Below are 72,089 nucleotides of genomic sequence, written 5' to 3' on the forward strand. Positions count from 1 at the left end.
TTTGTAAAGATTAAATATTGATCAATAATTTTATATTTTCACACGAATTTTGTGTTTAGAAAGATAGAGATTATAAATAGAAAAAGGAGAACATCATATATGTTTTATTTATTTATTTATTATTTATTTTTTAATTTAATATAAATGGGGTTACAATAATTATTTATTATATTTTTTATTTAAAAATACTATAAATAATATTTTTAACATATAAATATAAGAATAAAAAATAAAAATAAAATTTTTTAAATTCTTTTAAAAACAATTTTATGAAAAAAAACAAGCGGGTTCTTTACTTCCCCAGGATTACGATTTCTATTCCAGCCGACCCCAAGGCAAAACAAAACCCTCCTGCTTTTCTTCCACTACAGTAGCGTCGTTGCTTCCTCTTTCACTGTCCAATGATTGCTTCTGCTTCCTCTATGCAGATTAATGGGCTGCATCCAATCAGACCCATGTTCCTTCTTAAACCTGCCTCCCTGAGACCAAGCAGAATCAGGTGCGCCGCTGCCACCTCCAAGCCATCCAAACGCTACTCCATCACTCTTCTCCCTGGCGATGGCATTGGTCCCGAAGTCATCTCTGTCGCTAAAAACGTACTCATCCTTGCTGGGTCTCTTGAAGGTTAACACCTGCTAGCCCGCGCTTCGCTTCGACTTTCTGTTTGAAGAAAATTGAAACTTTAATCTTAATTAATTCATCATTATGTACACTTTTATTAATGTACTTATTGGGTTAAAGGAGTCATCAATGCAGATTTTTCCTGTCATTTCTTTATATATTGAGATTTATAGCACTTTTTAATGGCCTGTTGGATATTATGCTTAGTTGGGTTTCAACTGGTTGCTAGTTGAATCAGTGGTTGATTATTTGTCTTAAAGTAGCCCATCAGATGTTTATTGTTTCTTAAAGAGATTGGATTATCAAGTTCAATGTCTATGTGTATGTATCGGGTTTCTGATAAAATGAAGTAGAAGAAAAGAGATAAAAATTAAAGTTTGATGTCTATGTCTGTGTGGATCGGGTTGCTGATAAAATGAAGTTGAAGGACAGAGATAAAAATTAAAGAAATGTGTTGTTATTAGGGTTATTTGAGACTGGTAAGTTATTTTTTTACAGGCCTTAACCAGATTAGTCTTGATTGTTTTTTTTTTATCCTACTGTTTTTAACAGAAGATTTTGATAGGCCATGGTTTAGGGTTTTCTCTAATTAACTGTTTTATTGCATATGTCAGGGATTGAATTTAACTTTCAAGAAATGCCTATGGGTGGATCTGCTTTGGATCTGGTTGGAGTTCCATTGCCGGACGAAACCCTTTTGGCAGCGAAGAAATCTGACGCGGTTCTTCTTGGAGCCATTGGAGGGTGCTTATCTCTTTTTAAATTATCTCTTTTCTCTTTCATTGCTCTCATTGTTGCTAAATTATTGCTTTGCTTTGTTATGTGTTGGCTTGAAGGTACAAATGGGATAAAAATGAAAAACATCTGAAGCCAGAGACTGGATTGCTTCAGCTTAGAGAAGGTCTTGAGGTCTTTGCGAATTTGAGGCCAGCAACTGTTTTGCCACAGGTAGCATTTTATTAGATATGATTTTAATTTACTTTTTTTTTTTGCTTTGTATTACACTGGCATGTTTGTGATTCTATCACATCCAAGTGAAGCATGTTTAAGTTCTTGTCTTCTGCATGTGGTCTTAAGGGCATAACTAATATTTCCCATAAAAAACAGACTTTTGATTTACAGAATTCATTGATGTTAACTGGCTTGTTTTGGAAATAAATATACGAAAAGTGTTTGTTTGCTTGTTTGTCCCTTTTGCCTTTTGTGTGGGTGAGAAAATCTTACAGTAATCTGGAGTACGATGTAGTTTTGTAAAAAGGAGGCTAGGCACATCAATATATGAAGTGGAAGCATGCTTCATTGTTAAATAACCACTCTTTCAAGGTCTTTAATGTATATGATCAGTCTTGTCTCCAGAAAAGATAATCTTTGGCACCAATCATTTTGTTTTATAAATTTTACTAGAATATCAGATGATAAAAGTCCTCCTTTTCTTTCTAAACCCTTTTCTGGATGATTTTGAGTTAATCTGCAACTTCTTATCTGGGGAATGAATTCATGCCTTACTGGATGTGAAACATTTGAGAAAAAATCAAGACTGGCTTACCTTTAGGCCCCTTGTAACTGTCTAATGTTGCATTTGTTATCAAAGAAAAATGGAATTAATGGCTAGCTATGAGAGGTGGTATTGTATGCCTGACCCCATTTAGAATCTGACACTGTATCTTGTGCTTTCTTTCAGCTAGTGGATGCTTCAACTTTAAAGAAAGAGGTTGCTGAAGGTGTTGATGTAATGGTTGTAAGAGAGCTTACTGGGGGTCCGTGTTCTTTGAACTTAATCAGAATCACACAGAGTGGCTCTTTTATCATTTTATCTAGTAAACCTGCAACTTATTTTTTTGTTGGAAATAGGTATTTATTTTGGGAAGCCAAGGGGTTTTGGCACCAATGAAGATGGTGAAGAGATAGGCTTCAATACTGAGGTGTATGCTACATATGAGGTAGATTTCTGATACACTTCTCTTACTGGTAAAGTTAATTAAAGCCTGGTTTTCTATCCCATTTTTAAGTCCATACATAAGGATTGACCATTTACTTTCATGTTTTTCCTTTTCCTTTTGCTGAATTTTTCAATTTTCAGGCTGTAGATCATGACATTTGGGTAACAGTTTAGTTAATACCAACTAGACCTCATATATTTAATGATGCTTATGTCAAATTGTAAATAACTGTGATTTTTCCAATATGTAACTCCGTTGCCTAAAATCTATTTGTTGATAATTTTTTTTTTCTCCTAAGCATTTTTGAGTTGATCTGCACATAGATATCAGATCATCATCACATTGAGAAACTAAGAGGTTGCGAACTGATGTCTCTGGTATCTGAAATGTTAGAAAGGCTAGTTGTGGTGGCACTTCCAACTGAAGTTCAATTTACAAATAAGGTTGAGGGGTATAGATAGTAACAGTCTTTTCATACTTTAATTTGAAAAGTCTGTGGTATGTGATGTGCATCTACTTTCCTTTTTATTAGTAAATGAAACAAAGATTTGAAATACATTTTGGTCGGGCCTGGCATGTATACAATGCAGCTCATCATTTAGGTCCCTTTGAAAGGTTTTTGTTTTATAGGTGCCCTTGTATTAATATTAAGATAGAAATACAAGACATGTATGTATACAAGCATGCACACATGTATGTATTGTATATGCACATATTATGTAAGTGCTTGCTCAATCTACTGGCAAGATGCGTTTTCTGGATTTATCCACCTAATTTGTTGAACTGATTGGATGTCAAGCCACTACATCAATGAATAGTAAGATTTGAATCTTTTTTTTTTTTCCTTTCAGAGTGAATTCTTGCCTCATAAATAATATCTTTTGTTGAAAGTTGATACCTCTTTCTTATCCTGTCCAGCAGCTTGTTCTGAATTTTGCATAAATGATTGGCTAATATGAAAAACAATCTTGAACCAGGTTGATCGTATTGCACGTGTTGCATTTGAGACTGCTAGGAAGCGACATGGAAAACTTTGCTCGGTTGACAAAGCAAATGTCTTGGAGGTATGTGACGGTCTACTGTTTTCTTCTTTTATATATATATATATATATATATATTAATTCATCTTGGGTACTGAAATTTGGTGTAACACATGGGACTTGAAAACTTTGGCTATCGTTTTATGTTCTAAGCAAATTGCAACATTTTTGGAGCCAAATCAATATCTTTGTTTGCAAACCACAATTGTGTTTGCTTTCATAGAAAATGTTCCCCTCATCACTTCCCAGTTAGCTTTGGGCTGTTAAATCTATTAGCTTGATTTCCTGTGCTATAGGGTATCAACATTGTTATCAAGAAGTTAGTTTGAGAAATCTCGTTTTTCTAAGCATAAAATGATGGGCGTTGGTATCAGTTGATGACCCAACCAAGAGCGAAGATAACGGGTTTGTTATAAGTCAAAACATTTAAAAGATCAACAGGGTTTGGTAAAAGTAAAAACTTTCAAAGACCAAGAACATCATAACCATAATGAGACTTTCAAAATATTTAATTTTTATTCATCCAAGTATCATTTACTAAAAGGCTATTACAATTATTTATATAGGAAAACTAGAAAACCCTAATAATTCTGAATAGAAAAAATAAAATAGGAAAACTAAATAGAAAAATTATTTTCTCGAAATAGGACACAATAAAATTCCTAAAGTGAATGAGAAGAAATTAAAATAACCAAGGAAAATTTTTATTTTTCCATAAAAGTTCATGCATCAGTTGGCCACCACATCTTTAGAGTAGTTCCTTTGTTTCTTTTATTATATTTTTTTTTATTGGCTTGGCTCTTGTTTGGAATGAGGTATTGGGGAATATGCTAGAATCTGAACTCTGCTTTGAAAAATCATGGAGGACAATGCTTTTGCCAAAGTATGGTTAAGATTGCAATGCAGTCTCAAGCACATTGTAGTTAATGGTCATCATGTAGTATCCTATTCGTGCACGCGCGCTATGTCCAGATGACTATTATATGCTGAAACTGTTGTTTAGGGAGCTCGGAAAGACTTGTATTAATCTAGTTTGATGTTTGATTCTTAAACCAATATGGTTGTCACCAAAGTTCAACGACCTACTTCATGAAATGGTTGTGTCATATCCATCCATACTACTTTGGGTTACTTATTACAATTTCCAGCTTACAAGTCTGGGTTAGTGGTTATAATTTCCAGTTACAAGACTTAAACTTTTGGCATTTTACTCTTATTTCAGACATTTATGGAATTTTTATTACCTTTATTGGTTTAGCAAAGCATGCACCAAATTTTTTTTATTTATAATGTTATGCTTATGCAACCTGTTTTCAAAGTGTTTGCTTTTGCTGTTAATCATCTTCATTATTTTTGTAAAAACAAAATTTTGAGTCAACCTGACATGTTTTTGGCACAGCGATGATGCTTGTATTTGGAACTATGGTATAGTAACTTGCAATATCCTATTTGGCACTAATCAGTGAATTGGAATTGCATCTTCTTTTTCAACTGGAATGTTCATCTCTGTAGTTAACATGCAAAAATATGCTACAAACAGTAGTTAATGTGCCATTGTTTCAAAAAAAATTTAGGCATCAATGTTTTGGAGAAAACGAGTGATCGCTGTAGCGGCAGAATATCCTGATGTTGAGCTTTCACACATGTATGTTGATAATGCCGCAATGCAGCTTGTCCGCAATCCAAAACAGGTTTTCCTTTAGAACCAACTGGCATTAACTCTCTACACTTTCATTTGATGCTCTTTGAACTAGGTTGGAAAGTAAAGCTGTTGAACTGATGATAATTGGCAGCCTTACAATGTTTGACAATGACATTGCAGTTTGACACAATAATGACGAACAACATATTTGGCGATATACTATCTGATGAGGCTTCAATGATTACTGGAAGTATTGGGATGCTTCCATCTGCTAGTCTTGGTTCATCAGTATGGAAAATCACTTAAATCTTCTTTTTAATTAATCCAAAGTTTTGGTCGCTTTCTAAAGAATTTATTGCAGTGCCTTTCAGTTCTCCCTTTCTGAAGAAATTTTAGTGTTCCTCTTACATGAAAAAATATTAAACCTAATTTTTATTTGGAAAATGGCACAGGGACCTGGACTTTTTGAACCAATACATGGTTCTGCTCCTGACATTGCTAACCAGGTTGAGTTCATTCTTCTCTTTAATAATACATCTTGCTATTATTCAATTACTTTATGCTAAAAGAAAATTGTGAATTTGCTTTTGCAACCCTTACGAGTTGAAGTTTAAATGCTGAGTTTATTTATATCATTTTTTTTTAAAAAAAGCAAGAAAACAAGAGGAAATAGAAAAAGAGAAATGAAGAAAAGAAAGAAAAGTAAGAAATGATAGAAGGTGAACGTAACTCTTAATTTGGAGTGTTATGGTCTAATATGTAGGATAAGGCCAACCCATTGGCAACTGTCCTGAGTGCTGCAATGCTTTTGAAGTATGGTCTGGGGGAAGAAAATGCTGCCAAGAGAATTGAGAATGCAGTCTTGGATACCCTGAATAAGGGTTTTCGAACGGGTGATATTTACTCAGCTGGAAATGTATGTGCCTTCATCTCCATTCCATTGCTTTTATTATGTAACTGGGGGTTTGTTTACTGAAAATTAACTAGAAATGCAACGGATTGCAAGTTTAACACCCTCACAACAAAAATGGCTGTGGTGCCTATTTTCAACAAAAGCAGCTGCTGATATTAATTATAGGAAAATTTTAATCGTGACAAGTTCTTTCGACCTTGGCCCCTAAAAAGTTCTTAAGAAATGCATTTTTATGATTACAATATATATAGTACCTTCTTTTCTGATTTATTATAACGGGTAACTTTTGTACAGAAATTAGTAGGATGCAAGGAAATGGGTGAAGAGGTGCTGAAATCAGTAGACTCTCAAGTTGCTGCTGCTGTTTGAATTAAATCGGTTAGCACCAAATGACTGATACTTGTTCTTGACGTTTTCCTCGTATTGTGATTGATTTTAAGCCATAACACTTGTGCAGTAATTGGGAAAACATGCTTCAATTTGTAGGCTCTCAGGTATGTGCAGCTATTTGAACTGGAACCATGTTAGAACCAACTAAGAGCTCTCAGCACGGTCACAGCATCATTTGTTATCCAAGAGGATATCTAGGCTCCAAATAGCATGATGCTATTTCCAAAGTTTCTGTTTGGTTTGCAAATTGCATCATTTTTATCCCTTTGCCAAGCTAAACCATTAACTCGAGTGGAAAATAGATATGAGGTCAAGACAACATGACATGGGATGCCATGTTAGGTCGTCTCCCATTGAGATATTTTTTACATCTTGATTGAGGTTTGTTGTGATATGAACATCATTATTTATGGAAAAATTAAGTAAAAATCTAGAAGGCATGGGGTGTTTCTTGTTGAGCCGACATTGTTCATATACTCACAAAACATTGGGGACATGCTATGTATTTTTAAACAATTCATTTTGGTCCTCAAATTTTTATTTTATATGATTTAATCATAATTAAAAGCTAATTGCAATTGAATTCTTAGTCAAGAGTGAAATTGAAAGAAAGGAACTAAAATGAAAAATAAACTTATGTCCTCGGTCTTTGAAGGGATCTAAATTGTTTATATGCTACATTGGGGACATGTTATGTGTTTTTCAACAATTCATTTCGGTCCTTAAATTTTTATTTTATATGATTTAATTGTAATTGAAGGCCAATTGCGATTGAATTCTTAGTCAAGGGTAAAATTGAAAAAAAGGAAACTAAAATGAAAAATACACTTATGTCCTCGGTCTTTAAAAATAACACAATATATATAATTTAGGTGCATTTAAATTTTTTTGATATATAAGTTCATTTGTGTTATCTTCCGGTCCCAATCTAGAGAGGAGAGAGGGAGGGAGGGTCATTAGATCCTAGTGATAGAGAAAAAGTCATTCACTCTACTTTTAGCCATTAAAATAGGTTTTTATTGTGTGGATTTTCTAGCCATTCACTATGGTGGCCAGAATCTGAGCTTGAAAATGACATGTAATCTACCTTGTATTTTTTTTTAAAAAAAGAAGCAAATGATAGGTCATTGATCTATTTTTTAAAAAAATTCATAAAATAAAATAAACCATGATCCTATGAATTTATAATATGAAGAATATTAGTGGAAATAAAATTAGATGTTTATGTGTAAAGTGTAAGAATAAAAAATTATACCATAAAAATATTGTGATGATGTATCTACTTAAAAAAGAATTCTTTAAGAAATATTTATGTTGGTTTGTACACGGAGAAACCTCATGTTCTTTATAAAATCATGGAAGAAATGATAGTTGGCTCGACTTCTAGTTGTAGCAACATATATAAAATTTCTTTTTTTTTTTGCCACTAATATTGCTTAATTTGAATATTTATAAATAAATTTATATATGATTTACTAAGATATAATTCTAAAACTTTTAGTATGGAAAAATTTTCTGTTTTTACAATATAAAATTTTACTTTCATTTTTTCTTTTTTCAAAACATGGTACACAAGTCAACCAGACCTATTTAATATTAATTTTCTTGTTTAATTGGATTCTAAATAGGTTTTTTTAATAACAAGAGTCTAAATCCAGTTATGGTTAAATTTAGTTAAAATTCATGGATTGAATGATAATTTTTTTACTTTAAAGCATATGATTGTATGAATTTATTTGTTTTTACATGTAAATAAAAATATATAAAATAGAGAGATTAAAGACAAATTAGTATAAAAATTAAAACAATAAATATGGTAAAAATCAAGGACATTGGATACCTTCAACTAAGACCTTATTGAAACACATTTCAAAATTTTACCAATGAGTTTTCAAACTAAGACTTCACTATTAAAATGACACATCATGATTCTATCTACCTCATCATGTGAATGAGGTTATGTCATAAGTTTAATAGTTTCTGAAGACATAAATAACCTTTCCAGCCTAGAAATAATTGAGAAATATATTAATTTTTTGTATGTTATAAGTGTCATTTCTTTACTTATTATTGAGTTTATACTAAATATGCTGATAGGTTTTGCACTCGATAAAATTTTTATTTTTATCATTGTACAACATGAAAAAATTTGGACACATACCAATTTTTCTGTATCATAGAGCAAGTGGTTCCATCATAAATGTTATCTTTCAGTCTATTCCTTTTAGGCAACATGCTTTTTGCCCATTTCATGATATTATCATAACCAGTCTCACTTGACTCATAATCTAACTTGATAACAAATACTTGTGTAATAGCTGACAATTTACTATGAATTCTATACCTATTTCGTAATGGTTCATCATAATCTTTCAAAAATTTAAAAAACTTAGTTGTATCTACCTTTTGTTTTTCATTTAAAGGGATGTTAGATGAATCTTCACCTGAATAATCACAATTCATTCTCGTTACATCCATCACCATACTCCTTATAAAGATTATTATTATTATTCTGTAAATCCAATGTATATTGCTAGAACTAGAAGTTGAGTCAACCATCATTTCTTTCATGGTTTCATAAGGAACTCAGGGTTTTTCCGTATGCAAAGCTATTATAATTATTTCTTAACAATTTTTTTTTAAGTATATACATCGTCACATCTTTATGGTGAAATTTTTTATTCTTACACTTTGCACATAAATATCTAATTTTAACTCTCCACTAATATTTTTCATATTATAAAGTATAAAATTAATAAAACTCTCAATCCCTTTAAGATAATCCTGCCTATACAATCCTCCAAAAAAATCTTGATGCATCAAAGAATGATCATTCATTAATTATGAAACCTATATAAAATATTAATGACAATATTTATTAATAATGTAACTATCAATTCAAAATTCAACTTTTTATTTAAAAAGAATTCATAATCCAATAACTAATTATTATTTCTACACAAATTCAATTTTATGTCAAAATATGAACTAAGTAATAAAATTAACAAGAAATAATTGGTACCTAAATATTACAGATTTTTTTTCCAAAATAGTACAAAAAAAAATCAACTAGAAATACTCTTATTCAGCTCCTTTTTATTTTTATATAGAATTTTAGAATTACAAAACTGACAAAATTCCTTCCATTATAAGCTTGATTACCTCTCCATAAAATCATAATTAAACTTGAATATTTTTGCTTTAAATAAGATTTTTTAAGCTAAAAAAGTGATTTAATTTTGAAGAAATTATTCTAGAAAAAAAATTTATCAGATTTTTATATTTATGGCGGACAAACCAATGAGATAATTTTTTCATGGACAAATCTAAGCCCAAATTTAAATTGATAAAACTTAATATTTTATAGCTCAAAAAATCATTTTACACAAACAAAACCTATGCCAAAGCTGAGCCATGTAGATGTACGAGTTTAAATCCAAATTTCACTTTCACTTTGTTTATGATCTATGCTCTGTTCGAGTACTTTTTTGGTCTAATTTTAGCCTTTTTCCATCTACATTAAATAAACAAGAATCATTTTTTTTTATTCTATTTGAGATATAAATTTTTAAAGGGTTTTAATTTTTTTTAATAATTTGTTTAAATCATATTAAAAGAGCTTATAATGAAAGATTAAATCCCAACAAAATATTAACTCCAAAAGTAAATATATCTCATTTTTAATTTGATTTAAAATATAATCATTAATTAATCATGTTTTAAACAAAATTCCCAACAACTTCACCCAAGAAGGGCCCTGGTCTCATCTTCAAAACTGGAGGAGGAAATTCTATCAGTGTGACAAAAGCTAGGAACTTTTATTACTTTGGAGAAGTAGATTAGAGTGAAAACAATATAATGCGTGTTCCTTCAGTTCTTTTCTTCTTATTCACTACTGGCAGGAAGAAGTTGAATTAGAGGCAAAGGTTTTAGAGGACATAGGACGGATAACAGCAGTGGTCATTGAGGCTACAGGGAAAAGTACCGGGGAACTTGTTGCTCTGAGCAAGCAATGGATGGCCTCGCATAATAATACAAATACGGCCAGCAAGCTGACTTCAGACAATTAACATCAGTGGTCATTGAGGCTACAGGGAGAAGTACCGGGGAACTTGTTGCTCTGAGCAAGCAATGGACGGCCTCGCGTAATAATACAAATACGGCCAGCAAGCTGACTTTAGACAATTTACAACTGATATGCATTTTTTGTTCTTTCCAATCAAGAGAACTTAGCTTAATTAGGTGGGAAGAAACCATGTTTGTATCTTGCCATTTTGTTATTATTGCAATGAATCTCGCAAGTCTTCATGAGGTTTCAGCTCATTAAAGATTTCAAGTGTAGCCCTGCACCATCTGTTTTCTATATGACAAGAAAACCCTCTTTCATTTTCCGGCCCTGTAAGATCTTTCAATTTCAACTTGAAGAGTAATATATGTCCAGCTGCCTTCATTTGTACGAAAAGATAGTCAATTATGAAAGGCATTTCTTCCATTGAGATGAGCAAATTGCAGATGTTGTGGCACTGTCTAGACTATCTGTACAAAGTTCTCTTTCAGCTTTTAAACTTGTACGGACAGTTCATTCAAATATATTGGCAGCATTCAAGGACAGTTTCTTCATATTCTTTCATGCTCGGTTTGCCGCTTTGTATTTCTCGAGAGAGGTGGTCATACATGTTATTCTACAATTCCTTTTCAAAACATTATTGGCAGCCCGAGCAAGTGATGAAATGATGGTTGGTAGAAGTGGACCGGCATAAAACTCAGCGATGATGGCTGAGTTGGTAGATACAGACACGGGTTAGTGCTTGAATATCTTAAGTGCCAAATGATCATGCACTGCTAAGGAAGAACATGATCATTACGCTAGCTGCAACACCACTCACAGTGGTGCTAGTACGTAGTTACTCTGTTGGGACTGCCTTCCTTTAACATGCTGTACTATTCTAATCACTCGAGCAGAAAACTTGATTAATTTAATAGAAATAACAAAAAAAAAAAAAAAAACCAAGAACAAAGAAGAAGAAGAAGAAGAAGAAACCGAGAGCTCTTTACAGTTTCATCACTAGTCCATAAATTCTACGATGTTTTCTTGAAATATGATTGTTAGGAATATAACTATTTAAATGTGATAGTATTTGTGATTGATATTGAAAATACAAATTATTATTCACGTTGGTATTTGATGAAGTTTAACTCTAGAAAATTATGATTTCCAAGTAAAACAATAAATCTAATAACAAATTACATGGTATGAATAATTATTTTGGTATTAGAAGTGGAAGGGAATTGCATTTGTAATCTTAAAAGTAAAGTAAAATCCTCGGATATATCAAATTCTTGGAAATTTAAGAATTCTTAGCTTACCAAATACAAAAATATTCGATATCTAAACTTTTTTTCGAGTAATCTTGAATGCCTGGGCAAGAAATACTGTCACTTTGCTGGGTTTTGATTACCCTGATATAATCATAGAGTAATTGGGCTTAAAGCCTTTGGTGGCTTGGAGGTCCTGTGATGATGAAAATCAGTGTCTGTCAGTTGAAAAAGAATAAAATAAAAAAATCAAGGGGACACCGGAAAGTGGGTACCTTTATTTTCTACAGATATGACAGGGACATATTACAATGATAATTGAAGAATGTCATAATCAGAGAGAGGGCCTACTCCACAGTGTGACACTGATAACTCCGCTTTTTCTTTTGATTAATCTTCAAAATGGTCAGTACAGGTACAGGAGGAGACGTTCATCAGGAGTGGCTCCATGAATTGTCAATTTTTTCCACCACTCTGTGGCTGTCAGAAGCAGACCACGCAACTGTTTGGTTTTTCCTGCTTTCATCAATTTTGATAGCAGGTCTCGCATGATTCAACAAGGAGGACTCGTAGAGCCTACGAGTCACAACTCGTTTCATGTTAGTATCATTTCTCAGTTAAAACATCTTGAGTTCAAACACCTTCTCATAATAGAAAGAAGAAGAGAGATAACGATTGGTAGCTACACCATGAACGTGGGGTGTGAATTATGATTGATAGATGCCACTGGGACAGAACAATGGTCTTGGAAAGTGGCCATGTTGTATTGATTTTCAAATGATGTAACGATCAAACTTGGTTTCATTCATACAACGGGGAAATTATGCACAGATCAAGATCAAATTCAATCATTCAATTCAAGACACTGCATTTCTTTGATATAAAAGATAAGGTACATGCATGTTCAAGTATGGTAAGATAGGATTATAAAGAGTAAACTTTTACACACAGGAAATATATATATATATTATGCTAATTGCAAAAATGATAATATATCCTAACCACTATCACACCATGTAGGTATGTATACATTTCATCACTTCAATCACACCAACAATACTGAAAACAAATCAAGCCAGTTCTTCTAAACTTCAGAGATAACTCATCTCCATGATCGAAGCCTTATACTTCGTCTTTAACGATAGCTCCTATATTAGATAATTCTTCCTCCTTGAAGCCATTCCCCTCGTCACTGACCTTTATTACTCGCTCCACACAAGGTCCGTACGCCCAGCTACATACTAGAAAATATAGCAAATTAACAGAACTCATTATGGCAAGAAGCCAGTAGTAGTTATCATAATGACCCTTGTTAATGTTATTTGAAACCCAGCTCTCTTTGCCCCCTCTTGAAGTGAGCTTATCAACTGCGTTTAGTATAGCACTTGCTAATAAGTTTGCCACAGCCATTCCTAATCCGAACAGAGCTGCTGCAATACTAGACATGCTCTTAGGGAACTCTGAGTAATAAAACTCTGTTTGGCCTATTGCGTTGAAGGCTTCTGCCAATCCATTCAAGCAATGTTGCGGCACAAGCCACATTGCAGACATATCCAATACCGCATGAGCATTGTTCAAATACCCTTCCCGGATTGCTTTCCTTCTCCGAATGCTCTCAACTATTGCGGAAACTACCATGGCCATGCAGGAGAGAAATAGACCAATTCCCATCCTTAGTTTAGCACCTAACTGCACTGGCTTGCCCTTTATTTTAGATGCCAAGGGAAGGATAGCGCGATCATAGAGGATAACCCATGTTGCCAGAGAGATGATTGTGAACATACCGAAAGAGCCAGCTGGGATTTGAAAGCTGGAAGAAATGTGTCGGTCCATGGAACTTGCTTGGAGCAATTGAAAAGTGCTTTGGCTAATGTTTATGGATATCATTATCCCAGTGGACCACAAGGGGATGACTTTAAGAAGCGCCTTGAGTTCTTCAACTTGCTCTATTGTGCATAGACTCCACGGATTTGATGCCGTTCCATCTGAGGCTATATCTTGTTCAGGATTTCTGATGATGCAAGCCTTGTTCAAGAACCTAGGAGCATTAAATTTTATAAAATCGTAAATGCTTCATTCATGCACAAAAACGAAAGGCTAATTAAGAGGATGATGACATGATTATACCTTAGTTTGGTGGTTGGCGCAATAAACTTTGAGTCCCTCTTGTGATGGTACCAACCATCAGAGTCTCTGGGCGGGAATGCGAGTTTTCTGTTCTTGTAAGCAACGACAGGCACTTGTATAAAGCCAGTGAACAAGCTTTTACTTGGTTTTTGCTTTACATAAAATGGAGAAGCAAAGAAGAACAACAAAGCAGAGAGGAACATAAGGATTGCAGGAACTCCAAATCCTACTTTCCAACCAAGATGATCTTGAATATAAACTATAGCCGTCAGAGAAATCAAGACAGAAATAGCTGCGGAGGCATAGTACCAGCCAAAGAAGCTCTCCAAGACCCTTTCATTTTTCGGGTTAGATTTGTTGTCCAATTGGTCAGCACCAAATGCTATGGAACATGGTCTAACGCCACCAGCTCCAATGGACATCAATGCGAAGGAGGACAACAGCAGAGTCATCTGGCCCGTTGTTGGGGTTTTACAGCTTTGAGTTGTTATGTCACAGGGAGGAGGCCTAACTTTGGGAACCATTGCTGTTAACCACAGTAGGATCATTCCCTGAATCATCCAAAACTTGTGCTCAGTTAGTATAATAATAATACTAAGCACATGATATCTGAATTGGTCCTAGTGAGTGAGAGTGGCTAATACACAATCATTTTAGAAATGTTGTCCATGTTAAGAACAGCTTCAACTGTAACTAATCCAGGGTCTGAGACAATATGCAATCTTAATTAATTAATGCAGGCACACAAATCTTTAGAGACCTGCTCATAAATAAAACTTCTTTAATTCATAAAAAAAATGAAATTATGTTTAACAAAAGCTAGGTGCGGCGCAGGTGAGCACCAAGCCATAGCAACTTTGCTCAACTTGGCAGAATTTTCTGTTTTCCCTTTTCCTTTCATCTTTGTCTGTCTTCCCTTAAAAAGATGTCCCTTTTGGGTTCTCTTTTTTCTCGACCCAAAATTCCCAAAAACACTATGATTCAGGTCAAAAAAGGAAGAACCCCCCCACTCGCCATCCTTTTTATTTTGGGCCCAATAGAGACGACAGAATCCCAAAATTTATAGGCCTACTGGCCAAACCCACCATGATACAAGTTGGGCACAGCCAGCCCAAGGCTGGTCCCCCATCCTAGCTAGATCAATAACCTGTATCGATGTCTACCTGCACTGTTTACACTTCCTTACATAGAGCAAGGTCTGAATTCTTTCTCAACTAGCAGTTTGCATTATTCATAAACCATGTTGTTTTTTTTTTTTATTTTTTTTTATTTTCTCATACAACTTCCAAGCACACTTTATCCACGTAAGAATCACATGATGATGATGCGAGGCAACTATGCTATTTTTGTAAGAAAGCTTCTAACTTTGGATGCCAACAAGGTAAAGGTGCATACCTAATCACATGACCTTCCTGTACACACACACATGATATCAGAAACAAGAAGACATCCTCCCTTGTCTAATTATATTCTATCTTATCATACTTTATGGTGGGGCTGGGCATTTCAACTAATTAAGATCCCAATTTTGCTTAAACCAGTCGTGAAGAGCTATCTACACGCTGTATAAGAGATTAATCTCTTGGAAAACCTTTTCCAAAAAGAATAAATAAATAAAAGTCTTTCGGAAAACAAGCTAAAATGAAATCTTTTGGTACATTTATGAATATATTATGGAGACATGGTATCAGAATATCTGCAAAGTACTGCTGCGAAGTCTTTAACCAAGAACAGAAATTTAGTGGAACCTCTAGTTGTCCATAAGTGAGCAAGCAAAACAAGAATGTGGTGCAAATCCACTTTTTAAGAGATCCAAGACAGCAATGAAAGCATCTTTTAAGTCTTAACACCAATCATGCTATCTCACTTTTAAATAATTGATGATATTGACCCAGAAAATGAAAGGGATCGGAAAAGAAAACATCATGAAGAGAGAAAAAAATTAAAGTACCAAGAGACTGGAGATGGAACCCAGGCCAATGGTGAGGAAGCGACCTAAGTATGAATCAGAGATTAAAGCTCCCAAAATTGGCATGAAGTTTGTACCAGCAGTCCAGAGGAAGAGGATGTTGGTCCCCTTCGCTACTCCCACGCTGTAATCTCTCATCAGGTACAGTATCATGTTTGGTATCAATCCATAGCTTGCTACCTTCTCAAATGCCTCATTTGCTGTCAGCAGTAAAACCCAAAACCCAAGATTCAAAGACTAATATTTAAACATCATGAAAGTTCATCCAGTAAACTTCAAACTCTCATCAGATTCACCAGAAAACGTACCAATAATGAATGGCATGGTAATGAGACCACCCTTTGAATGCTTGGGGGTGGTGTGCTGGTGGGTCATTTCCCCTTGGCTTGACAAGGGCTCTTCCATGTTCTTCTCCATTGTCGAGCTGCTCTAGCCTGCTCTCTTTCTTTCTCTCTTTCCCTCCCCCCCTCAAAGAAGGAAATCCGTAGAGCGAGTGATTTATAACATCTCTTGTCCCCATGGGCTTCGTAGTTTATAAATAAGCCGGGGAGTTTGGACAAGGAAAATAGATGACTTTGCAAGTGAGTTGTGAGTTGTGAGTTGTGACAGCTGAAATGACTAGCCGGGGCTACACGATATATTCCAATACTAAGAAAAAGGTAGAAATCCGAAAAACATTATATTATTTGTAGATCGTAATTATTACAACAGTCCAAGCGCGTGGCTTCTTGCAGAAAAACTAATCTAAAGAGAGAAGCAATGCTCTAAGCAAGGTAATAATTGAAGAGAAAACACACCACGATACTAGCTAGCTAGCACCTTTTCGCTTGCGGGTTTCATACAGTTCATTGCATCTTTATCACATTCCTTCAGAGGATAATTTCGCTGCTTTTACAAATAATTACTAATAAATAAAGCACTGAAACTCAAAAGAAATATAAAATAAAGGGTAGAGCCAATCATAAAAGTCTTTAGGGATATCGTGTGGCAGGCTGCAATGCAGGCAGTGGGCAGATGGTCCACGCTGCCTTTTGCTTTTACTTGTGAGCCAAATCAAGTCAGCAATCAGCATGAGCACAGAGGGTGCAGTTCCTTTTTCCACTCGATGTGGCTCGACCACTGGATCCGCAAGGAAGACACTTCTAACATATGGGGCAACTGAAAAGTAGTAGTCGGCTTACTGCTTGCTTAAAGAACCAGTCCCATTCCTTCAGGATAAAATTCCATATTGAAAAGAAATGACAAAAAAAGAGAGGAGTTTATATAAAATGAATCCACAATCCCTTGGCTGGGTTGGAGATGGTGACTATTCCTCATGCACCAAAACTCAATATAAACATGGAGGTGCATGCATACTTTGGTTTTTTAGGGGGGGGGGGGGCAGCATTTTTAAGGGAAATAGGGGCAGAGTTCAGTATTTTTAAAGGAAAGTATCAGACCTTGAAACTAAAAGTTTTGTTTTTTCTGTAGTCTAAGATTTGAATCCTATAATTCGCTCATATGATAGTTACTAAGAGGCTTACATGGTCGTTAACTTCAAGGTCTATGGGATTAGTGGAGGTGGACACAAGCTGACTTGGACACCACGTTAATAATAATAATAAAGTTGAATTATGTAGGTTTGTTAAGACTTTAAAGCGTAGAGTTCAATAATTTTAAAAGAAAGGGGGGCAAAGTTCAACATTTTTAAGGGAAAGGATCAGAGTTTAAAACTAAAGAGGTTTGCTTCTTCTGTAATCTTCAGGTTTCGAACCTTGTGGTTGCTTATATGATGGTCACTAGAAACTTATATGGTCATTAACTTCAGGATCCATGAGATTAGTCGAGGTGGGCACAAGTTAACCCGGATACTCACGTTAATAATAATAAAAGAAAAATGTTAAATCATGTAGGGTTTATTAAGACTTTAAAATAATGATAAAAAACAATAATTTATAAAGGTTTCAATAATAAATATCTTGCAATCTAGCCTAGTTATCATGGTCAATTGAAAAATTGAAAAAAAGAAAAGAAAAAAGAAAAGTGAAAATAAGAAGACGAACTTACTACTTGTTAAACTAAATTTTGGATATTATATGCTAGCAAGATAACAAAATTTTACCCTTTCACTACATTGTGTAAATAATTTTCATGAACCATCAGATATTGAGCTTCTTTATGAAGAAAAACAACATGGATTCTCGTTGATCAAACAATTGGCCGTATGACAAAACCAACCAATCTCAAGCTATAAAAGCCAGTTATGGAAATCCAAGGAGACGCAAAAACCCAATATATGGAAAGAGCTGAAGAGTTGTTAAGAATGGTGCGCACGTGCAAGTGGATTATTATATGGTCTGTAAACAATTAAGTTCATTGTTTTATAGAGATGAATTTATGGCTGTTGCTTGGCCTTGTTAATGTGTGTATCATAGTTTTAAAACCCGGCTTGGCTTAACAGGTTGACCTAGGATTCAAGATTAGAACTGGATTGGGTTGAAGAAAAAATAAGAAAAGTTATTACCCGATATGACTCAGCTGACCTGGCAAAACCCGGTAAAAAATCCAGTTACAACTTGTTGATTTTTTTTTTTTTACTAAAACAACATTGTTTTGATTTTTTTTAAATAGAAATTGACCTGGATAACCCATTCAAACTTAATAATCCTATTAAAACTCAGAACCCGGGTCCTGTATTGGACCAGCCACCGCACCAATTTTAAAAACTGTGTGTAATCTGGAAACCTTTGGCTTGATTCGTAACATAGAAATATTGGAGCGTCTTATCACCTTTAATGTTTATGGTATGCGAGCTTTGAAATCTAGCTAGTGTTCTGGTATGATTTCCTTAGTCATCAATGCTTTGAGTGGCCTTTTTTAAAGTGCGCAGGTGGTTGAGTAACCAAAACCTATCCATCACGATCAAAGGCTAAGTAAGGGTATCTTTCTTTGTGGCAAGGAATACAAGAAGAGGAATAAAGGTGGAGTAATTAATATAAGATGGATAGCTCTAGGTTGTATATTGTTGAGGCAAATCCACTACACTTTCGAACACAACGCGAGTAATCAAGATGTTTTTCTTTTTTAACCCATGCTATGCTATGGTCATGTATGCTAGTTTTTCATTCTAGAACCTTATTTACATGAAAATTAGATGATTCATAGCAATTATCATGTGTTGGGTTCTTGAATATCATACACATGTTGGAGACTATGAAATAAAATTATTTGAGAGTCCTTAAAATCCAATCCTGTAATACAGATATAAAATTGTTAAGTAATTTATTATTTAAAGATCTGATTTTTTTTAGTTTTAAATAATTATTTAAAAGCTAAGTTGCCACAGATTACAAGTTGTCTAATTGTTTGATTTCTAACAATAATTCAGGCAAACAACCAGTGAGAAATCTTATAAAACAGGTCTTAAATCATTTTCCTAAGAGAATCACACAACAAACCCAAAGTAACATTTAATTTGAGAAAACAACAATTTATTTCATGAAAAAAACAATTCCAACTACAATATCAAAGTAAACTACTCTTCAAATAAAGGAAAAATCCCAAGACTTATCAATAACAAACACCCACCAACAAGGATTAGTTAGAACAACTTATATAACATAAACTCATATGATTTAAGCTATAGGATTCCTTTCACCTCACGGTTGGGAACTAATGATTAGCTCGTTCTATAAAGATTTTAGATTTACTCATAATGATCAAATTATATCTAGACTTGTTCCACCTTTTCAATAATAATCTAAGAAAAATAGTAATGAAAAGAGCATGAAATAAATTGATCACACAACAAATCTAGCAATGATCACCCTCAAACCACTTAATATAAAGGATGGAAAGAATAGAGAATAAATGAAAAGAATATATATGAAAAAAAAAATACACAGGGATACAAAATAACCAAAAACAAACTAAGAAAATCAGTGATGATGAGAGCATGAAATAAATGGAGAATCTTGACCTGAAAAAAGGCTAGAATAGAAAAAATCACATCAAAGTACAAAAAACCCTCCATAAACCCGATATGATAAACCACAGGACATAGATACAAGAAATGACATTTCTCACTCTCCATTTTTTCTACCTTCCTTTTCTTAAATAAAGGTCTCAAGATTTCTCAACATTGTAAATAGAAAGAATCAAAGACCAAAGAATCTAATTTAAAAGTTAGAGCAATCCACCTTAAATCAGTACCTTCACGTCATTTGGTTATATAATCATCATATCTTTGAACAGGTCTCCTACCATCTACATCTTTTTTTACCCTCCCTCTTTTCATCCATGTCTTTCACTTGCTAACTGTGGTAAAATATTGAGAAAGAAAAACTCCTCCCTCCCCTTAGAGGTCCCTGGTCCTCATCCTCTCCCTCTCTCTCATCTCTCCCGTTGATTTTTTACCATCTCTCAACTCGGAAAGAGGAAAATAAGTATAAAAACTCGATCGGTGGTGGAGGGAGAAGCCATGACGCCAATAAATAAAGAAAGGAAATCGTGCAGAACTGATCAGAAAATCCAAAATGACCTCCTAAAACATCTAAGCTTTCAAACGGAATGATGGGAAAAAATAATAATTATAGTATTAGAATCCATAATATCCCGAGTCTGTGTCCACGGAGAATTTTGAACTTTTTTACTACTTGTTTATTAAAGAAGAAAAAAACAGAAAGAAAGAGTGCAATTACTCGTCACTGGTTTGCTCAAAATAAATTGTTTATTTTAGCTTAGGCTGATATTGAGCGGCCATCGAATCAGTGTTGCCTTCATTAGCAGCTAGTCTTCGAGCAACTTGTTCATGAATTGAACGGTAGTACTTGGATGAAGTTCATAAATAAAATTAAAATCAAAATCAAAATCTTCTGGACGTTCATATTGTAGCTTACAGAACTAAGATTTTACAACCAAAATCAAATCAATCATTTTGATCAATTATTCAACAATAACAAAAATCTTCAAAATCATAAGAACCCCACCACCAGAAACTTTACTTGATAAAGCACCACCACCATAATGCAAGCCCATAACCCTATCAAGTACATTGTTTTTTCAACACTACAAGGCACAAACCCAACAAGCCTGGTAGGGTGATTGGCTCAGTAGCAACGCAATATGTTAAAGCTGCACTTTTCTGTACAGTTTGAGCCTTTCATCTGCGTCGCGAGAACTGCCGTCCAAGCTAAAATGTACAAGAAATAATGTTTTTTTTTTCTCTTTCCACTTGAAGCGTAGGCAAACAGACATGTAAGTCACCATGAGAGCTTCAACCTAAGACACGCACGGATGCATGCAGATCTTGGCAATTTAACCAGCCTACATCAGGGCTGCATAGAGGACAAATTCATTGAAATAATTCCTCTGATATTTTCCAACAGTTTATTCATATCCTTGAGCGTAACACATCATTATGTGTTATATTTTGATAGAAAACAGTGGTTGGGAAAAATGACGTGTGAATTGGATTGAGGTAAAACGTAGGGAAAAGAGAGATTTGACCTCCGCACCAACATTATCTAAGAAAATCCGACTCATATTATGCTGACTCAAACTTCTTGCTCCATGACAGTGACGAATATAATCAGTAAACAATTCTACATATTCTTCGAAATTTATTTTTTTAATGCTTTCATTTCAAAGAAAAGTGAAAAGGGAAAAAAAGTGAAAGCGGTTTCTTGAAGCAAAATCGCAGTGCCCATAAATGAAACCCATCTCTAACCAAAACAGTTTCCTCCCTCCTCGCTTTTTCATTCAATGAAGAAGAAAAGGCTCCTAATTAATCACTTCATCAATTCAATAAATGTTGCTAATACCAACTCTTCTGCACGTCAATTTTCTCGGAACCTTAGCCTCTTAGGTGGGGTCCAAAAGGTTTATTGTTTTTGAGATGCATTATTGAACAGACATGAAGCCAAGGGAATAACGACATTCATGCCCCTCTATTCAGGCCTTTGCGTGAGGTGCAATGTGGCCCTAGCTATGGCTGCATTTCAATAATTTCATGGAGGAGAGAATGCTATGATAATTTGAAGTCATCACACAGCAGTGACCTTGTTTTGAATTTCTCAAAGAAATTGTGAATTATGCTTCTTTTTTTCCCTGTAAATACAATGAAATAGATTATTGCAATAAGGTTACAGAAAATATAGAATATCATTTGTTTTTCCGCAACAGAAATTCCAAGTCAAGAGTCTTTCTGGACCAAAAACAGCCTTTTATTGTGAAAAAAGTACGATGGTTTTGTGAAACCAAAGTAGAAATGGTTTTTGATAAATTAATCAGCATCTTCTTTCTCCTCTATAATTGGTATGCATAGTAAGGGCGTTAGATTGAGACTGGCATAATGCGGGTAGAATTGAAGTGGACATCTTTTGCTTTTCTTTTTTTCTTTCTTCTAAAATTATATGCTAACATGTCCATTAACAGTGATGAGCTGATTGTGGTGGATCTCTGACCATGACAACTAACTACATATGTTGTTGTTATGATAAGATTGGAATAACTCTATATAAAATAAATTGAAAAAATTAAATAAAAAGTTTAATTCCCTAATAATCTCTGAAATATAAAATTTTAATAAATAAATAAATAAATAAGATTGAGTTGTTAATTAGTAAAATTAAAAAACAAAATCAATTAAAAAATAACAAAAAAAAATAAAATAACATCAGCCCGAGTCAACCTTCCAAACTCATAACTTGGATCATAAGATCGAAATAACTTAATAAAAAACAAATCTAAAAAAATTACATAGTCCAATTAAAAAAAATCAATTAAAAAGGGATTAAAAAAATTAGAGTAAACCTAGGTCAACCCACCGAACCTGTGACCCAATTCATGAGATTAGGATAATTTCATTGAAAGCAAATCGAGAAAAATTACAAAGCCTAATTTCCAACTAATCTAATGTTGAAGGATGAAATTAGAAAAAAAAAAAAGACCTAAAAAAACAAATCGAGTCAACACAAGTTAACCTATTAAACTTGCGATCTAGATCATAAGATTAAAATAAATTCATAGAAAGCAAATAATTTTTTTTAATGAAGGCCCACTTCCAATAGATTTAGTATTAAATGTTAAAAGTGATAGGGAAAAACTAAATCTATGAGACTGATATATAACCCAACATAAAATTATAAAGCACAATTCTCAAAATAACCTAACATTAGGCCTTCATCATTCAAATAATGCTTTCAGGTCATATATGTTCCCTTTCAAGTACGCTTTCTAGCCCTCACCCATCAAATAATGCGTTTTCATACCCTATCCTTTTCTTTTCAAGTGCATTTTCTAGCCCTCATCCATTAGATAATACGTTTTCAGTCCCTATCTCTTTCCTTTCGAGGACGTTTTTTAGCCCTCATCCATCAGATATTGCACTTTCAAGCCCTATCTCTTTCCTTTCGAATGCACTTTCTAGCCCTCACATATCAAATGGTATGCTTTCTATCCCTATCATTTTTTTTAGTGCGCTTTCTAGCCGTATCAATTTCCTTTTGAGTGCACTTTTTGCCCCTCACTTCAGATAATACACTTTTTAGCTCTATCTATTTTCTTATAAAGTGCGCTTTCAAGCTCTCAATTCTAACACTTTTGGAAGGATTAACAATTTCTTTGGTAAATACACAATCTCTTATCTTTTCTTTTTTACAAGCTTACTACCTAAAGTCTCTTACAAAACCTTTTGTCGTAAGCATTGTAAAGAGAGGACAATAATTATAACCTACTTTTGGACTCTTCCAAATTTATTTCTTTTTTTTTATTAATTTTTTTTTTGAGACATGAGGAGATGAATTTTCAAGCTGTAAAAGACCAAAACACTGGAATAATAGCTAGATTGAGATGTTTTGATAAGATGGGATGAAGAAAGGAAGAAAATTAAGGTTGAAATCCAAACTTGACTAAAATTAGAAAAAATAATTAAGTCTAAGGACTTAATTAAACTTCTAACAACTTTAATTGATTCATTTAGGACTTAATTAAAGAAAAAATTAGGTTTGAAAGTCAATTGGGCAAAAATTACAAGCATTAATTAAGTTTATTGACTTAAATTAAATTTCTAATGGGTTTTGTGGATTCAATTAAGGACCCAATTGAAGAAAAATCAAGTTTAGAGGTTTAATTAAGGTTAATTTAAAAAAATTAAAAGATTAAGGACACAATTGAAATTTTTAAAAGTTTAAATTAGTGCAATCAGGGGCTCATTTGAAAGAAAATTAAAATTTAAGGATCAATTAAAGGGTAAATTGAAGAATCCTAAACTAAGAATCAAGGTGAAAGAGACATGCACATTCAAGGACTAAAATTAATTAAAACCAGAGGTAAATTTGAATAAATTGAAAATTTAAAAATTAATTAAGGATGAAATTGGAGATATACAAGACCAAGGGCTATATTAAATAGATGCTAGAAATTGAGAGTTTAAATTGACACCAGGGACTTAATTGAAACAAATATTGAGAAATCAGTTAAAATTAGTCAAATTCATCGCGATTATAAGATCATGTACCTTTTTGTAAAATGAAAATATAGTGTCGTTTTGGTACCATTTTCCAGTTTCTTCTTCATTTCTCTCATAGGAAGTTGAGTAGGGGTCCTTTCTTGTAGAGCATTGAATGCTCTTTCATACCTTAAGCAAGACAAAAAGGACTCTTATCTGGTAGCTTTAACATCGTACTACCTCCCTAGCATGATTTCTTCCGAGTGGTTCCCCTTGTAACCATGACAATACTAGTCCAAAACCACTAACTCGACCAGCTCTTGACAACTTGGTTTAAGAGTACTGGGTTGTTGGCTTTGCATTAATGGCTGAGATTATTCCAATGAGATTAAAGGGGGTTAGGAGATTAGTCAAATAGGATCATGTACATCTCCATCACTTCCTATAAATAGGAGCCCCATTTAGTTTCAAGAGGGGGGCAGGACTCGAGACTAAAAAAATTACCCAAAAAACATATCACCTTCCTTGTTTTAGCCAAGAGCTACACTAGCCCAAAACACCACATAGAAACACCACCTACCTCACTTTCCCTCTCAAAAGTCACTACCACACTTGCACCAGCTCCTCCACACTTGAACAACCTCTCCTCCACAACATTATCTTCTTATCATAGCAGTAACACCACAACAACACTGACTTATCTTCCATTAACATCTTTTTAGCCCAATACAACATCTTCTCCAGTAGCAGTTTTAGCTATAACAGCACTAATATAGCAACGTTGTTATCACTTCCTTCACAACTGCCAACCTTCCACACTATGAGCAAGACTCTTCTTCTTAGCCACGACAACCTCCAACTCGAGCCACCAAGCACATTAATAATAGCGCTTCCCCTCTACCAAGGCAAGTCAATTGCTTCCTTCCCTCCTGAACTTTTTTAGCATGCAAGATGTGAATTAATTCACATCTTGTTTTTGCTAGATTTTTCCAACAAGGAGCTTATGTGGGCTGGACCTTTAGCCCATCCCGTATGGTTAGAGTTAATTTAACCTACCTCTAAACAAATAGTTATTTGGGCTGTTTGTCGGCCCAACAAAATGAGTGGTGTTGGGCCTGAGCCCAACCCATATTTTTGGGCTTGGGCCTCAAGCTCAAACGACCCACCTCATGTGGTTAAACCAAGCCTAAAACTAGACTTAAGGGCGTGTTTGGCCCACCATATTTTTTCTTTAAGAAATAAGACCTTGTTTGGCTCTTTAAGGGATGATTGCCAAACATGTCCTTAATATATTTTTTATGCCTATGATTTTAGGTTAAAGGTGTGTTAGGAAAACAAGCCCTAAATTTTTTCCTTTAGTTTTAATTTATCTATGTTTGTGTGTCTAGCCAAACAGACTCTTAAATATCTAAAAACATTCAGGGACTATTTTGAAATTATTTTTAGGTCTCTCGTATGTTTTTTCAATAATTTTACTCAATATCGAACTACAAACTTATATTGTAAGACATGGACCCGATATTAAAAATACTCGATTTTTACTCCAAAAATCTATTTTTTTTTTCAAAAACTAAAAATAACCCTTTATTTCAAAACACAAAAATAAGTTTCTTTTAAAGAATTTCACTTAATAACAGGGCTGTACACTTATACTGTAAGATATTGACTTGATATTAAGAATATTGTTTTCGCTAAAATTTTCAGAAATTCCAAAAAATTTCTAAAAAATTTCCTTATTTCAACATAAAAAAAAATTATATATTTTATTTGGTAAGCATACAGCTAGATTAAAAAACTTTCATGCATTTTTATATAAAAAAAAATACAAAAACATTAGTTAATAGGTATGACAATAAGTTTGCAATTATTGATTATTATTTGACCAAAATTTCAAATGAAAACCTTTTTTTCTTGGCCTTTAGGATAGTTAGGTTTTAACCTGGTAAGATAAAAATTTCCTTACTGTGGAGGACTTTTCTTAAACTTTAGACATACTTTTCTAGGCTTTAAAATGATTAGGTTTTAATTTGATGAGATAATAAAATCCTTGCCGATAAGGGCTTTTCTCAAATCTTAAATAGATTAACGAATAGAAATACAACTCATCACAAATAACAAAGTAGCTTACCATAAGTAAGGTGCACTAGGGGTGATACGTCTTCACCTTACACAACTAGTCCTCTTTTTCAGGTTTTTGTAGATCATTAGGTTTCCTATTGAACATAATACTAGGTGATGACTTCTTTTTTTTTTGTTTTACCTTTTTTACTGATAAAGGACAAAAATTCCTTGTCATTTTGACCCACATTTATCCATATAACATTGATCCAAAAAGATGATCGTCGCGACGTCGCACACGTGCAATAAACTTAATATATCTAAACATGTTTCTAAAATAATTTGCATTTAGATTTGATGCAAAAAATTAAATAAATCAAAACATACCTCGCCATTAATGAAAAATACTCATGATTTTTTTTTTTTAAGGTTTTGGTACTTTTAAGCTCTCTTAGCACACACAAATTTAATGGTGTATTTTTATAGGTAAAAGTCTATATTTCCGTGTGTAAGCTTATAAACCAAAAACCTGTATTTATATTACAAGAGTCCCTTTAAAATTCTATTGATATAACTCTAATGCCATTAATTTAGGAAATAGGAAATATTAATATGGGAGTTAATTTATTGGACCAAATTAAAATTCATGAAAAAATTGAATCCATATTAATAGAGATTAGTAAAACATAACTTTAACATTCTCCCATTTAGTCCATACGCTTAACCCAATGTCTTTACTTGACCCTATCCTTTAACTTTCTTAGGTAACAAATGTTTGGGTTAATAAGATAAGTCCTCTAATAACAAGCATTACATTCCATGTATTACAATGCATATAATTTATCAAGTATTATTCTATATATGTCAACCTTAATTAACGAATAAACCTTATGTTTATTCGTGGTCCTATATAAATGAATTTTCCCAAATAAACTTAGTTCATAAAAATATGAGAATACATCACAATAAATAGAATTTCCTTAAAAATAACATAGTTCATACAATTAAAATCACATAATGGAACCAAGTCCTATTTTCACTACATGATACTTGAATTTAAATAGTGGCATGCCTTTAGTCAAAAGATTTGTGATTATAAATTTAGTACTAATGTGCTAAAAAATCACTTTATTCTCCTTAACATGCTTTGTTATGCCTAAATACTTGATGTCAATATGTTTACTTCGACTACCACTTTTGTTGTTCTTAGCCATAAAAACAAATGTTGAATTATCATAATATATTTCAATGGCTTAGAAATAGAATCCATTGTTCTAAGCCCAAATATGAAACTCTTTAACCATATATCATATATAGTAGCCTCAAATAAGGAAACGAACTCAGCTTTCATAGTGGAAGTAACAATCAAATTTTGTTTAGCACTTCTCCAAACTGCAGCTCCACCAACCATCATAAAAATATATTCTAATATTGATTTACATGAATCAACACAGTTGGTAAAATCTGAATTTGAGCAACTAATTGCTTCTAGATTGTATGCTTGTCTATACATAAGCATGTAGTCTTAGGTCCCTTAAAGGTACCTTATTATTTTATTTATAAACTTTCTAGTGGTCTATACCTGATTACTCTGATATCATCCAAACATTCGTACAACAAATGCAATGTCAAGTCTTGTATAGACTTGAGCATACATCAGGCTTCCTACACTAGAAAAATATGGAATGTTCTTTATTTGTTCCTTTTCAGGATCATTTTTCAAGCATTAGTTTTGAACCTCTCACTCTTTACAATGGAAGCTACATTTGGTGAACAATATTTCATTCAAAATCTCTCTAAAACTTTAATGATATAGGTTTATTGAGACAAATCTAAAACACCTTTAAATCAATATATATATTAATGCCAATGATATAAAATGCCTCACTTGTATCCTTCATGTCAAAATTTCTAAAGAGAAATTATTTCACCTCATGCAAAAAACCCTATCATTTGTCGCAAATTCAATGTCATCCACGTATAAACCAAGTAAACAAATCTTACATCTACTGATTTTCTGGTATGTACATTGATCCATGATGTTTTCTACAAATCCAAATGAAGATATTACATCATGAAATTCAACGTACCATTATTGAGATACTTGTTTTAAATTGTATATGGATTTCATGAACTTTCATACTAAATGCTCACCATCACTAGAGGATAATTCTTCAAGTTATTTTATGTAAACCTTCTACTTTAGATCTCCATTAAGAAATGCAATTTTCACATTCAATTATTGCATTTTCAAGTTAAAATGTGCTACTAAATGTCAATAACAATATGCCATAATCTCAATAATATCTTAAATATCCATTTACATCCAATGGCTCTTGTATTAATAGGTAACTCAACGAGATCTCAGACTCTGTTAAGAATTTTATGTGTAGCCTATTGATTTAGGATCATTTTGGCTCTAATGTTATAGTTAGATTCTTTAGATACACAACATAATAATTAGAAATTGTTGATCTATTTGTTCTAATTTATCTTCTCAATGTTGTACCATCATCTTTTTAAGAAGTATTAAGTTCAACTAATTGTTCATAAATTCTTGGTAATGCCTGTACTATCTAATATACTCGAATGTTGCCAACAACTTATGAAGCTTCAATGATTGGTCATTCAACACTAGTTTGTGCTTGAGAGATGCTATTAACAATATCATTTTATTGAAAGATTGTGATTCTGAATGATCATTCTTAGAAACTATATTCTTGATTTGATTGATCCTACTATTTAAGTCATTTTCAAGAAACATTGAACTCTTTGATTCCATAATCCTAGTTTTATAAGATGAAAAATAAAATCTATACCTTTTAAACCTTTTAGCATATCCAATGAAATACCCACCAATGATCTTTAGATTCAACTTATTTTCTTGTGGATTATAAATTCTTACTTCAAACGATCATACATAAATGCACATGTCACAAAATCAGTTTACAACCTTTTAATAACTTAAATGGTGTTTTTGGTTCAACCTTGGTTGCAACTCAGCTTAATATGTGCATCATCATCTTTAGTGCTTTAGTCTATAAGGATTTAGACAAATTGGAGTTGTTAAGCACTCTTCGTACCATATCCAATAATGTTTTTTTTTTTTTTTTTTTTTCTGCTACACCATTATGGTATAGTGAACTAAGCATTGTGTATTGGGCAACTATTCTATTTTTTTGAAGAAATTTTGTTAGCAGATTAGGCGTTTGTCCATCCTTTATATATTTGCCATAATTTTCTCCATCACTATCTGGTCTCACAATCTTAATTTATTTCCCATATTTTTTATCTACATGACCCTTAAAATTTTTAAAGGTATCTAATGCTTTGTTTTTGTTATAAAGCAAGTAAAAATATATGTATCGTGAGTAATTATCTTTAAAAGAGATGAAGTATTTTTAACCATGTGATTCCATGTATGAACTAAATATATTAGTATGAATAATTTCTAATTTGTATGAACTCCTATTGACACCATTTATTGATTTGTTGGTTTGAATTTCCTTAATGTGATCCATATAAGTTTCGAAGTTAGTAAAATCAAAAGTAATAAGTTAATTTCATATCATTTACTAATCTCTTAATTTTCTATATAGAGATATGTCCTAATCTTTAGTTCTATAAGAGGGAATCCTTATTAATAACATATCTTTTAATGCAAGTGTGAATATACATTGAACTATAAATGTCATTGTTTTGTAAATTAATGCAATAAAAATAATTAGACAAAATACCATTTCTAGCACTATCATATCTATAAAATAAACTAAAAGTATCAAAAAAATTAATGAAATATCTAAAGGTACAAGTCTTGAAACTGAAATCAAGTTTCTAGAAAAAACTTGGAACACAAAAAGTCCTTTACAACTTTAAAATAAAACCACTACTTAAAGTTAAATAACATGTTCATATAGCCTTCATATGTGAACACGTCTTATTTTCTAAATAAGTGTTTTGCTTATGTCCCACTGGTTTCCTTAGGTTTCACATACACTACAAGGTAATTGAAATATGGTGTGACATCTCATATCGAAAGCGAGTATCCAAAGCTAGGGATTTATGAGTAGTGCTGGTCGCTGACCTATTGTACACATTTTGGGGCGTTAGGCTTAGAAGTGGGCTTGCATCATCAAGAACAAAACAATGAGGGCGGTAAGGCGTAAAGCGGACAATATATGATAGGTTAGGCCGTGCTATTACATATGGATTACAGACCCAAAATTAATCCATCATATGTTATAATTAATATCAACCATATTAGACTTATAATAAACAAATGAGATTATAATATCTTTCTTTTCAAGCCATTTATGAAATTTAGTGCATTCCTTTTTCATGTGTTTTGTTTTTTATTATAGAAGAAACACGTGGATTCCTTCTTATTAGCTTAAGTTTTGTCCTGCCTACGGGTTGCTAGCATTATATTTTCTCCTAGTTCCATTACCAATCTCCATTCCTCCTTAACACATATGGTCATGAGTTTATTGATTGACCGTCTGTCTTTATGTGCATTGTACAAGATTTTGAAGGGTCTAAATTGTTGTGGAAGAGTATTCATAATATAGTGCATAAGGATGGAATCTAACATTTCAACCTTAAGATTTTTCATCTGAGCCACAATGTCTCTCATTTGCATGATGTGCTCATGCATACCTCTTACACCTGTGAGCCTCATGGATGGGAACTTCATGATTAAGGTGCTTACTAGTGCCTTATCTAAAGTGATGAATTGATCATCAATTGCTTTTAGCAAATTATAGACTTTCTCATGCTAATCAACCAATCCATATATACCAGCAAATACTCTAGTTTTTATAACATCATATTAAGGCAACTAGATCGCTCTCATCGTTCATAAAGTGCAATATTCTCTGAAATGCAGATGTTAATAATTGTAGGTGGTTCATCTTTCCTAATTGCATAATCTATGTCCATGCACCCTAAATGAAGGAGAATTCTTTCTTTTCATACTTTATAGTTATCATCCTTTTAGATCATGAATATTATAATGAATATTAGAGAAATTAGCAAGTTGTGCACTATATTATGAATAATTCCAAAAACAAATTTAAAGTACATGCTTCTGTCAAAATCAAGGAATAAATAAAATTTCATATTTTAACAATGTAATTCATGCTAAAATTGAATCTAATGACATAAAAGTTACCCGTGGGCTAAATTCTTAATTGAAACAGATTCAAATATATGGTATGACAAAATTATCAAATTATGCGCTAAATTCATGTTTATGTGGGTATATATTATGAGAATAATTTAATATTCTATCCTAAAACTTATAATAAAACTATCAAATTATGTATTTAATTTATAATTCTTGTGGGTATATTCTAAAAATAATTTAATATTTTATTCTAATCAATTATATAAATATAATGACAAATTCATGTGGGATAATATTTATTATATTTAGCATAATTAATTATAATTATTTATGTGATCCTAACATAGCATAATATACAATTTTATTTAATTAAAGATATTATGGTTAATCCCTAATTATTTAAAATTATACAGATCACAAAATATTAAGTTAAGGTATAATTTTATATAACATAAAATAACATGCTAATTTATTTCTCCTTTTTCCTAATTTATAAAGGAAGCACCAAAGAAAACAAAAATAAAGCCATGGAAATAAACTGCGTAAAAAAATTAAAGTGACAGCCACGAGAATTAAGAATAAAATGGATAGCCCAAATATTGAATGATTAGAAATTAGTTTTTCTAATGATTTATAATTATACAAAGCATCAAAATAATCCATAAAATAGAAATATCAAAATGTTTATTTTTGGCATCAATAGTTTTCAATTTATTTCTATGTTATAGGGCTATTTCCTTTGCTACTAGGCATCATATTTATGGAAATTACTGAAACTCATTCCACGATAAACTAAACTTTCAATCAATAAATAAACTCAAGTTAATCATTAATATAGTTTGGAAACTAAGGTTGTTTCTAAAATTTTCATGGAAAATAAAACATGGTGAAATAAAAAAAACATTGACAATTAATTTTTTTTATGACAAATATAAGTAAGCCGATTAATTAATTTATTTGAGCACAAAAATTCTTGAACAGATCTATCAATATAGATATCAAGGAAAATGTATTGTAATAGGCTCTAATATTAACTTAGATTTGATAGATCTAAATATATTTTTAAAATAATTTGTATTTAAATCTGATTTGAAAAAATACATAAATCAAATTATATTTTCTGTCAATAATAAAAAACACTAACAAATTTTTATTTTTATTTTTAAAGATTTTAGTACTTCCAAACTCATACACTCAAATTTAATAGTGTATATAGAAGGTAAAAGCTTATATTTCTTGTATTTATATAACACGAGTTTCATTAAATTAACTTTTATTGATATAACTCCAATGCTATTAATTTAGAAAATATTAATATGAGAGTTAATTTATTAGACTAAACTAAAGTTGTAATGGAAAAATTGAATCCACATTAATATAGAGATTAGTAAAATGTAACTTTTAACGTAATGTTTCTAAATAATCTGGTAAGCCTGCATAACCTACTATAATTATAGCTTCGCTAGTAATAATTGAGTAGCAACAAATCAGGCAGACCTTTGTCATTACTACAAGCTGATTTATTCCTTTTTTTTTTTTTTTTGGTTAGGGTTTAGCTGATTGTTGTTATTATTATTATTTTTTTTTGATTTAGAGTGATTGTTAATTTCAATAATCTCCTTATATTTCTTAATTTTCAACAATATGAAAGCTAAGAAAATAGCTTTATAAGCTATTAATCCCAGTGTTCTGTCTCTGCAATCTGATCGTTAATTTCATCTAAGCTCGTTGCTTTATCGTTGTTTATGAACAGCATAATTCAATGAAAGAGTTTGAGCATCATTCAGAGAATTAAGAAAACCTTACAAACAGACCTGGCAACCCAATTCGCAAACCCATCCATCCGTGCTCTGGAGACATATATAATCCTTTACAGGCGGAAATCTTTGGCCACAGAAACAAAAAGATAACAGCTAGCATGCAAAAAAAAGTCATAATCCTTTAAAATCTGTCAAGACCTGACAAGAAAAAGTACTCCATTGGGAACTTCAATATCTCAAATTTTCAAACCATGTCTTTTATGTAATAGTAGGCGCCAGGTTGGACACCACTTTTGACCTCCAGAAATATAATAGATAATATGAGTCTGAAATTGAGCTTGCATTGCTCTACAAGTCAATCTATACAATACGAAATACATTTTATCAACGTGGGAAGAGAGAAAAAAAGATGTTTCTAGTGATTGTGTGTGTTTATTATGGCACTATTATGCGTTACCACCATCATAGTTCTTCAAAACCAAAGTAAAATGAAATGAAGAATTTCGTCCATTAATGAGCTTTTTCTAAGAATCTTTTTACGTTTAATATCATGCACTGTCAGGTAAATGTACCAGGATAATGTTGTAAACACCATGCAGAACATAGAAGCTTTAGCTTAGCAGAAGTTAATGCTTCGATTGCAAGATGCTAACTATTGCAAGCACAAATAGGCATTAGGCAAACTAGCCTGCCATATCCATTCATTGGCAGCTCAATAGCGAGAACGCAAATTTAAGAGTGGATATTGTTGAAAGCTAAGCTGATCACTTGTGATTGAAGTCTTTAAAAAAGACTACGTGGATTATAGCAAGAAGGATGAAGAGATTGAAGAAATTCTGTTAAAACAGTTAAGAAGGCAGTTAAAACTGTTATTGCAGTTATATATATATATATATATATATATATCAGTTTTTACTGTTACAAATCATTTTTACGTGTGAGAATCATGACCCTCTATTAGTGGATGAATGAGATGATCTTGATTCCTAAAATAATGGAATCAGTTACATAAATTGTGTATAAAAGCAGAGTTTGCTGCATTGATGATATACAGAAAAAAAATATATACAAGAATTTCTTCATAATCTCCTCTGCACGTTTAAGCATATTCTTCTTCTAAAAAAAAACCTTTAGAAAATGAACATGGTATCAGAGCTCACAAACTGATTTCTAAGAGGGGCGTAAACTGTGAAAAACAGATTGATTAAACTGTTAATTACTAAAAAATGGTAGGATCAAGCTCAGTTGGAGGAGATGTAAGAACTCCACAGTTTAATGGCACAAATTATGATTTTTGGGCTGTAAAAATGGAGATTATCCTCATAGCATTCGATCTATGGAAAGTAATAGAAGTTGGAATCAACTCTCATCAATTACCTGAAGTTGCAACTGGATCAGGCGATGAAGAGAGTGAAGCTGAGCAAACTACATTGCATACATCCACTACATCCAGAGAAGACAAAATCAAGAATGCAAAGGCATTAAGCATCATATAAGGAGCATTAACAGATGACCTCTTCCCACGAATAAGAAATAAAAAGACTGCAAAAGGAGCTTGGGACATTTTGAGCAGAGAATTCAGAGGAGATAAAAAGGTTATAGCTGTAAAACTTCAAGCAGTGAGAGCTGACTTTGAATACCTGAGAATTGCAGAAAATGAAAGCTTAAATGGATATCTAGCTAAATTCTTTGCAACTGTGAATAACCTGAAATCATTAGGAGAAGATGTATTAGAAAACAGAATTGTGCATAAATTGCTAATGAGTCTAAGTAGAAGGTATAAGTCCATTGTGTCAATCATTGAGGATACACGAGATCTTGATGTACTGAGAGCAGAAGAAGTCATTGCTTCTGTGAAAGTTTATGACAAGAGGGAGGATCTACATGATGAAAGGGATAAGCTAACAGGAATGGAGAAAGCCTTTAGCAGTTTAAAGATTGGAAACAATCAAGCCTACAGCTCATATAAGGGTTTCCAAGGCAGACCCCCTCAAAGATGACAATCACAAGACAGGAGAGGACCAAATTCATTTCCAAACAAAACTGGAACCAACTACAATAATTCAAGCTGGAACAACACTGCTTGGGGAAATGGTCAAGTGAGTACAAAGCCACAATGCCAAGTTTGCCAGAAGCAACACTTTGGATTATGTAGACACAAAGGAAAGCCAAGATGTGGAAGATGCAATCAGTTTGGTCATATTGCAAAAAATTATGAAAGTCACAGTCACAAACAACTAGCAAATTATGCCAAAGAAGAAAGAGTCACCATTGGAACCATGTTCTATGCTTGCCATTCTGCAAGTTTGCATGACAAGAAGATATGGTTTATGGATAGTGCCTGCAGCAACCACATGACTTCTCAAGAAACTGAATTAATCAACATTGATAGAACAGTAACCTGCAAAGTAAAGATGGGCTAAGGAGACCTTGTGCAAGCAACTGGAAAAGGTACATTGGTTGTGGAAACTCAGCATGGAAAAAGATACATAAAAGAGGTATTGCTTGTTCCTGGATTGGATGAAAATCTACTGATTGTAGGCCAGATGATGGAGCATGGTTATTACATTCTGTTTGGAGGCAACAAAGTAGTAATATTTGATGATGTAAGCCTTAACAATGTTATTGCAATAGTGAACTTGGGAGGAAATCAATGCTTTCCACTCTCACTTGAGTCCATCACACCCGCAACAAGGAAAGCTTCAGTGATTGAGGATTCCTGGATATGGCATGGGAGACTGGGACACTTGAACTTTGCCAGCATGAAGAAGATGCAGTAGAAAGGGATGGTATGTGGACTTCCTGTTCTGACTAAAGTAGAAGATGTTTGTGCAGGCTGTGCATTAGGCAAACATCATAGGGAGAAATTCGACAAAGAGCAAGTGTGGAGAGCAAGCTATCCACTGGAATTAATCCACACTGATCTGTGTGGACCAATGCAGAATGAATCTGTGGGAGGGAACAAATACTTCATCACATTCATTGATGATTACTCAAGAATGTGCTGGGTATACTTCCTCAGAAACAAATCTGATGCACTAAATGTGTTCAAGAAATTTAGGGCATTTGTTGAGCTGCAGAGTGGATATAAATTGAAGAAGCTGAGAAGTGACAGAGGTGGAGAATAGACTTCAAAAGAGTTTGAAGAATTCTGTGAGAAATAAGGAATGGAGAGGTAACTAACAGTTGCATACTCTCCTCAACAGAATGGAGTTGCAGAGAGGAGAAACATAACAATTTGTGAAATGGGAAGATCCGTGCTGATAAAGAAAGGAATGCCAGTAATCTTCTAGGCAGAAGCTGTGAATACAGCTGTGTATATTCAAAACAGATGTTATACAACATCTGTTACTAAAAAGACTCCTTTTGAAGCCTTCACGGGAAGGAAGCCAGGAGTCAAGCATCTGAAGGTGTTCGGTTGCTTGTGTACATACATATCCCATCATCACTAAGGCAGAAATGGGATAACAAAGCTGGAAATGGAGTGTTTGTTGGATATGACAGCTGTGAGAAAAGGTATAGAATATATGATCTGAAAACTGAGAAGATTGTTCTCTCAAGAAGTGTGATTTTCAGTGAAGATAGAGCATGGAATTGGAAAGGAAATCTGATGAACCAAATCCACTTGTCCTTCAATCATGAAGGAGGTGAAATTGAAGGTGAAAACTCTAAGGAACACTCTGCTGCAATCCAACCCGATAATATTGAACATTGCAATCAAAATTCTACAGTTAGAGAGTTAGCTGAGAAGATTGACAGTGATAACAGTCAACAATCTTCACCTAGCTCTACTCCTATAAAATTGAAAACCTTGGAAGACATATATGCAAGATGTCACATGTGCATCATAGAACCTGAGAACTATCAAGAAGCTTTTGGAGATAAAGCCTGGCAGGAGGCTATGAAGGAAGAATTGGAAGTGATAGAGAAGAACAATACTTGGGAATTGGTGGAGAGACCAAATGATAAACCTGTGATAAGAGTGAAATGGGTGTACAAAACCAAGCTTCATCTTGATGGAACAGTTCAAAAACACAAGGCTCGCCTTGTAGCAAAAGGATATGCACAGAAATCCGGAATTGACTACAATGAAACATTTGCACCCGTAGCAAGGCTAGATACAATCAGGACTCTCATTGCACTTGCAGCACAGAAGGGGTGGAAATTGTTTCAATTGGACGTTAAATCAACATTCTTAAATGGTGTTCTTAAAGAAAAAGTATATGTTGAGCAGCCTGAAGGGTTTGAAGTAAAGAATGCAGGACACAAAGTTTACAAACTAAAGAAGGCCTTGTATGGATTAAAGTAGGCACCGAGGGCCTGGTATAGTGAAATTGATGCATACCTCTCTATGTGCAAATTTAAAAGGAGCACAAATGAAGCTACTTTGTATACAAGATCAGACATGGAAGGTAATTTGATCATTGTCTCAATCTATGTTGATGACATTGTGTACACTGGCAGCAGTGAGAGGCTTCTTAGTGAATTCAAAAGGGAAATGATGCAGAGGTATGAGATGTCTGATCTTGGACTCCTTCATCATTTTCTTGGCATGGGAATATTGCAAACCAATCAAGGGGTGTTTATTCATCAAGGGAAATATGCCAAATCTCTGCTTAGTAAGTTTGGACTTGATGATTGCAAACCAGTCTCCATTCCCTTGGCCACTGGTGAGAAACTGAAGAAGGTGGATGGACGTGAGTTGGCTGATGAAGGTCTTTATAGAAAAAATAGTAGGAAGTTTACTAAATTTGACAGCTACAATACCTGATCTAATGTATGCTGCAAGTTTATTATCACGGTTCATGACTGGACCTACCAAGATTCACATGGGAGCTGCAAAAAGAGTTCTAAGATATGTGCAAGGAACTCTTAGTTATAGGATTGAATATGTAAGGGATCAATCAGCAACTTTCATTGGATTTTGTGATGCAGATTGGGCAAGAAGTGAAGATGATAGCAGGAGTACCTCGGGCTATGCATTCAGTTTTGGAAGTGAAGCATTCTCCTGGTCTTCTGTGAAACAGAACACAGTAGCATTGTCAACTGCAGAAGCTGAGTATGTCTCAGCATCTGAAGCAACTACTCAGGCCATTTGGTTACAGTTTGTTCTTGATGATTTTGGGGAAATGCAAGCTGAAGCAACATTTTTATTCTGTGATAACATGTCAACAATTTTGATGGCCAAGAATCCAGTTTTTCATCAAAGAACAAGACACATAAACAGGAAGTATCATTTTATAAGGGAGGCTCTGCAAGAGGGAGTAATTAATATCAAGTTCTACAGAAGTAAAGAACAACTTGCAGACATCTTCACAAAGGCACTACCCAAAGACAGATTCAAGAAACTAAGACTAAATCTTGGAGGTTGTTGAAAGCTAAGCTGATTACTTGTGATTGAAGTCTTTGAAGAAGACTACGTGCACTGTAGCAAGAAGGATGAAGAGATTGAAGAAATTCTGTTAAAACAGTTAAGAAAGCAGTTAAAACCGTTATTGCAGTTATATTAGTTTTTACTGTTACAAAACTGTTACAAATCATTTTTACGTGTGTAAGAATCATGACCCTCCATTAGTGGATGGATGAGATGATCTTGATTCCTAAAATAACGGAATCAGTTACATAAATTGTGTATAAAAGCAGAGTTTGCTGCATTGATGATATATAGAAAAAATATATATAAGAATTTCTTCATAATCTCCTCTGCACGTTTAAGCATATTCTTCTTCTAAAAAAATACCTTCAGAAAATGAATAGATATTTCGCTATTTTTTTTTTCTCTTTTTCACTAGATTGCATTACACTGACAACACGCAAATAGCTCCTTTCAAGCACAATTATTCTGAATGCAAAGGTAGATTACAATGCAAGAACAACCAGCAAGGGCAGCTCCTCATTTAGTCTTGACGTGAGTAGAGCATCAGAACCACACCATTCCTGCAATATTGGGGGTCCCATCTCCTATATTTTTCATGTATTGGCTGGTTCAGAAAAAATAAAAAAAAGGGATCGATCTAAGTCAGCACAAAGAAAAAGTAAAAACAAAGAATTGATGATGAACGTTTTCTCATGTCAATTTTCTTTCACTGTTCACAGCGCTCGGAGAGCATAGATAGTAAAATGTTGTAGAGTGATCCATCCACCTTTCTCAATTGCAGGATTATTGAGAGCCACGCAAGACAAGGAGATAGCAAGTTTTCATCTAGTTTATAGCTGAGATATGAGAGATCAGTACTGACGCTGTGAATATCATCATAGGGAAGCCTCAACAAAAAGATTGCGGCATAGTGATCGATGATTGTTACATTAAGTAGCACATAATTTGAATATATTTTGAGCCAGATATGAAATCCTTTGTCCCATATCATTTAAACTGCTAACAAATATATTTATGGACTTGAACTCTCCCTAGTGCACCGCAAATTCTAGTACATCAAATTTCAGGCTAAAGCCACCACGACGGAGCTTCACTGATACATACTAGCTTCCAATTCCTTTTAACATCACGAAGGATTACAAGATCTGAAATGAATAAAAAATCCCTTGTCATCCTTGATCTTAAAATACCAGGGTGATATAAACCAGCTTAAGATTTATACAAGGGACCAGAGAGACAATGTTTTTTCCAATTCTCAGTGAATCAAAGAACAATTCAGCTGTTCGGTTTATGTCTCATGAAAGTATGATGTGTTCATTCAGAGAGTAGTTCCTTGAAACTCATAGCATGAGGCTAGTGGTTTTCTATCATGTTTACCTCTTATTTCATGTGCATATCTCATCTGTCTTCCATTTCTATGTCCCTAAATCACCAAACTCTACAACCCTTGCTCTGATAACAACCATCTACAGTCCTACATTTTCTCAGCTATCCATTTTGTTTGTTGAGGCAAAAGAAGCTTGATACAATAATTTTTTGCCTATACATACCCTAACATAGTACCAAACTCCAAGAACCAGAATAAAAGTCTCCAGGATACTTATTGCCTTCAAATGATTTCTTAGTTTTGGACAATAAATCTGATAAGGCAAACAGCATGTTCGACGAGCTTACACGGTACAGTTCCTAACCCAGAAGAGATTGAACTCTTTATGAGACCCCACCGAGCTTCAGGAAATCAATACTTATTCTCAAATCCACAGTTTCAAAAAGAATGGAGAGCCAACTTATTGTGCTTTATTGATTTTAAGGTTTTCCTTTTCCCTTTCTTTTCTTTCTTTTGTCCTTTTTTTTTTTATCCTATCGAGGTTGTTCCAATCATTTAACAAAATAGTAGTAAATTCTTGAAATCATTCATTAGAGAGCATAAAAAATGAATATATATAAGTTACCATCATGTATGTCAGGTGTAGCAGCAGCAGTGGCATAAAAAAGATGACAGACAGGCTGGTAGTCCACAGCTATTGCATCAAAGACAGTCTGTCTAATGCAATTCGGAGTTCGAACACCTCATGAACAATTTTAAGGGATCACGTACTGTTATCATGCAGAAATCACTCGAATCTCAAGTGATAACAGAGACCAAAGAGCAATAACAAAGAAGGGCTGCAGAGAATTGTGTATGTATTACTCAACAATCATCGTTAAAATACACTAGTAAGATGGTTCATGAGTCCTGAAATTTGCATTTACCGGAGATTACTAAACTCTTTATTCCCTATGTACGAAGCAATGAATGAAGATGAGTAGCACTACCAGAAAATCAATAAATACAAACGGAAATACCGAGGGAATATTTCCATTGGTAAATTTCCAAGGAATTTTACCGACGAAAAGATTCCCTCGGTATATACCGAGGGAATTACCGTGGGAAAAAAAAATAAAGCAAAGCAAAAAAAAAAAGATGACGTGTCATTTTTTACTAACAGAATTACCGACGGAAAAATTCTGTCGGTAATTACGTCAGTAAATCCGTTGGTAAACTGTGAACACTGTTCATCATGTCAATTATAAAAGGAATCACCGACGGAATTTTTCCGTCGGTATTTTACAGAGAGCTCCAGAACTGTTCATCTTCCAATTGCACTCTTAGTTGTTTTACTTTACGGACAAAATCACCGACGGATTGAAAATTCGTTGGCGTGTTTTGGCGGTTTTCTGAAAAAATTCAATTGATTTAAAATTTTCATTTAAATATTACAGACGAAATCACCAACGGATTGAAAAATCATCGGTAATTTTTGGCGGTTTCTAAAAACTTTTTACGAAATTGAAAATTTAAATTAAATATTACCGACGGAATAATTAAAAAATATTAATATTCAATTATCCGTCGGTAAATCCGTCGGTAACGCGCCCCAATAAAAAACCTGAATCCGCTTATTTCACAAGAGACAGACTCATTTCTTCTCTTCTTCTTCTACTACTTCTACTTCTACTTCTTCTTCTTCTTCTTCTTCTTCTTCTTCTTCACTATATGTAAAAAACATCAATATCTATTTCTTTCTCTTCTTTTCTCTCCTCATCTCCTTCTCTTTTCCTCCATGCTCGGGTATGTCTTCTTCTTCCTTCTTCTTCTTTCTTCTTTTATCCTCTTAGTTTTTTTTAATTAATATGCTTCACGAATTTTTTTTTCCTTAGCTTCACTTGCAAGTATATTAAGGTAAGATCTTTCTTTTTTCTTATTTTTTCATGATTTTTCACTATATTTTTTTATATTTAATTTTAATTGATTTTGTTCTTAATAATTGTATAAATGTTGTTGTGAGTTTTTTTTTTTTTTTTTCATATGAGATCAATTTTTAGTTGATTTATTTATAGGATTTTTAAATTTTTAGCAATTGCAACTTCATTTTTTTCATATGAATTTTTTAGTTGAATTAATTTTTTTGTTTTATTTATTTGTTACAAATTTGTTTGAGTTGATTTTCTTATTCTTTTTTCCAAGCATTTTGAGTATATATTATACAATGTTGATTTATGTTAATTTAATTATTTTATAATTTTATAAAATGAATTTTTTTTAAATAATTACTGATGGAAATTTCCGTCGGTAAATCCATTGGTAAATCCATCGGTAATAAAAAAAATTTACCGACGCGTCTGTTCCGCCAGTAAATCCGTCGGACAAAAAATTACCGACAAAAGATTCACCGACGAAAATTCTCCGTTGGTAAATTAATTACCGATGGAATATATGTCTTACGCCAACGGAAAAAATTTGTCGGTAAAACTGTTAAATCTTGTAGTGTAGTGAAGGATGCACTGAAAGGTGTCTTCACTAACTTATAATCCCCTTCTTTGATTACAAGGCCATTAACCAGCTCCGCTCCCACACTTCCCTTAGAGGTGGGACCCACATTTCTAGGAGAGTACAGATGTCGGTGAAAAACTTCAACATCTCGCCCTTGTGGATCATGTTCATGAACAACCTGGTGGAACAAAACCCAAATATGTTCAAACTTACAGTCTAGAAAAGCATTATGAACGAATAGTGAAATGGATACAAAAACTAAACATAAATAAAAAAAAATTCCTTCAAAATAAACCACTAATAACATCTTTTAGGTTCGGACTTGATATCTTGAACCCAAAGTACAACAAAGAGGCTAAAAGAAATGGATTCGAGCATGGTAGTATAATCCTTACACCTAAAGAGCATAGACTCGAGCTACTGCCATGGGCTTGGGCTTCAACACTTGAGCCCAACATGCTTAGGCTTCCATGCTCGAGCCCAATATGTTCAGGATTGGGAGTGCGTCCTAAGCCCAACATGCTTAGGTCCAAGCAACGCGTCTCAACTCATTTCTCACCTTTAATGGGCCCGTGCCAAACATTCACCAGAGATTTTTCCGGGATTATATGCAAGTCCCTCAGTATTTTATATTGATCCAATACATATTATTTTTATTAAAATACAACTCAAAATATCACAAAGGTGAAATTACGCTCTAACCCCTACCTGTAATAAAAGCTCTACTCGTGCTCCCCTACTGCTGCTGTTGCACCACGCCTATGGTCCCTTATGAAATTCATAGGTTTATCTCATAAATTTTCCTTACTTAAGGATATGTTTTATTATAACCATATCAATAACCAATAAGTATTTTTTTTAGTCATTTCTTAATATTTTATGTTTTTCTCATTTAACCCATTAATATTGTTATTTTTTGTCCAACCACAATTATCATTCCTTTATATATATATATATATATATATATATGAAATGTTTCTACTTAAATCCCGAATTGTCACTGTCTAGACATTAAACTGTTATTGTCTTGTTTTTTAACCGTTACTGTCTTATTTTTGAACTTTACTGTCTCATTTTTTAACTATTACTGTCTAATTGTTACTATCTCATTTTTTGAACTGTTACTTTCTAGATATTGAACTGTTAATGTCTCATTTTTGAACTGTTACTGTCTTGTTTTTGAACTGTTAACTGTCCAACTATTACTCTCTGACCTCTTCTTAGATTTTTAACTATATCTAGAGTTACAGAACTTCGATTCAAGCAAGATTAGTCTTGTTGAAAAGCTAAGACATGAGGCTACAAGTTTTTGAAGGAAGGAGAATCCAGTTCTGCCTCTAAGATAGTTAAAATTTCTCATCAACGAACCAGACTTACTACCCTATAGAGTCTATCATGACCCACTCTTGGTTGATGACCTATAGTTGGAGTTCCATAACTCCAAATTGAGCAAGAACAATTTTATTAATCAGCCAACATCCAAAGCTACAATTTCTATGAGGAACCTAATCCTAATTCCTTCATTCTCCTACTTGAAATCTCTCTAAAAGTCAAGAGACAAAACTGTCCAGATTTATCAACCTTTCCATTTACATACAACACATGAAGTTCTTTAATTTAACAACTCATATTTTTTCCTCAATTCAAGTCTTAGAACTCACATCTATACATTAACATCCAAGCATCAATTCATAATCGACTTGAAATGACTTATAAGAGCAAGTTTAGAATACCTTACCCGATACGAATCAAGGATTGATCCCTCATTTTCTTTCTAATGACAGTCGACCCTCCCCTATTCTCTTCTTGTTCAATTTTTTCTTGTTAATCCCTTTCCCACCAGTGTTTATTCTACCTACAAGCCTTAATCTCGGATGGGTTTTTGAAATTTTAGTGTTACTCTCTTGATTTGTAAAAATAAATATAAAAACTCTATCTTTTTTTTTTACGTTATCTGCAGATCTTTTTTTTTTTTTGGAGTACTTATGCTCTATAATTATTCTTATTTGCATTTAGGCCCTATTTTCTTTAAGTGTATTCGTTTTGCCCCCATTTCTTTTTAGTTTAATTTATTTCCTTTAATTTAATTTAGCCTTGATTTTGTTTTTCTTATTTGCATGCTCATCTCTTCATGATATTCCATTCTTATAAAAATAAAGCGGGTATGAAGAATTTTTTATTCAACTTAGACTCTCTCTCCTTTATATATTTATTTATTTGTGAAAAATATAACACTTTGTATCCATTTTTAAAATTACACCTTATTAATCAAGTCAACACTAAATCTAGAATTTGATTAAAAAACTAAAATATTCCTAAATTTTTATCCATTCTCCTTCATTCACTCTTTTATCTTATAGCACCCTCTAGAACTTAATTTTACTCCCATATTTTTCATAATCATTTCATGATGATTATGAAAGAGCTTTTGTTTTCTTCCACTTTATTTTGGCACACTTTTGTTAGGAACAAATATACATTGAATGAAAAGTGGAAGTCATTCATACTATTTTTTCCTCTTTTTTGCTAGCAAATTATATTAGGTAAAAAAATCCAAACAATTAAGTAAAAAGAGAAAAAAATTGCTTTAATCTCTTTTTTTCTTATTTTTTTTTTCATGGGAAGTTTCATTATCAAACATAAGTATTGATAAGTTGTATTTGCTTTTGTTAACAAAGGATCTCAAAATCATTAGCATTTATTTTTTATGAATGAATTAATTTATGTTATATAAAAGTGACGAGACGTGAAATTTAAACTTAACAAAACATAATAGGTCTAAATCTTGAATAAGCATGCACCCTTTTTCCATGGTCAAGTCCTATCCAGGAACAGGTTTTCTACTTTTTATTAGGTTTATTTAAGTAGTTGTAAATATCATAGAGAGGTAGATTACTTAAAAAGAAAATATTTAGTAATAAAATTTGTAATTAGACTTTTTATGTGGTGACTTAATTCAACAAAATTTTATGTTGCTTGTGCTTGTTATCTTTTTTTGTGTTGTTTTTATTTTTATTTTATTTTTTATTTATCTATGCTAGTAAACTTACTTCCTCTTTAATAGAGTCACCTTGCATTCCCCTTAATGGACTAAGTTTACATCTCTCAATGGATAAGCCATTGTCCCTTCTTAATGAACTAGTTGTGGGTCCTCATGTGTCTCGATGCAAGAAGTTTTTCCTTCACTCGTAGTTGTATAATATTAGGCATAACTTTCAATTTAACCATTGATCAAACTAAAATTTCTTCAAGAGATTGTAAAACCCAATTTACTATAAGGTTAAAATTTTATAGTAATCCAAGGTTCGAAAAGCCTTCAAATAAGGATTCTCTTTTATTTAGTTTATAACTCTTTTATTATTTTTTTTAACTTTTTTAAGAACATTTTTCCTAATATATAAGCAGCCTAGAATAGTTTTACTATAGAGTTTTGATTAGAGAAAGTATCCGGTAATAAAATCTGGAATTAAGGTTTTTATGTGATGATCCTATTCACTATAATTTTTTTTTTGTATGTTGTTAAATAATCATGGATTGAAAAAGTGGTCATAGAACTAGACATGCTCGTGTAAGAGCGGATGAAGAGATTATCTCTTGAAAAAAAAAAAAAACATTCAGAAATTGGTGATAAGAAAAACTTGCAAGGATAGATTATAGAGTTAACCTATTATTTAACGATGATAAAATTGCAGAAACAAGTTAAAGAATTATCCCATCGATTAGCAAAAATAAAGAAAAGAAACCTAGAGAATCATGAGAGTGTGATCATGGATTCATGGCTAGACTAGAAAACCCATTTAAAAGCCATATTAGGGGAGGCAACCTCTTCATTAATATAAGTATTATGGAGATTTTGGTGATCCTGATTATGATAAGATAAACATGAATTTGTATTCTCCACCAATTTATAATTTTTATTTCAATGATAATTATGACAATAATGATAGCATAAATAATGATAGTGATGTGAGTGATGGTGTCATCAATAATGTTCTCATTGATAAGTTAGAGTTTAAATGAAAATAAAATATGAAAGGTGCTCAACAAAAAAAATATTATTTTAAGTTATGTTGATCATTTTGATTACAAGTTTACTATCATCAAAATATATATTTGCTCAATGGTTAAATGAATACATTATGTGTTGAGGAAGCAAGTTTGAGGTTGACAATTATTGTTTTTTTTTTTTTTTAGTTTAACGTGGGTGTCTGTGCTAGCTTACGCGCACCTCGACTAATCCCACGGGTCCTGAAGTTAACGACCATGTAAGCCTTCAGTGGCCATCATATGAGCAACCTAGGGCTCAAACCTGAGACCACAGAGGGAGCAAACCTCTTGGTCCCAAGCTCTTACCACTAGGCCACCACCTAGATGGTTCAATTATTGTTTTTTTAATGAAGGTAGTGGAAGAGAAATGTTTTATTAATTGTTGTTTCTTATGAGAAATTTAATCAGAAAGGATTGATGTTAATATCTAAAATTATTGTACATCTACAGTGAAAAAAAAGGGTTGGAGAGTCTTGATTGGAATTCCATAAGATCAATACAAGAATAATTTGAACTCGATGACAAGTTCTTTCTAACTTAAAGAAATTGATATATGAGGAATTATAAAAGAAACTTTTTATTTTTTTAGTTAGTTTTATTCCTATTTACTTTAGAAAAAACAAATTTATTTATGGTGTTTTTATTCTTCATATTTAGTTTTAAAATTTTATTTTTCGTAGTTATTTTTTTATTCGGTTCAAGAATCATTCAGTTTCGAAATTTTATTTTTTCTTATTCAGCTTAGTCATATGACTAGTATAAATAAAGTTTTGCATTTTGTATTACATTAGACTATCTAAAGAGAAAATATTTAATGATAAAATTTCAAATATAATTTTGTATAGTGGCCTATTCAATATAATCCTGTTTTATTTTTCTTGCTATTCTTATGTGTTGTTTTTATATGTACCAATTGATATTAGAGCAATTTGAACTTAAAAACAAGTTTTCTACAACCTATAGAAATTGATATAGAAGATTTTTTTTTTCCTAACATACAACTTTATATTAATGGACATAATTTTAATTTGACAATTAAACTGAGCTAAAATTTTATCAAGATGTTTTAAAATCCTTGTTTAATATAAGGTTAACATTTTGTTGTAATTTGAAGATCAGGAAAGCTTTCAAATAAGGTCCAAAATTTACTATTCTAGATTTGCAATACTTTTCTAGTTGATATATAATTTAATTTATTTTTTTAATCTTTATTTAGAATTTGTTTTCCTAATATATAAGCGGCATAAAAAAGTTGCAATATAGATTTTTTTATTAGAGAAAATATTTAGTAATAACTAAAGTTTTTGTATAGGACCCTATTCGACATAATTCCAATTTGCTTGTTCTTGTGTTTCTTATGTTGTTTTTATTTATATCACCTCTCTCGATTAACCTTGCATCCCTTGTTAATTGAGTGGTTGTGCATCCCGCTGGACAAGCCACATATCTTCTTTCTCATTAAGCTTTACTTTATAAATACGAAAAACATAACCTTGGATGTTTTTCTCTATCATTATTAATAACTTAATCATTAAAGAATTTCCCTATCATTTCAAGGGAGAGCCTCAATTTCTTAACAATTATAATCCACTTCAACCTAAAAAGAGCACATTTTCAGTAAATATTTTTCCCTAACTTATCAAGAAATGTATGTTAGGCATCGAAGCACTAGCACCATAAGATAGGTGTGGTAGAGGTGCATATGTTACCGTGAATGTGTAGTAATATAAAAGCTAGATAAGATTTAAATTTATTGACATGAGATAGATCTTATTCATGAAACATGGGATAGTGTGAAAAGATCTATACAGGGAACCAAGTTTGAGATTAAGGGTCCGTTTATTTACTTTTAATTTTTGGTGTTTGCAGTGTAGAAAATGCAATAAGGTGTTTGGTAATACATCAAACCACGTTTTATACTGCGGGAATCCACTAAAAAATTGATTTGAAATACAGTTTTTGTGAAGCAGTTTTTATATAATTTTTTAACTGACTTACATAAACGCTGTTTATTTTTACATTTCAAAAGCACTTTTGAAAAACTTTGAATTTTTTTTTATTTTTTTATTTACTTAAAATTAATATTTTTTTTTGTATTTTCATATCAATTTGATGCGCTGATATCAAAAATAATTTTAAAAAAATAAAAAAAAATTATTTTAATACATGTCCAAGTAAAAATCACTTTAAAAATCAACTACAACACACTTCTAAACATAACTGACCAAACATTTTATACATGTTTTTAACTATACATAAACTCCAATCATAATTCTTACCAAATAAATATCTAAATCAAACTAATCAAACTTTTTTCAAAACTTACTTTTTTAAAATCAAAATCATAAAAGTTATCTTAAAAACAAACACACTAAGGCATTGTTATTGTATTTTTTTTTTATTTAATTCCTTTTACTTTGGTATAATTTATCTATAGTCAAAATATAAATAATTTTTTTTTTAATTAACATAGGACACAACTTGAAATGCCCTTTTATAAACGAATACTGGAACTTTGATATGCCATAACTTTTTATCGAAAGGCCTGTTAAAGCTATATATCAAATACTATTTTTGAAGTTAAAATTAACTTTAAAGGCCAACTTCTTAGCCATTTTAGTGATTTGAAATGCATGCATATCCTTTCGTGATAGCTCTAGTTTCAATATTGTACCCTTTTTATCTATCCAATTTTTTATTTTTATTTTTATTTTCTATGTTAATTCTTACCATTTTCGGATCTCATGTTGATTTTAATTAGTTATTGACAGACTATTTAATATCAAAATTTGTACGTATAGCCATTAATTATCATTTCAAATATTAAAAATTATTGCTAGTTTTTTCAACAATGTTTTTATGGATTTTTGAATCTGTGTGATTAATCTCTTCAGAATCACGGGTGAAAAGATTAAATAGAGGCAGAAACCATTCTATTCTTCAATAATATAAGAAGAAAGAATGCCAATCCTGGATAAAGCATTTTGAGATGAAAGAAAAATGCTAATTAAACTTCAATTTTCATGGAGCTCTATAACATAGCTGGAAGAAAACATCAACAGACAGAAAGGGTGAGACTAGCTAGCTAGAGGGTTCAGAAACAATTAATGGCCATTTTTAATTAGAATTGCATACCATCATGAGCAATTACCCTTGGAATGTTGCAGCAGAGTGATTGCTCATGATGTTATATCATTCTTTGAAAGTTTGAATCAGCCTTGGAATATTGCACCCATCAAGACCCTCCTCCCATAGCCGGAGCCCAATAATCGGCGCCGTTGTCACTTCCAACATGCTGGGTGCAAGACAGAGGAACCAAGCACAGTCCTCTACTCCTCAAATCTTTTGGGTTATCTTGATTATCCTGCAGACATTATCAAATGCATACACACACACAAAGTTTAGTGAGAAAAGAAAAAGAAAAAGAAGCGAAGGTACTAATTAATGAAATTTTCTTATAAACAAGCTCTTCAAACAATCTAATTCCAATGTCCAAAGGCATGTAAACTCGACGTTCCAGCTTTTGTACAAAACCAATAATTAAAGAGTCATAATGAGGAGGATAATCGTGATGATTGCAAAGTAATATATAGACTAAAACATAGTGTATTAATGCACAACAAGGGGAAATTAAGTTTATTAATTAGCATAAAGATATTAGACAGAGAAAAATAAGGGCCTGGTTAGGAGCTCCTTTTTCTTTTCAAGCAGATGTCATTCGACAACTGAATGGAAAATTAAAGAAAAGGAAAAAAATATTAACATTATCCATCTTTCCCAGCCCTTTTTTGATTCCCAACTAATAATTAACTCTAAAGTAGTCCCAAATTATGCTTTTAACTAGATAAATGTGCATAAAGCTAGGAACCTTGTTCTTTCATTGCTATTTTTATGAATGATAAAATACTGTTAAGTTTTTTTTTGCATTTATGCTTTCTTTCCACTTAACAAAACCATCCTAGTTGCTTTTTATAGAGGTGGTGGATCCAATAAAGCAATACCTGGCCTATGTCTTCAGACAATGCACTAACTCTTTCTTCTGGACCCTAACAAGAAATTCCTCCCCTCGTTAGTTAAACACGATTCGCAACGCTTGCCTAGTCAGTCAAGTGCATGCTGGGGGAGAGGGAGAGAGGGAGGGGAGGGGGGGGAGAGAGAGAGAGAGAGAGGATCTTGGTCTTGCATCGGGAAATGAGGAACAGTTATGTATAGGCACTTACAGATTGTTGATGGTTCCTCATATTTGGTGAGGCAGTGCCCAAGTAAGGGGAGCTAAGAGCCTGCAAAAATCAAGGGGGGTGCATGGAGGAGACAAAATAGAGAATAAGATTTTGTGACTTCCATAACTAAAGAATGGTAGAGAAAGAATGAATAATTGAACACTTTAACTGCATGCTCCTCACTGATTCTGAGCTGCTTGCAGAGAGTATAATTAAGTAAGATGTGGAAGAAACATCACCTCAATTTGACCCTGAAGGAATCTGATATACCCAATAGCTTCTAACAGGACAGAAGCCGTGTCAGTCTGCAAAAGAGCAACAGATCACCACACCCGAGTCATCTTTTTTATCCTTTAATGTTAAATAGAGAGCCAAATCACTAAAGATAAAGGACGATGTTTTTGTTTTTTTTTTTTTCGGTAAAAAAGAGAGAGAAGTTTGGACAGTGCAAAATTTAAAAGAAAAAAAAATTTCTTTTATGAGTTTTGACATAGAAAAGAAAAGAAAAACTGTTTGCTCAATTCTTTCCGTTTAGTTTGTAGATCAAGAAGGGGATGGTTTACCTTTCCAAAAGGGGAAACCATTTGGTGAAGAACTGTGATTCTATCACCTAACTTCTCCTTCCTCACCTGACTCCGTGGTAGCAAAATATATATTAGTAAATTATAGAGCACTAGCTAGGTTTATATATATATATATAAGACTATCATATTTTTAATAGATGAAACATAGCAGAAGAATCACACATGCTCAAAGAAATAGACAATCAAGAAAGACACTAAACGCCCACAGACACAGGCAGGCAGGCGCGCGCACATACAGAGAGAGAGAGAGAGAGAGAGATGCTGTGTGTCTTGTCACCTTGAGAGGTTGGCTTGAAGAGGGCTGAACCCTAGCCTTCTTACATACTCCACCTGTGGCGGTGCTATTACACTAGCAGAAAAGGAACAGAACAGAAGAAATTAGAGAAACCCAGATGAATAAATCACCAAGCAGGCTAGCTGATTGGAATTTATATGATTCAACAATTGATCGTGTCATGATAATTATTCATTAATTGCAGAACAGTTGATCTCATTTTATGAAACATGGAGACTTCATATATCTTACCTCGGAAGATTGATCGGGATGCTGATTCGCCCCATCAGCCTTGTTGTACGAGAAGTCTAATATATTAGTACTACTTATACTTGTGACGCAAGACCTAGGGGAAGAGACTGGCATCACTTGTGGCCAAGCTGGGGACCTAAGTGCCTGAAAGTCTTCATCCCCATGACCATATAAGCTGCTATTGTGGGAAACCTCTTGCTTTACATCAGCAACTACAGAAATACTTGGAGATGGATTTAAGATTTGGTCTTCCCAATTTTCCAACTTTTTAGCCTGAAATTGACTCATACCGTACCTATCTTCATCTCCTGAAGAACCACCCCTGAAGAACAAGTAATCAAATTATTGAAAGATCAACTCCCAAGTCAAGATGATCTGTAAATATTAGCATGACTGTCAGCTATATGTAAGGAAAATTCCTAAGAAGACACGCACACAGAATAAGGAGTAAGGAGTTAAATTTCTAGATAAAAAAAAATCTATGGAAAATAGCTCATGTACTACGTGAAAGGCTTTGAATTTTTAGGACAAGCAAAGGAGAAGAATCAAACAAGAAAAAAGGGAGATAAGAAAGATAGTATGAAAACAAAAATGAAATATGAATTGTGGATTAAAAAGTCAAATGAACTTATGAATTAAGTGTAGCATGTTACGTATTAACAAGATGAACTGCACAGAGAGAGAGAGAGAGAGAGAGAGAGAGAGTTACAAAAGTAGTTGGCTCCATGACAGTGGAAGCTCTTGATTATCAGGCAAAGGATTCGAAGAGAGTGAGGAAGATCCAAATACATATTGGGAGGGGAAGATAGATGGAGAAGAAGATAATAAAGCAGAAGTTTGCTGTGAAGGTGGATGCATGCTCCACCAGCTAGGGTTTCCTGCCATCATTAGCTTTGCAGTGATGAGCTTCGCCTCTGCAAAAAACACACCTTCAATTCACGCTTCAAAAGAGAATCATAAAAACAAAAGAAAATTCCCCTCGCTCTTTTTTTTTTTTTTGTTACTTCTCTTTCTTGATCACTTTGTCAAATTTCCTTGTCTATGCACCCATAAACCCCTTTGCTTAAAGCTTTGAGTGTCCTGTTTGCTTTCTCAGATGAGGCTGAAGAAACTTTGAGTCTGAGTCCTCAAAGAATTTTTATCGAGATGTGGGGTTAAGGAGCTCTGCATATGTTTCCTTCTCTTTCCTTCAATTCTTTCTTTCATTCATTCAGTATTCTTTTTTTATTCCCTGCTTTACCTTTATTATAAAGTGGGGCAAGAAAAGCTGGCGAGTTGTGTTTTCAGACCATAAACTAATTAATGGTTTTCTACAAGCTTATATTAATACCACCTTCCATGATTTGGGGCAGTACATTGTGATTGTTTTGAGAGATTGGAGAGTTACGGTAGGATTAGGGTACTGTAATAACATTATTTGCCACGCTTTCTCTTTATAAGTGCAATAATGCAAGTGAGCCAAAGGAAAAACACCAAATCTCAGTAGTCCCAACAATTCCACAATAATTCGAAAGGCTTACACTGGCAAAAGCTTTTACCCCCACACTTGTCATATGATATCTATGTTTTGCGCTGCTTTATGTTGTGTTTTGAGGTTGCTTATTTGCACTTTGTGCACATGCTTCTGAGATGAAAAAGACAGGGCGTTCTGTTATTTCGAAAGTAATCTACAAGTGACAAGAATATCCTTAAATATGTGTACGTACACTGTTAATCTAGCGTGTGTTTCAGTTGAAGAATGTTTTTCATAAATTTGTGTATATATAATCAAAACCAACAATTATATATATGTTCTGAGATCAAAGATGTCTCATGCACCTTCTTTTTTAATGAGATCCTGGTAAGAGACTTGCGTGCTCAACCTACATTTTATGTGTATTTATGCTTTTCATTTTGTTAGGACACGATATTATTTTTTTAAAGTACGTACAACTTAAGCCATGAATTAATAATGGAGCCTTTTTTAAAAAATAAAAAATGGTTACATTTTCGAAATGAAAATTACATTAGAATGCGATCTCCAGAGCACGTTCATTGGTGTGTGTGTGTGTGTCTAGGATAAGCACAGAATGAAGTGCAGATGCTGCTTTCAGCCATCGAAAATGGCCATGTGATTTTGGAACATATGATTTGTTACCTTGTAGCATGGAAAAATTCTTAACAGAGAACAAAACTTTTTTTTTTTCCCAGTTGAATTCAATGTAATGATAATGCAACAGTGAATATCATAGGATATTGGAAATAATCCTTCGACTACTTAAGAAAATCTTACAACAATAACATCAGCAGGCCCACAATTTGAATGAAAATGCATGATGCAGCAGGCTACTTAATATATGGTCGATTCAAAATATAAGAGTACATACCTGCGACAGAAATTGGTGTGCAGCTATTATTACATTTACTCCCATGTGGATTATACATGTATACACACACACACACACACACTAATTGATGAACAGCACGACGTTGCCGGCAGCTTCTCAAATATAATCCTTCAAAAAGATATTTAATATTATTAATAAATTAAAATTTATGAAATTGCCTGTAGATTTTTTTAGTAAGATTACTTCTTTTTTATTATTATTCACATGGATATCTGAGCTAACTTGCGCACATCTCGACTAATTTCACAGACTCTGAAATTAACGACCATGTAAGCCTCCAATGGCTCTGAAATTTATGGGACTCGAATTGATGACTTTTAAAAAATAATTGTTTTATTAAAAAAGAAGTTATAAAAGAGTCAATTAAATAAGTTGAGATAATTAATGGAATGATATCTTTTCTTAAAAACTATAAATGAAACTAATTCCTATTTATTAAAAAACTAAAAACATGTTTGTTGAGAAAACTCTAAAATGATTGTTTTAAGAAAATACTTATTACAGTTGAAAAGTTATTTTCTATGTAGAATTAGTTTATAAAAGATTAATTTTCAATAAATTGAGATTGTTAATGGAATGATATCTTATTATAAAGGATAAATATCAAAACTGATTTCTAATTATTAAAATTAAAAACATATTTGATGGGGAAATCTTAAAAGAGTTGTCTTAAAAATAGTCATTTTGATTGAATTTTTTTTTGGAGAAATTATAGAAGATTTTATTGAATAAATTGAGATCAATAGTGAAAAGATATGTCCTATAAAAAAGATAAATATTGAAAGTAATTTATATTTATTAAAATAAATAAATACATGTTTGTTGAGGAAACTCTAAGAGAATTGTTTCAAAAAATAAACATTTTGGTTGAAAATGTACTCTTATGGGGGAGATTTACGGAATCCACGAAGTAAGTAGTGACATTTGTTACTCTCTTATGTTCATTTTGAAGAAATAAATAAATAGAAGAAAGAGAAAGAAAAATATAATTCATGATTAATAAGAGTATCTTTACATAAGATTTCTAATAGAGATAAAAATTAAAGATAAATATTAAATAAAAAACATAAAATATTTTAATTGGTGAAAGTAGCTGCAGATATGAGCTTTAAATCCACAATTTGTTTTTTTAATTTTTAAATACTGACTTCTTAGAAAGTTTACAAGGCTTTCAATAAGCTAGAAACTACCTTAACTAAAAAAGCAAAATTAAAAATCTAAAATTAAAAAAAATATATATATAATCTGAAATAAACAAGATATCCAAAAATAAAAAGAAAAATAACAAAAATTACTAAAATTAAGGAGTCTCAACAAAATTTTTGATATTTAAAAATCTGAAGATCTGTATAACAATATTGTTGCTACTATATAGAAAATGATCTTTGAAAACATCTTAAGAAATTTAAGCATAATATAATAGTTAAATAGTCGGAACAAACTATGGAATAAAGCTGGATTCCATGGGTGGCAATTGCTTTAGTTTCATCTGGAGTCAATTATTGGATGAGTTTTTGTTTTTGTTTTTTTTGTTTTTTTTTTTTTTTGTCAAAGCTTGACTATATGCGTGGCATTACTGCTATTATTAACTCAAAATACTGTCAGATCATATAGCAATACCTATGCTTAATTAAACCGCTGCCCCATGCATCCTTTTTAGTTACTGTGAACAATAATAATAATAAAAAAAAAACACCTAGCCTGATTGTTTATGCTGTTAATTTGTAAAAAGAGCATTTTAGGACAGAAGAGTAGGCTTCAATATTAGTCCCCTGTGATTTGAGCTACCGGCGATTGTGGCCTTGTGCATGTCTCGAACGTGTCACTTCTTTTTCTCTTAATGTACGTTGGAAGTATATTTTTTTTTTTCTTTTGATATATTTTAGTATAGTTATTAAATTTTACTTGATGAATTAACCTAAACCCAAAATCTTAACTGGATTCAAAGTAGACAAAACTCAAGCTTATAATTAGCCTAGTAAAACTTGAACAACTTGCCAGGTCAACCTGATAACTGGATGACTAAATATAACCCAAAAAATATCTTTTTTATATATTTTTTATTATGTCTATATTTTTTTTAATAAACCTAAAAAGTAATTTATGAATATCCAGTCTTACATTTTTTTTATAGCATGTCTCAACTTTTCTAGGTGGAACAAATATTTATGGGTTGTGTGATTTAAAAAACAAAGAGTACATTAGTATTAGTGTTGAAGTAGTGGTTTAAAATTTAAAAGACAAAAATAAATTATTATCGAAGACCAAATGTATAAAAAGAACAGGCATTGCCTCACCTGTAGGAAGGTAATAAAAGATTTTTCTCTTGCTCGACTCAACTTTATACATTCAAGCCTACCACTCTATCATTATTGGTTACTAGCCCATATCAAATTTCATTATACAAACATCAGAATAAACTTTTATGTTTTCAATATGGGATTGAAAGACCATTAATATATATAATCTATGTTCACAAAAAAAAAAAAAATTATGTTTTTCAATATGGGATAATAAATTTTTTTGTTTAAATACTTCAACTTAAAATAAAAAATAATATCTTTTCAATATGAGATAAAAAAAAATTTTAAAATAATTTTTTAAACTTTATTATTTATAATATATATAGCCTATATCTATATGAATTATTTCTTAACTTTTTCATGTGGGATATTAAAACCTTAAATTTTTTTTTTATTTTCCTGAGTTGACCTAGATAAACCCGTGTGACCCAGGACTCAACCCCTTGAATGGGTCAATCCCCGAGTCAGGTTTAATAATTATGTGTTTTAGGTTCAGTCAACAAGAAGTGCTCTAGTACATTCCCCCCCCCTCTATTCCTAGTATATCACTAGTAAATATATCAATGTGAATCTCTTTTAAAAAAATATTAAATGAAATTTCTTCACATGCTACACCTTAGTAGATCTCATTCTAATTTCATAAATAATTGTGCTTTTTAATTTGAGTTGGTATATTCATTATACATGTTTCATATTTTATTTGCTTTATGTGAGGTGCTAAATTAGAAAAAATTATATTGTTTTAGGAAGAGAGCCCTTATCCACTCCCTTAGGAGGCGAGTGTGCTCTTTTTTGTTGTAATTGATCAATGTATGTTGTTTTTAAAAGAATGGAGAAATAACATTGGACATTTTCGACACACATATGATTGATTATGTGTTTTTACATCGGTATTCTAGTCTTAAATTGTTTTGGTATGTTGCGCCAAAATACCAATGGAGTCCACAAAGGACTCAAAATAAATGTATACGATGTGTGGAATATTATGAATAAAAAGAATAGTCTTGACATTTTAATATTGATCATCTAGATATAATATTCTAACTTAATATGTAGGAGATTATTACTAGCTTCCATTGCAAAAAAAGAAAAATTTTTAATATGTAAGAAAATTTTTATTACCTAATTAGATGGAGAATAAATGAAAAATATGTGTCTGATTTAAATTGTACAATGAATGTGAAAAAATCCAAGAATTTGGTATCTAAATTGATCAAGTATAACAAATTTGATGCAAAGAACTATGATGCTTAGCATAGGAAAATTTGATATCTTTTAAATGAGAAAACAATACTTGAGACCTTGACCAATAGAATGAACCCAATTCAGAAAGGGATAACTACCCAACACCAATGTGATATGCAAGCATATAAGGCTTGGGTTAATAAGGATAGGACCAAGGTTGTTAAAATCGCAATTTGACTCGTAAAATTATATGATTTTATGAGTCAATATATGCTTAACATGCATAATTTCCCTAAAAACTCGAAAATTGATAAAATCATGTTAAAATCGAGTGAAATCACAAAAAAATCATGATTTTGGTATTAGTTTTACGATTTCAACCAAAAACATATACTGCATTGCAATATTGCAATATATGTTTCCTCTAGGCCAATAGCCATATACCAGTTGTCCACAGTCTCTAGCATATGTTTTCCTCTAGGCTTCAACCCTCTAAACCAACATTATTTTACACATATATAACATTTATCCTAATCTTTTTTCTCTCAGACGTGGTCATTCATGATTCAACAATTAATCAGTCACCATGAGATTGATGGCTTCCTTTTCATCAACAGTTGTAGTGCTTTCCTTTTTTTCCTATCATCAACGCCTTTCTCTTTAGTCTTCAATCTTCATCAACAACGCTATTTTTTTTTACCATTATCAACAACATCCTCTTCAGTCTTCATCAATAGCTGGGAAGGGATGTTCTTCATGAGGGTTAAGCTTAATTGCTTATATTGAATTTTTCTTGCTGAAAAGGGATTTTTAACCCCATTTGCTCTTTATCCCATTTCTTTTTTTTTTCCTCCTTCTTTTCTCTCCCTTGTAAGACTATGATGATTTGTTAATTAAAATGCAATCTTTGCCTTGTTGATCTGTGTTTTTATCCTTGACTCCCTTTATGTAATTAATGGTGTTTCTCTTTTATTTTTAGCCGATGCTTAGTGTTGTAACCCAATTTGGGCCCATTGGCTTTTTAATTTAATTTTACAGGGTTTAAAATATAAAATTAAAATATCAGAGATTTATTTCGATGAAAAATATGATTTGTCAACTTGTGTGAAAACTAGGGACTACAATGTGCTTTTGTCATTCTATCCATATCTTCAAGATAATCCTTATCTTCAATATAATCTTTATCTTCAAGATAATGATAGTTATCCACTTATAAATTTGATTCTTAATCAAATTCAAACTTCAAAAAAGAGAATGATTTTGATTGAAACTTTGTTTCTCACACGTAAAGGGACTTTGGCACAATAAATACAGATCTCAATGTATGCAAAAAAGAGAGAAGATGATATAGAAAGAAAAACAGAGAAAAAAAAAAGAGAAAAATAGGGGAGATGATAAAAGTGATAAAATAGAGGAGAGAACAAAAAAAAAAAACAAGAATAGAGGGAGGAGAGACTAAAAAGAAGAGGAGGAGAAGGAGAGCATTCTCCAGCCGATGCCTACACTGTTACCTTCACCTTGGCCTTCGACTTCACCAGGTAAAGTATTATTCTTCTCTTTGTTTCTGTGTAATTGTTTTAAGAAAATAGTGCGAAGGCAATTTAATTACCTACACAATGTGCAGTGCAAGTGTGGGTTGAGCCACATGTGCTTGCTGCCCAGCCAAGTCACTAGCTTGGGCTAGTGACCAGGCTGAGTCGGTTGAGTCTAGCCCAGCCCATGGTGGTTCGGCTAGACCCAGCCTCAAAAAAGAAAATGAAAAAAGAGTGGGTCGGATCTGGGCTTTAGGCGCAACCGACCCAAATTATGTTTATTAATAGTGTGTTTGGCAAAACATACTCTTATGCCTTGGTCATAATTTTTATGCCCATTTTAGTTTGATATTTGGCCAAGTGAACCCTTTTTTTATATTAGAAAATTCCAAAAATATTTGGGGGGATCTTTGTTGATTTATTTGTGGGCCCCTCACACTTTGATTTATTTTTTTTCTTTGCATTTTGTATTTTTTTTTAAGTTGTGTGCTCAATTTGTTGCCTATTATAGTTAAATGCAAATCTACCATGCAATTTTTTTTATTTTCATCTAAAAAGGGAAAATAATAATAAAGGATAAACAAAAAAATGACATAGAAAATTTCTTTTTCAAATTCATTTTTTGCGAAAATATTCATTGATGCTAGAGTTAGGAGTATCGTATTTTTTGGATTTGTGCGATATTTACCAACGCCAGAGTTGGAAATATTTTTAGGAATTGTTCACTGACGCTGAAGTCAAGAACATGAAAGGAAGAATAAAAAAAGGGAAAAAAAAGAACAAATTCTTAAGCAATTTTAGACAAAACTAACAATGCAACCTACCTCAAGTAGGACGCTTAGGGGTGATAGCATCTTTTCTTTTTGCGTAACCAGTCTCGTACCATAAAATATTTGTTGACTAGTTAAGGTTCCTAATGACTATAATACTAAGTGACGACTTATTGAACAAGACATTTTCCCCTAAAACAATAAGATGCTAGATATCTTCTTTTTTTTTCCAATCGAGTGATAATTTTTAATCGATCATCGCGATGTCTAGGTGTGACACTTGGGATGTTGAAAATAGATTGTATTTTAATATTTATCCACAATAGATGTTGGAGGAAATTCTCGAGTTCACGATCTGTACATATTTTAAGGTTGTGGTAAAGGCAAGAAGATAAAAATATTCTTTTTAACCTCTATTAAAATTCAATGATTCGGCCAAATTTGACATTTTATTACAAGATTCTAGTCTACTTCAATTGTTATTAATGTCATGCCTTCTTCTTCTTCTTCTTGCAATTCAATGATTCTATAATCTTGCTTTATCTTAGCATGTTAAGCTGTGGATTGTATCACATCTATCCTCTTTGTTCAATTTGGTATCTTTTTTTAGTAAAGATGGAATCCACTAGCTTTGCTGGATATTTTTTCCTTGTATTATGACCATCAGTTTCTTTTGTTTTGATGCTTATCTGTTGGTGATGTCATCTTCTTGTGAACTATGGAATTCATACACCACCCATTATAGCCCCAAGGATTTTGATGCTGATATTTTTCAGTTGGTGATATCATCTTTTGTAAGCTATGGAATTTTTTTTTCCCCTCTTACCCAAGAATTTTGATGGATAATAAATGACATGATCATGTGTTTCATTCTTCATAGTACTACAAGATGTGCTGGTGCTAATTAAAAAAAAAATGTCTTTATTGCCCCATTTTATAAATTTTTAAGCACTTCTCTTTTGTGTTCTTCTATGAAATTGATGAACACATTCACACATGTTAAGTAGTTTTAGTTTATATAACACACCACTAGCAGATTGTTTATTTTAAGTTTGTTAATTGTTAATTAATAAAAAAAATATTGATATGAGTAATTGTATTGTCTTTCTAAGTTACTTAAACTATATATTTATTTTTATTTGAATCTTGTATTTTTAGGTGCTTGAATTATGTATAGAAAAAAAAAATTCTTTGTGATTTTACGATTTTACGATCCCAGTTTATATTATATTTTTTGTGTCGTGTAAAAAATGTGTTTTTGACAAACTTAGATAGGACTATATATTTTACTATTTTGACATGTATGCATGATGACCTAATTAAAAAGTGTGAGATTTATCAAACTGCTAAGGAAATATGGAACCAACTTAAGGAAAAATTTGGTGGCACAAGAACAACTAGGTTGTGAGCCCTAACCCTTAAGTTTAATCAATATATGATGGACCCAAAACACTCTATGGTGAAACACTTTAAGGTGATGTCCTCAATGACTAGAGAGTTACAAGTAGCTAGTAATAATCTCACTAATAAACAACAAGTTTAGGTTGTCATTAGGTCCTTACTTAAATCATTTTAGGGCCATATAAAGATGGTGTTGATGCACAATAAAGGTATTAATACCTATAAATATATTAGGCAACATCTTAAACTTGAGACAGAGCATAGAAAGATGAATCGTACTATAATTTGAACAACCCAAATTAAACAATATAGTTGCGCAAGGTGATGCTGTAAATTTAGCACCAAGAGTTGGTAGAGTAACCAAGTGTTATAAAGGCAAACATGGAAAAAAGAACATGACCAAGGTCAAGTCCTATAACTATTTAAACATGGGTCACTTCACTCTAGATTGCTCTTAACTAAAGAAGGTACAATGTTATGTTGGCTCTCTTACTGGTTATTTATGTTCACACTTATTTATTGCTCATATTATCTTTGATTGGATTGAAGACATGAGAGCAATAAAATATATAGTAAGAGATCAAGTTAAATATATAGATTACAAACTCTTATCATCAAGCAGCCATTATGTTATTATGGGTAATGACACTTAGGTTAATGTCCTCGAAGTTAACATATAACATTTAAGTATATGTAATAGGCTAAACCTACTTTTATATAATATGTTGTATGCCCTAGATGTTCATTATAATGTCTTATTAATTTTAGCTTTATTTCCTTTAGGTTTTTCTTTTCACTTAAAAGGTACTCAAATGGATATTTATTTAAGTAGGAAATTCTTTGGACTTGGTTAGTTAGGTAAAAGGTTTTTTTATGTTGGAATTTGACTTGATGATTAGTACTTAAAAGTGCATTTTTATCAAGGTTTTATATCATCATTTTGTACTTGAAGTATCAATAACTCCTTAACTAAATCATGTTTTATAATAACATATCTAATAATATAAGATACATTTAATTTATGGTAAATGTTCATCTTAAATGTAGGCCTATCACATAAATAAAAGGATTGATTGATGAGTTTAAGTACTAAAATTAAAAGAACAAAGAGAGGGCCAAACTTAGAAAAGAGATGTTGGTGTAGTCCAAATCGGAACACTGTTCGGTAATTGGGTCATATTTAGAGTTGTAGATTTCGGATTTAGGTCTGCTTTATATGGATGGAAAGGTAAGACATAGGCCTACAACTTTCATGTGGAGTCCAAGATTTAAAAAGGTTGTTTTCAAGTCCAAATTATAGCAACAATGGAAAAGTTTGAATCTGTCCTACAGCCCAGACACTGTTCAGTGTTCAACCCATATCTCGAGTTCTAGAAGTCCAAATGACCTCAATGTTTTTATCCTGGAAAGATAAGACAATTTCCTATAACTTTCATAGTATAGTTGGTTCCAGTTCTAATGCTAGCAATGATGTTTTATTCAGATAATAAGTTAAGAATTTTCACTAAGTTGAGAGTTGGCCACCTACTCAACAATTAGTTATCAAATCAATAGTTCCAAATTTTTGCCTATAAAAGGAGGCATTTTCCATGCATTTAAGAGCTTGGTTGTTCAGATCAAGAACTTGCTCTTGCTCTCTCTCTCTCTCCCTCTCTTTATATTTTTTTTTGTAATTCTTAAGTTTTGCTTTCATTAATATCCTGTTTATGCTTTTCATATCCTTTCCTTTACTTAGTTAACTTGTATCTTATTTATATTCTTATTTTTTTATTATTTATGTTTCTCTATTTTATTATGTTTAGCTAAGTTTATTATGTTAATATGAAAAGGTTACACTAATGGTGTAAGAATAAGTATAATGTAAACTCAACATGGACCTTAATGTTTAATATTAACATGTCTTATCTTTTTATCTTACTAATTCTTAATACCTTGCTTGTTAAATGGTTAATCTAGATTTGTGTTGTATAACACTTGGTACAACAAATGGTTGGCACTCGCATAGCCCAACCGTATGGTATAACCTACACCTGTTCTATAAAAGGAACTTGATTTGTTGTTAATATAAGTTAGCATCATGAATTCCTGATAATATTTAAAAGTTTGGTGCTACTTAAATAAGATAATTAATATGATCATGTTAACAATTTATAATGAGCTATTAATGACAAATCATCTGATTAGAACCTCCTTTCTGTGTGTTTTCTAGTTGAATAATAAGAGTTTATATTATACTTGTTTGAAATACCATTAGTGGATCCTCTAACCTTGATATTTGTTTTTATCATTGTTTAATCCTTACATTAATCTTCCATCTCAAAGTTCTCATCAACTTATTCTTCTTCTTTATTATTGTTGTTGTTGTTGTTTTATTGTTATCTATAATTTATACAATTAACCTCCTTGTGGTTCGATCTCGATCTTGCCGGTTATTTATTACTTTGACACTCCTACACTTGGGAAAAGACATCAATCTTTTGATCGTGTCACTTGAATTTTAACAATGATATTTTTTTGATGACATCTTTTATTTCTTATGATATTATATCTAATTCAACTAAATAGCATGCAAGGTTAAAACATATAGGACAAGATAGATTAGCTAGACTAGCTAGAGAAGGTTTATTGTGCTCGCTTACTAATGTAAGCATGCCCTTGTGTGAACTATTTTTAACAAAAGTATCTTAAAGAAAGCCTTTAGGTAAGGCTAAAATGGCAAGTTACCCATTAGAGCTAGCCCATTCATATATTTGTGGACCTATAAATATAAGAGCATGTCATGGCACTTTTATTTCCTAACTTTCATATATGATTACTCATGCTATGATGTTGTGTATCTATTATCTCATCGGTGAGAATCCTTAGATTATCTCAAATGGTTTTTGATAAAGGTTGTGGACCCATGAATATAAGAGCATGTCATGACACTTTTATTTTCAAACTTTCATATATGGTTACTTATGTTATGGTGTTGTGTATTTGTTATCTCATCGGTGAGAATCCTTAGATTATCTCAAATGGTTTTTGATAGAGGTTGAGAATCAAAAAGAGAAGAACTTAAAGGTTCCTCACACTAATATAAGTCGAGAGTATTTATCAAAATAGTTTAAAGAACTATGTGAGAAAAAAAGATACGTAGGCAATTGACAAATTCCTTACACTCCATAATAAAATGTTGTTGTAGAGAAAAGGAATCGTACACTTTTAGATATGGTCATGTCTATGATGGTACACTTTTAGATAAAATAGGTTCAATGGCTGATAAAAATGTGTAGGAGTTAGTTGATCTTCCTTCTAGGCATAAGTTTATAGAAAATAAATGGGTCTTTAAGATCAAATACAATGCATTGGATCAATTGATAAGTATAAAACCTGTTTGGTGGTGAAACGTTATACATAAAAAGAAGGAAGAGACTATGAAAATACATTCTTTCATATGGTGAGATTGGCCTTTATTCACCTTATTCTAGCTATCATTGCCTATTTAGATTGAGAGTTATTCCAAATGGATATAAAGAATGCATTTCTAGTACGATCGAAGAAAAGGTTGAATAGGAAAATTCATATTCTGGTGTAATTATGCATACTGTCCAATTTTACAATATCAAGTATAACTCTCAATCTAATAATTGAATCGAGATGAAATTATATCAGAAGTTTCGTGATATATTTTTATACTTTGTATTAAAATATTAGGTCAATTGGAGTTCAGTAAAGTCTTATAATACATGTTAGCAAATACAATATAGATTTTGTTATTGGTTGCCTTTTCACTTGTGGGCTTCCTATTTAGAGAGGATTCTTTTCCTAATTGTCATGATGGCATGCATGGAGAGGACTATTGATAAAGGAATTTTTAGCATGTATATTTTTCTCTATTCATGCTTGATTTTGAAATATTTTGGATGAGTTGCACAAGTTAATTAGAATTTTGAATCCTTTTTTGAACTATTGACCTCGTGGGAAATTAATGTGTTTTCAAATACTAGATTACTAAGTAGGCAGAATCTGGTAGTAAAATCGAACATTGATTGATTTTGTGCTGCAAAGAAAGCTATACAACTCAGTTCCATGTGTTTGTCACCATTTTCAAATATTTGAGATAAAGGTCTACAAAACATATGAAGGGCATAGAACTCAGTTTTGTTGTTTCAAAGCCTAAAAAGCGAGTCGAAAAGCAAAGGTTGAATCAGACTCGAACTTCCTGCACTCCAAATACTGTCTCGGGTTATGGCCCTTATCTTAAGTCTTAAAGATCCAAAAATTGCAAGATCAATGTCATTGGAAAGAAGATTCTTGATTTTCTACCATTTCTCCAGAAATAGAGATCTTTGAATTTACACATTTTCTACCTCAAATCTGGCCCACAATATTTAGAGAGGAAAGGAATACGAAGCAAAGAAGGAAAGTTTCTTCTCGCCAGCTAGGGGGTAAAAATGCCAGAATATAAAAGAGAAAAAGAAAGGTTCAACCGGGGATATAGAGAGACATACAAAGAGCTTATAATACACCAAAAAGAATAGAGGAGGTGGCACAAAATGAAACAAAATAGAGGCGAAAATAGACCTAAAACAGAACCAAAAAGCAAAGAAAACAGGGGACAAAAATCAGAGAAGATTGGAGGACACCTATCTATTCTACTATCATTCTCTGCTTTTGAGTGATGTTCATTGTATCAAGTTTGTTTCTCTTTAATTTAACTATGGAGCAAACTTTTATTTTAGGATTTTTTATGTAACCGTACTATGAATATATGAACAATTTCTTTGATTGAATTATTACATTAAGTTGTTGAGTATTTCATTCTATGTTTAATACTTGTGTATGTTTAGCCAACATCTGTGTTATTTGGAATTCAATTTGAGACTGAGAAGTGATAATTGTTTTAGCTATTGTTTGAAATACCTTAATAAATTTATAGGATAGAGATATCCTAGGAACTTTTGTAATCGTTACAGGTTTACAGTACTTAATAAATTTCAGCAAGTTCAGAACTTTTGTAAAGTATATGAAGTTTTCTTGTCGAAATAATTCATTGATACTCGTGAGAGATTAATGTTCAAAATTAGGAAAACCTGATTATCAATTATAGGAGTAATTAATTCAATTGAGAAAATTCACATGGGAATAGTTATGGTAAGTCAGAAATCCTAGAACCACTAGAATTGAATTCATTAATATTTAATCAATTGGTTGTTGTTTTTAATCATTAATTTTTGTTTCATAAACTATCTCATTTGATTCCTTAAAAACATCATAATTTAAAAGACTTTAGTAATCAGTAGTAATTTTTACAAATCCTCGTCGGACAATACTTTACTCATCATTTTATTACTTGTTATGATTTGTGCACTTACGAAATTAACCAACAACGACTAGTTTGCCTCCTAAGATGTGTGTGAAAAAAGGTTTTGGGTATAATCATAAAATTATGATTTTAAGGATCAAGAGTTGCCACCTAGTGTTAGAAAACCTATGGTCTGCGAGAGTCCGGGTAAAGAATTGATTGTTTAAGGAAAAAATAAATCATCCTTAGAGCACCTTACCTTAGGTAATCTGCATTATTGTTTGATTGTTTTCTATGTTAAATTTCTATTTGTTGGTATTATCTAAGGTTCAAGATAGATTTTCTCTCTTGATGAGATCTTTACCTTATTAATTTAAAATCTAAATGTTCTAAAGTTCAAATTTTAGAATCACATTTATTTCCTAAATATAACTAATTCCTAACATTCTGAATAGAATAATTGTTATGGGTTTTTTTGTATTTTGGTAAAATCCTAATGGATAATTATAAACTGGTTATGATATCTATTTTGCATTTTACAACAAGAGAAAGATAAAAAAAATTTTATATAAAAATATGCTCGAAAAAATTTAGGATTCGGCTATATGCATGAAGATTAAAACATTTTTTTTTTGTTTTTTAGAAAGAGGAAATTAATTTTATTTTTTTTAATTTAAAAAAAAAGTATCAAAGAGAATCATGTATTTTTAATAGCGGTCTATATTTTACAGTGAAAATATATAACCCGATATTATACAAAATTATTGAAAAAATATGTAGGGACCCATAAATATTTTTAAATGCAGTTTAAAAAAATTAGTTTTTTATATTAGTATTATAATATTATTATAAAATATATTGGGCTGGACCCAACCTAGCCATCCGGGTTAGGTTGAAACAGGTCCAGCTCGACTTCAAGGTGGGCTGACTAGCGGCCCAACATATTCTTCCCTTTTTTTTTCTTTTAGGTTTGGGTTGAACTCGACCCATTTGAGAAACAGGTCCAACCCATTGGTGTTAATGGTATTTTGTCATTTGCATGCAGAATGTATTCTACATGCAAATGGCTATAGGGGGATGTTTGGGGAAAAAAGAAGAGGAAAGCTTGTATGGCTAGAGGAGAAAAGTTATTGGCAGTGTTCCTGGTGGTGTAGGGAGGATCAACGGGTGGTTGGTGGTGGCAACAACGGTTAAGGCCATACAAGAGGTGGTCTAGTAGGGAGGAAAAAAAATAAGGAAAAGAGTTGATTTTCCCCCCAACTTTGGCCTCAGATTTCTTGATGCTCAATACCTAGAATCCACCCTTATTTATAAAGAGTGGAAGAGGGACATGTTATCTTTACTCTTGCCAAATCTTGACCTATTCAAACCGAAAGGATCCTAACAGTTGGTTCAAGTTACTATCATGAACTGTCAAATTTGGCAGCTAAAGGTTTCCGGAGGTGGCCACTTTCAGGCAGCATCAAGGCTGCTGTGGTGTCAATCGGCTAGTAAAAAACCATATTGAGGTATGGTTAAGAGTCAAGCCATCATGTTGGTGTATGATTTGTCGAGTTTGGTTGAGAGATTAAGCATTACATGCTCCTAAAAAATAGCAACCCGGACAACTTTTTCAAGTAAAAAGAAAGAAGAAGATGAATGGTAGGCCACACGACAAGTTGTCTGGTTTGGTTTTTTTTTTTTTTTTACTGTTTAGGTAAAAAACTATATTATTTTGATAAAAACACGTCGTTTTATTTAAATGAAATGACATCATCTTTTTTTAAAAAAAAAAGTTTTTAATTTAGGGATATGGCCAAATTTTAATTCGGTCCTCCAACTTTTAATTTCATTTAAGTACACTCTTAATTGACCTTAAACTTTCAATTTTATCCAATTTTGTCCATGAAAAACTTCAACATCAGCCCTGAATGTCAATGCCTTTTTCATTATAGTCTTTGGTTTCAGATTTATGCAAATTAACCCTCAATTAACCATTAAACTTTAAAATTTCTTTAATTTCACTCATGATTTCAATCAATTAAGGCACTAAAGTTCAACGCCTTTTTTTTAAATAGTCCTTGGCTATGAATTTCTTTAATTTGACACCTAATTGACCTAAAAATTTTGATTTTCTTACATTTTATCCTTGATTTCAACCAATTGATTTGGTAAAAAAATAAATGTGGTCTTCTATAATTCTAATTTTCTCAATTAAGCCCAAATTAGGCTCTCAAACTTAAGTTTTTGACCCAATTAAGTCCCTAATAAAATTAAATTTGACCCATTTAAAGTATAATGAAGTCCTTAGACTTCTAATTAAATCCTTCAATTGAACCCAAATTAATTCTTATAACATAATTAAACTTTAATTTGGCCTACTAGATTAAATCAAATTGGTCTTATTAAAATCAAAAATTAATAAGACATTAAAAAGGCATTTAAATAAGGTCTAGAAGCTACTATACAAGATTTATATTAGTTTCCTCATTAATTTTGGAATTTTTTTTTCTATTTTATTTAGAACTCTTTTATTATTTTTTTCAAAAATTTTAGGGTTTTTTTACCTAGTATAAATAGGTTTATTTAGCTTGTACTTAAGTTGTTGTTTTTCAACTATGATGTTTTTAATTAACTTGTATTTTGTATGATACAACATTTTTCTCTTTACTGAGATAAAGAAAAAATTTGATTTATCAAAGTATAACTAACTTTGTGGTGTCTTTACATACTTCGGGTTCTTGATTCTCTATAATCAATAGGTCCGAGTTTAATTTTCAATACCTTTGGTTTTTAGCTACAAGGTTATCTCTAGGTCAAGGTTTATCTATCACAAACTTGATTTTTAACTTTTCAGGGTTGTGTCAATCTTACTTATGGATTTCTAGATCTTTTTATTCATGATTTTATATCAATTTCTCAATGGAGAATTAGATAAAGAGATCTATATAGATCAACCAATTTATTTTATAGGAGAAGGAATAAGATTGTAAAGTATTTCGTCTTAATCGTTTTATCTATGGCCTGAAATAATCGTCTAAGGAATGGTATCATTTGTCTCACCAAGACATTATTTTGATTAGTTTTGTCATGCTAGAGGAAGATCATTGCCTATATGTAAAAAAGGTTCATAAAAGGGTTTTTATCCTCTTTTTTTTTTTTTATGTGGAAGATATTTTACTAGTTGGAAATGACTTGGAGTTAATAGTTGCCACTCAAAAGTGGTTGTCCTTTATATTTGAGATAAAGGATACGAGTTCAAGCAAATTATGTATTTGGAATTAAGATCCAAGGATGAACTAAAAGACTTTCTAAGTTTTTCTTAAGAGACTTACATTGAAAGAATTTTGGAATGCTTTTATATGTATAATTCCAAAACCATTAATGCTCTAATTAAAAAGGGTAAAATTTTCAATACAAAACATTGTTCTAAGATAGAGGAAAAGAATAAAAAAAAAATGACAAATGTTCCTTATTCATTTGTAATTAGTCGTTTGATATAGGCAACAATGTGTACTCAATTATATATATGCTTTGTAATTGGTATGGTTAGTAGATATAAAAGTAATTCTTGATATTGTGTATTGTCAAGTAGTTAAAAGGATTTTTTTTATATATTTAAAAGGAATAGTAAATCTTTCCTTATACTACCATAGTGGTGATTTCAGATTGATTAGATATAGTGATGTTGACATAGGAATTCATTTATCTTTGGAATATATCCTTATACTACCATAATGGTGATCTCAGATTGATTAGATACAAAATTTTATTAAATATGATAACATATATGATTTACTTGTCATGAGTTTTGGTTAGTTGACTTGAGTTCACTTGGTTTTCTTTTAATTAAGTGTTGCTTTGTATTAATTTTATCATTCAACTTTGAGTTAATTTGGAATTAAGTTTTTTTATTTGTTTTTTGCAAGATTTTCCCGAGTTTCACATGTTAACCTATTTAAATTCAACACATATTTCCATCTTAATATTAAATAAAAATATCACCCGATAGGCAATTAATTTTGAATTCATGGCTAAAATTTGTTTTTTTTTTTTTTTTTTAAGAAAACAAGATAATGATGCCTAGACATTTTTTTTTGTGTTAAAACAAATTGCTTTGACGTGTGGCGTAGCGTGGGCCAATTCTATTATTATGTAATTAAATAAAAAATTTATTCTAAAAAAAAGTTATTACACACTTGGCTCTTGTTGCAAGATCAAACATCTTGATCTATATCTATTTTTTATTAACGATCTTTTTTTATATTTTTTTTGGCACAAATAATTATTTGATTAAAAAAAATATTCTAAAAAACAAAGTTATCAAATACAATTGTTTATATAGCATGTGTTATGAAATCAAATATCTTAATCTATATCTATCTCTTAATTTTTAAATTTAGTCTTTATTTATCATTATTTTTTTTATATATTTATTGGCATGAATAATTTTTAATTTATTTAATTATGTAGAACACACACACATACACACAAAGCTTATATATATAAAAAGCTTTTTGATTTTTTTATGAGTAGTTTTTTCATAGAACACCTTAGAAATGCATGCATTTTTTTTTTTAAAAGTTGGGGACAAAGAGGTAGTTATTCCTACTAGATAGAATATATCCCAAAGATATACGAATTCCTACGTCAGTTTCACTTTCAGGCTCCATGCAATGGTTGTTGGGAGTGCTTCTGTGGGCAAACGTATTTGATTAAAGTGATTTTTCTTTTGGTTGTACTTTTCATGTCTATCAAACGACGCATGAATAAACAGAAAAGAGGAATAGTCAGTTCATTACCTGCCGGTAAAATAGAAAAGTATTGTACACTCAGAGCATGTTTGGTGCTGCGTTTGCACCTGTATTTTGCTCAATTTAAAAAAAAAATAAATTCGGTTTGTATTTTTTGTATCGTTTTGATGTGATATTAAAAATAATTTAAAAAATAAAAAAAATCATTGACATGTCGGCACGAAAAGCTATTTGAAAAGCAACCGTTATGCAAACACACTTTTAATTTTGTTTTCTATGAATTATAATAGTAAATTAATTTTTTTTTTCACTGGAAAAACCTAAGAACTAATCTTAAATGGTAAAAGAATCTTTTCATAGTGTTAATTTTTCATTCTAGAATTATTTAAGGTATCTTAATCTTTTTTATAATTTTTAAATTACTTGATTATTCTTAAAAAAAAAAAAAAAAAAAAAAGGCTTAGGAGCTTTTTCGATAATTCCTTTTACTATGCACAGTGTGATTACTCTATTAGTCTTGAATGAAGAAATTCTTAGGCTTGATTTTACGGCATATTAGTTATTTCTTATTGGTTTTTTTTTTTTTCAATAATC

At 32.0% G+C, this 72,089-nt stretch overlaps 3 protein-coding genes across 7 annotated transcripts; 1 reads left to right on the forward strand and 2 right to left on the reverse strand.

Moving 5' to 3' along the window:
- Nucleotides 1-296: 296 nt before the first annotated feature.
- LOC118046204 (3-isopropylmalate dehydrogenase, chloroplastic) lies at nt 297-7,004 on the forward strand. Of its 2 annotated transcripts, none has more exons than XM_035055009.2 (12): nt 297-624; nt 1,236-1,365; nt 1,458-1,569; nt 2,303-2,378; nt 2,473-2,561; nt 3,539-3,625; nt 5,176-5,292; nt 5,424-5,531; nt 5,696-5,749; nt 6,007-6,159; nt 6,451-6,534; nt 6,614-7,004. In XM_035055009.2, exons 1-11 carry the CDS (start codon nt 402-404, stop codon nt 6,523-6,525), a joined length of 1,224 nt encoding a protein of 407 aa, XP_034910900.1. In that variant the 5' UTR covers nt 297-401; the 3' UTR covers nt 6,526-6,534; nt 6,614-7,004. The 2 variants fall into 2 exon arrangements, with proteins under 2 accessions (XP_034910900.1, XP_034910901.1); XM_035055010.2 differs by having other exon boundaries at nt 6,643-7,004.
- A 5,701-nt stretch (nt 7,005-12,705) lies between these two features.
- On the reverse strand, nt 12,706-16,476 carry LOC118046203 (protein NRT1/ PTR FAMILY 1.2). The gene is made up of 4 exons (XM_035055008.2): nt 16,267-16,476; nt 15,941-16,158; nt 13,990-14,540; nt 12,706-13,900 (listed from the first exon to the last, which is right to left on the reverse strand). Exons 1-4 carry the CDS (start codon nt 16,373-16,375, stop codon nt 12,985-12,987), a joined length of 1,794 nt encoding a protein of 597 aa, XP_034910899.1. The 5' UTR covers nt 16,376-16,476; the 3' UTR covers nt 12,706-12,984.
- A 33,081-nt stretch (nt 16,477-49,557) lies between these two features.
- LOC118046202 (transcription factor bHLH68) lies at nt 49,558-53,195 on the reverse strand. 4 transcript variants are annotated; one of them, XM_035055002.2, is made up of 9 exons: nt 52,902-53,194; nt 52,607-52,811; nt 51,898-52,219; nt 51,649-51,720; nt 51,351-51,416; nt 51,027-51,092; nt 50,788-50,847; nt 50,569-50,613; nt 49,558-49,931 (listed from the first exon to the last, which is right to left on the reverse strand). In XM_035055002.2, exons 2-9 carry the CDS (start codon nt 52,783-52,785, stop codon nt 49,803-49,805), a joined length of 939 nt encoding a protein of 312 aa, XP_034910893.1. In that variant the 5' UTR covers nt 52,786-52,811; nt 52,902-53,194; the 3' UTR covers nt 49,558-49,802. The 4 variants fall into 4 exon arrangements, with proteins under 4 accessions (XP_034910893.1, XP_034910896.1, XP_034910897.1 ...); XM_035055005.2 differs by having other exon boundaries at nt 52,607-53,194; XM_035055007.2 differs by having other exon boundaries at nt 49,793-49,931; nt 50,569-50,606; nt 52,607-53,195.
- Between the last annotated feature and the right edge of the window lie 18,894 nt (nt 53,196-72,089).

Source organism: Populus alba, chromosome 1 (genome assembly GCF_005239225.2).
Source record: "Populus alba chromosome 1, ASM523922v2, whole genome shotgun sequence".
Classification (NCBI taxonomy): Eukaryota; Viridiplantae; Streptophyta; class Magnoliopsida; order Malpighiales; family Salicaceae; genus Populus; species Populus alba.

What these genes read in the sequence shown, in the direction of transcription:
- LOC118046202 (XM_035055002.2), bottom strand. Translation starts at nt 52,785, where the DNA reads ATGATGGCAGGAAACCCTAGCTGGTGGAGCATGCATCCACCTTCACAG. An exon ending in TGGTTTCCCCTTTTGGAAAG is followed by an intron (nt 51,093 to 51,350) that starts GTAAACCATCCC and finishes GCTCTTTTGCAG; the next exon opens with ACTGACACGGCTTCTGTCCT. An exon ending in TGTCTGAAGACATAGGCCAG is followed by an intron (nt 49,932 to 50,568) that starts GTATTGCTTTAT and finishes TAATGTCTGCAG; the next exon opens with GATAATCAAGATAACCCAAA.
- LOC118046203 (XM_035055008.2), bottom strand. Translation starts at nt 16,375, where the DNA reads ATGGAGAAGAACATGGAAGAGCCCTTGTCAAGCCAAGGGGAAATGACC. An exon ending in GTTCCATCTCCAGTCTCTTG is followed by an intron (nt 14,541 to 15,940) that starts GTACTTTAATTT and finishes TGGATGATTCAG; the next exon opens with GGAATGATCCTACTGTGGTT. An exon ending in GCGCCAACCACCAAACTAAG is followed by an intron (nt 13,901 to 13,989) that starts GTATAATCATGT and finishes TAATGCTCCTAG; the next exon opens with GTTCTTGAACAAGGCTTGCA.
- LOC118046204 (XM_035055009.2), top strand. Translation starts at nt 402, where the DNA reads ATGATTGCTTCTGCTTCCTCTATGCAGATTAATGGGCTGCATCCAATC. An exon ending in TTGTCCGCAATCCAAAACAG is followed by an intron (nt 5,293 to 5,423) that starts GTTTTCCTTTAG and finishes ATGACATTGCAG; the next exon opens with TTTGACACAATAATGACGAA. An exon ending in CTGCTAGTCTTGGTTCATCA is followed by an intron (nt 5,532 to 5,695) that starts GTATGGAAAATC and finishes AAAATGGCACAG; the next exon opens with GGACCTGGACTTTTTGAACC.